This window comes from Grus americana, chromosome 1 (assembly GCF_028858705.1).
Source record: "Grus americana isolate bGruAme1 chromosome 1, bGruAme1.mat, whole genome shotgun sequence".
NCBI lineage: Eukaryota > Metazoa > Chordata > Aves > Gruiformes > Gruidae > Grus > Grus americana.
The window spans coordinates 139,065,644-139,137,732 of NC_072852.1; the positions used below are offsets into that span (position 1 = coordinate 139,065,644).

General features: G+C 39.9%; 2 long non-coding RNA genes across 2 annotated transcripts; both read left to right on the forward strand.

The window, feature by feature from the left end:
* Positions 1-19,929: 19,929 nt before the first annotated feature.
* LOC129212736 (uncharacterized) lies at positions 19,930-21,669 on the forward strand. The gene is made up of 3 exons (XR_008579275.1): positions 19,930-20,038; positions 20,791-20,862; positions 21,441-21,669. It is a non-coding gene; the product is annotated as an uncharacterized LOC129212736 (long non-coding RNA).
* Positions 21,670-31,026: 9,357 nt separating this feature from the next.
* On the forward strand, positions 31,027-34,343 carry LOC129212740 (uncharacterized). The gene is made up of 3 exons (XR_008579276.1): positions 31,027-31,115; positions 31,557-31,638; positions 32,968-34,343. It is a non-coding gene; the product is annotated as an uncharacterized LOC129212740 (long non-coding RNA).
* The last annotated feature ends 37,746 nt before the right edge of the window (positions 34,344-72,089 follow it).

Sequence of the window (72,089 nt, forward strand, 5' to 3'; positions counted from 1 at the left end):
CAGTGAATTGTGCGTTTTCTTTGCTGTTCACTTCCTTGGGATCAGAGAAGGACTATCAGTGAAAGTATGATTGGGGAGAACTATAGGACACTGTGGAAGGAATTGCCATTCATTATCCAAAGGCAACCTGGGCAGATGTGTTTGTGGAAGAGAATTACAAACAAGATGGATTTTCCTGGTTGGCTTTATGTAACTTATAAGCCACAGACAGTACCAAGCTATGGCTTAAGGCCTGGGAAAATCATCTAATGATTTTCTTTCTACAGTGGTCCGTTCCCAGTAAGCTGGGCAAATGCTATTAGATCTGTTCTAGATAGATCTTAGGCTGCAAATCCAACTGCGAAACTGGGTGAATAGTTGAGCAAATAAAAAGTCATCTCTGTCTTGCCTAAAAAACCTAAAAGACTTAATTTAAAATCAAGTTAGAGCATGCCTGCAAGAATTTCAGTGACAGCAGTTTGGACAGAGAAAATGCTAGGATGTGCTTGCAGGCTTATGGCCAAAATTTACACTGTTCTGGAATTCTCCGAAAGTATAAAGCAAATGTATGCACATACTTGGAAATATGCGTAACATAGATGACTGAACCCCTCTTGGCTTCCTTCTCCTAAATGAGACAATGTAGTCAGGGAAAAAAAAAAAAAGACCTAAGTTTTTCTTCTTGTATGGATATTATTTACAGAGTTGTTGGTCCCCAGTGGAGTCATAAACAAAATGAATAGAGGTAAAGGGTTCTTTTGTAATTTCTCGTAACTGCAGAAGCAGAAGATTTTCTGTATTTAGCAAGAGAGAGTTATCTTGACTGGAGTTCAGCTGTTACATTCACCCATCTAAACTTACAACTCCCTTTTTCGTTCACTCTGTACTTGGGGTTTTATGAGAGAGTATTCTCTCACATTTCTCCTAACACCCTCCTGCACACAGACTTTCACAGACTGTCTGACTTAGTGGAATAGCACTAGACAAGAATGGGGCTTAACATTAGCACTGACATTGTGTTATCTTCAAAATGTGGTCTTTCTATCTTCCACTTGAGATATTAATAAACTTCAAAACCTACTTTCAATCTGAAATAAAAAGCTCCAGGGATATCCTTAACTATGTCGACACTGCTGCTGCATCTTGATGATAATCTTATCATGCAAAGGTGGAAAAAAAAAAAAAAAAAAGCTGATCTATAAAACATGTGCGGCACAAGCCACTGCAATTTCAAATTACAGATGTCTGGGTATTGACCCGTAGATCATTTCAATTACTTGCTTCTGTAGATATGCATGATCCACCACCAGCCTACCACAATTTTGTTCAGATAGCAGATAGGCAAGTGGAGAGAAATGTTTCCTTTAAACTGTTGACATACTGTCTGATAAGTAAATGCTTAAATGATGTCATATTGACTTGCTGTGATGTGATGGAAAGTAACAGTATGAACCCCATATGCAATAGGAAAAAAGACAAGATCATTTTCTGTGATATCGTCATGCCCTCAGCAGGAAGTGTTGGTGCAGTCGAGTTGAGTTGTCAGTATTGGAGTTCATCCATCAACAGTCTGGAGGGAAAAAGGGGACAGGCATTGAAGGTGGCTGTGCTGGTTTTGGTTGGGGTAGAATTAATTTTCTTCATAGTAGCTGGTACGGGGCTGTGTGTTGGATTTGTGCTGGACACAGCGTTGCTAACAGAGGGATGTTTTCGTTACTGCTGAGCAGTGCTCACACAGAGCCAAGGCCTTTGCTGCTTCTCGCACCACCCCACCAGCGAGGGGGCTGGGGGTGCACAAGGAGTTGGGAGGGGACACAGCCAGGACAGCTGACCCCAACTGACCCAAGGGATGTCCCATGTCATATGATGTCATGCTCAGCTTGTAAGGGGCCAGGGGAAGAAGAAGGAAGAGGAGGACATTGGGAGTGATGGTGTTTGTCTTCCCAAGTCACCGTTAGGCGTGATGGAGCCCTGCTGTCCTGGGGATGGCTGAACACCTGCCTGCCCATGGGAAGTGGGGAATGAATTCCTTGTCTTGCTTTGCTTGCATGCATAGCTTTTGCTTTACCTATTAAACTGCCTTTATCTCAACCCACGAGTTTTCTCACTCTTACCCTTCTGACTCTCTTCAATCCTGCCATGGGGGGAGTGAGCAAGCAGCTGCGTGGGGCTCAGTTGCTGGCCAGGGTTAAACCATAACAGTGGCTAATTTGCAGAATTTATGCTCCTAAATTTCTGTGAGGCAGTGGAAGAATTCAATAGAAATAAGAACTACTGTGTGTTTAAATAATTAAACACACTTTGGGAAATAATTAGTCCTTTTCGGGAAATTGTAAGTGGCGGCTCTTGCCTTAATGCAAGGCTGTTTTTTAAGCCATGGCACAAATGTGATGTGATGGAAATGCATATGAAGACAAAATAAGCAATTCTCTTTAAAAATTTTGATTGAAGGTGTGTACCGATTTGAAGAGAAGTTCAAACACTTTTTTGTTTGTTTTCAAATGGCCTATGCACAGACATGATTTAGGGTTAAAAGTCCCATCGCTCCAGCCATCGTAGTTAAAGGTCCACGCTGGTGCTGACAATAGTTTATCTTTAAATGCTGATAAAAATTCCAGCGGCCATTCCTACCGCTGCTGATAGGAGTTAACCCCTGTTCCACATGACAGTTGCTCCTAATTAAGTAAATGTCTGACGAAGGTTCAGTCTACTTTATAATGACAGAAAAGACCTAGTCAGGGGCAATACAAAAGATAGTACAGGCTTGGCTTCAGAGATGGGGTAAAACCCCCCCCTTGCACAGTTTCAATGAAAAGTACAGAGCAAAGTGATATATATATAGAACAACACTTACATGTACCTATATAAATATACCCCCTCTGCTTGTATACATTAGGGTAATGAAACCCCTTATGTCTTCCTCCTTTCAGTTCAGCTAAGCCAGTTGCTGAAATGGGGCTGTTTCCAAGTGCAGACAGAGCTGAGGCATGCATTATTGACTAAAACACTCCATTCTGGTCTCCTGGGGCATATAAGCATTTCAAAACCATTCATAATAACAGAGCCCAATCCGATGCTGCAGGGCAAATGACTCTGCATCAAATGGCCAGCACAAAGCAGCCAGCCACCGCGCATCGTATTACCTCCAACTGCTCCTCCCCCATGCTGTTTGTGTAGGAAGTGTGGTCCAACATTTTTTACGCAGAATCTGACTGTGGAAAACTTGGCACATCTGTATCCCAAGCTAAGTTACGTGCTCCTGAGCCATAGTGAAAGATTTGGTGAAAAATATGTGGTTTCAGCTCAGAAAAGTGTCTAAAAGCAGCTCATGTACTCATTTAGATTTCCTATTGAGCTGCCCTCCCTCAAAACAGAGGTTTATAGGAAATCCTGGTAAAGCCATAATTGCGATCATAAACAAATGGCTCTCTACAATGCTGACCTCCTTCTCTAGAGCTCTCCTAAATGTAAATGGCAGGGCTAGAGATCTATATTAGGCACTGTGACAGCAGGAAGAAATCTGGCAGTCTTACAGTGTCATTTTGTGGAAAATACATTGGAGCTGCTTCTGGAATAAATTTACATGAGAGCAAAGAGGAATTAAATAGAGACGAAAGCACAGATTTGCTTGCGATGATGTGGATGAGGATGGCAATTGCACAGAATGTTTAGTTGCATGTCTTCCTTCTGTTATTGTGCTTCTGAGTGATCAGCAGATGTCACTGGTGATGGGTGACATGAAGCCTGTCTCCATTCTTCGGATCAAAAAAGAATCATCACAGCATTTCTATTCCTCAGTGGCTTGGGAGCAAGACAGCTAAATTCTGGAAGTTTCACTGCAAATGACCACGTCTTCAGTGCTTGTGTAGCTAACGCGCTGGAAGATTGATACCTCACGATTGGATCTTCCTGTTACTAAAATTGTCCCCAAAACATTTAAGAAGACTACATGCACATACATACATACATACATACACATATGTATGTAGATATATGTTTATATATAAATGCCCAGGTACTGAAGGGGGAAACAGAGACACTGTGTGCATCTCAGCGTGGCGTCTTCTGCTGTTTATAAGCTTCTCTTTCTCTTGTCTTAGGTCTCTGAAATGCTCCAGAGTGGCACAACCATGGATACCTCTACTTACACACTAGGAAAAAAGACAACTTTTTACTTCTAGGATCAAAAAGAAGATAAAATTGCCATCTGAAAAAAATATTCAGTGACACAGTTGATTGAAGCAAATCTGAAAAATCCGGGGGACACAAAAGCATGGTCATGTATTAGGAAATAAAAACTCCCACCAGCCTGCTTTGGAAGAAACTAAAAGCCAAGTAAACATAAAGACTATGTCAAATAAAGGGAAAAACATAACAGTGAATGTACTTTCCAGAAATTGCAGAAAGCCAAATAACCAGAGGCTTCATGTCAGAGGGATGTGAGTAAAAGAACCATCTTTGCAAACAAATGGAAGCTTTTCAAACCAACCCTCATCCAGATACATAACCACTCTGCTGCTTATATGAAATAGAAGGAAACACCTAAATTATGGCTGGCATTAAATTCCCATTTCTGAAAAATTTTGTAAATTGTAATGTGAAGGGACTCAAAGTATTACCATCTTGTATAACACTCTTTGCAAAGCGCTAAGCATTATCTCAGTTTTAAACATTTTGCACTACTTTAAAATCTACAGGCCAAAATGTTTTTCTTTGATCAGTCTGCAGTGATGTTTGTAAGATGATAGACTTCACAGAGACAGCTCTCAATGTACTGGTTCAGAAACACTTACAAAGATCTTGGCTTATTAATGTGTTTATTTATTGCTGGATTCACTAACAAGTCTGTAGCCGAGCTGAGATAGATAGACCAGCATAAAAATTCTGCAAAACAGGAGAGGTGCTGCTATATATACGGCTGATTTTTGGATCTGTGGCAAGTGCTGGTTACATATAAAAACCACAGATTTGGGGCTTCTTAGGGTTTGAGACAAAAAACGTAAACTGAAGATGACTAGTTTGTAATTCTGCAGTGAAGACGTGAAGACACACTGTTCCAGAGGCTTGGGTTATGGCGGATCAATAACCTCTGGGTCTGAAAAATAATTGCCATACGGAATTCGAGTTTACTCACATTAAGTCTTAGAAAGCATAGATAACTACTTTTTTTACTAATGCCTTTGAGACTGCAGCCTGCTTTGTTTGGAAACAATTTTGTTACTAGAGACAAGCAAGGAAGTGAAGGCGAAAATCTGAAATTAACTGTGCCTTAAATCAGTCCTCTAAATAGGGAAGAGTCTATTATTACTGATAATGCTTTTACAGAGATCCAGCCAGGGAAAATTTATGTGCATGTAACACAGCTGTGCTGAAGTCCTTTCAAGGAGAGGATAGATTGTTGTTTGGAGCAGAAAGCTTAGAAAATGCAATGATCTAAGTCATGGCAATTAAAAACCATTCCAGTCCCTTTGTCCAAATTTTAACGTTAAGGCTAGCAGGTCCAAAGACAAATATTTCTGAGCCCTTGGAGGCAAAGATGAAGAGAAAACTTATCTATTCACTAGAAACTGCCACTACTAGTTTGGATGTCAGATTTTTTTAAGCTACTGCAGCCATTTTTCACAGGACTTTAGCACCTTGCCTTGACATAGTAGCTTAGTGATAAAAAAAAGAAGTTCCATTATGGCAATGCAAAAAGCGACACTTTGCTAGCGCATTTTTACACTAGTATTGAGTGGGGAGGAAAAACACAATACCCTAAAATCAGCAGATGCTTCTAAAATTACACATAAGTGCTATCAAATCTACAACACATGATAGTGCAACAGGTCGGCTTAACAAAGCTTTTAACCAACAGGCGACCTGCTTTTCGGGATGCGTTGCTTTGGGTGGAGAGACTGTCTCGCTGCCTTTGGGTTCTGCAGCCCTGGAATGTGGGCTTTTTATCATGATGGAGAGCAAACAAAATCTTATGTTACATTGCGTTATGTTACGGTGTGTTTTGGGGGATTGCTTCAGTTCATTGTAAAAATACAGATATTCAAATATGCAGAACTCAAGGACAGTAGAACAGCTTAGACTGTCTTACTGTGAATACGCAGACACACGTGCACATTGTACAGAGGTGTGCAGTTCCCTGACAACTCAAATGTCTGGGCTATTCTAACTTTGGTGAAATGTAAGTTCTCATTCAAAAAAAAAAAAAAAAAAGTAGTGTGAGGAGTATCTGAAAACCAATCAGGCTCTGAATCAACAGAAATGAAGTTATAGGTTTATGTGTGGTTATCCAGAAGTCCCTTGTCACCAAGAACATAAGCTTCACTTTAGTTAGAACTCTCTTGTAGTTTTTCATGTCACGGAATCATTCAGGTTGGAAGCAATCTCTGGAGATTATCTCGGCCCACTCCCTCTTTGAAGCACTATCAATATTGTCTTCAGGACTTCCTTTCTTTCTTCTCAGCTGGAGAGTTCAGCATTACCTTTTTCAACTTAATTCCTAGCGGGGCCAAACCTTTATTTCCGTTAATTTTTTTCCCAGCATATAGTACTGATAATACGTCTGTAAATGACTTCATTTCTATGTGCTGTTCCTCAGCTTAGCCTTATATTAATTTGTGTCTGCTCTCTAAACCTGGACCGCTTCTCGTGGTGTGAGAGTGGAGGATATGAAAAACCTAGTAGTTATCTCATTGTGTATTCTCACCTGAAATTCATTCTTTTCTGGAGGGGAAGGGCATCTGGGGAGTAGGCGTGGATCTGCTGCTCCTTGCAACAAAACGAATAATTGATTTACCTTTGTGATTCATGTATCTTAAGAGAAAGCCTTAAGGGATGATGCAGGTCTTGGCCTTTCCTTAAGAACCTTACTCCTTCTACTTCACCTGTTGCTCCCTAAACACAATGATACTTTGAGAACCTTTCTTACTATTACTCCCCCATCATAAGACATGACAAGTAAGCAGCAGAAAGCTCTTTTCTGTGGAAAACGTACATTGAAATTGAGGTAGCTTTATTATTCTGAGTAAGACTCTTATACCATACTCATTACTATAGTATGTGAGTACTTCCCAGTAGCATTTTAAAGAACATGACTAACATCTGTCACACACTCATCTACTCCTTGGGTGGGGCAGAGAAGCACTTGTGGTAAAGTTTCTGGTGTTTTTTTAACACATATGCTATGCATTACGGTTAGTGAAGGCAAGGTCAAAAAAAAAGTGTCTTGTGTTCGGAAGGCATAGAGGGTTGTGAATGTTCTTAGTTTCTCAGGAATCCACTCCACAACTGTAGCTCAGCTCCTGAAATTATCTTTGCCCTCCTCGTAGAGCACAGCTACTACATTTATTTTTACAAATAATTGGTTACTTTCTGAGGTTCACTGGTTTTTATAGAGGTCTGCTTAGTAATTTTTACGAGAGTTACAGGGCAGGAACTAGTGGATTGCTTCCACCTTTATAGAGACAGCACTTTTCTCTGGAAACAGGGGAGTAGTTCTTGCCAGTGACCAGGGGAACGGTGAGCAATGCAGGCTCTGCCATGGGAACACGAAGCTATCAAATATGTAGATCATGGCAAGATCTGCTGAAAACTTAACCAGTGGCACAAATCTGGAGTTGTGTGCCTCTGCTACAGATAGTTTTATGGCAAAGAAGCAAATATTAAATCATTATCCTGAACCTTTTTTGTGATTTTTTTTCTGTTTGTCTGTAACCTGGAGAATCCTTACAAGGACAACCATAAACATAGCTGTGATTCCAAATATTCTGGGAAGCTAAGATAGACAGAGGAGAAAAAGTTTTATGTGTTTGTGGTGGCATAAGTGGTTGAAGACATCTTACAGCCCTTTGTTTTAGATGGATTTCCATAGGCACTGGTGTTTTATGCTGGGATACATTATGTATTGCTGTAATTGAGAAACACTGAGTTACTGTGATTGTCTCATCCACCAGAAAGAGCCAGAGGTTTTCTTGCCAACCTGATACAACAGGTTGTTGTATCTTATTTGACCATGGCATTAACACACTTCAGTATTAGTGAGAAGTCCCAAATTACTTAAATATAGATGTCTAAATGTTATAAGTCTTAGCCTGAGCTAATCATTTAGGTTCTCTTTATATAATCTATGAGGAGAGAGAGACACCTGCACACAGTGATTTATCTGACCTGTAGATGAAATGAATTGCTCTCAGGAGGTGAGCATCTCACTATTGATTATATAAAAGGAACCTAGGGTGACACTATCATTCTTAAACATCTGTCCCTCTTGTGCCTGTGTTAAGGCAGATGAATTCCATCTATATTTGTTCACTGACTGACTAATGAAGACCCCCAAAATCTTCAGAATATTCTTTTATTTTTTGTTTGCTAGCAATTTCTTCTGCGCTGAGGCTCATCTTCAGCTATGCTCTTCAGGCACAAAGCACTTCACCTTACCCTATACAAAAGGGTATGACTGTATGTGTGAAAGATAGCTCTCTCTGTAATTACAGATTATTGGCATTTACATTATTATCATCTAAATAATCCATATAATAGGTAGTAAAGAAGAACTCATCATATGGTACACCAAAATAATAGATGCCAGATGAAAGTGAGGTTTCCCCATCAGGTTTAGGTGGAATCACTCCAGAAAGACTCAAAACATTTTAGTAAATTACCTTTTGCTCCTGTCATCTCTTTTAGCGAATGTCTCATAATCTCCATAAGACCATGTAATTCACAGTCAAATGCTGCAGATATGCCCCAGATGAGAAACCATCTTCTGTGTTCCCTCTGCGGATAGAGGATCATCTGTGCTGCTAAAAAGGCTCCATTCTGTGTTCTGGCATGATTTCAGACTGTTCCAAGTTTAGATTATGAGCATCAATTAGATGAGGTTGTAGTTGGCCTTTGTTTAGTTATGCTACGAGCTTACTCACAAATGGTAGGGCAGGTTGGAGGGGAGAGAGCTGGTGTCTGGAAGTGGTTTCTCAAGGACTGAAATACATGGTTTGGATTTATTCCAAGCTGTTTTTCACAGGTTAGGAAGTGCATAGATTGAGTTAAACCTTAGAGCTAGACCTTCTTATGGTGAATTAATGCTGTGAAATTTGGTAATACCATAAATTTCAGTGGATGTGTATAGAATGGGTATTGTTTGCTAGCGAGCGTGAACTTTTCAGTGCAGCAAAGCTAACATGACTGTTCTCTTCGGGTATGAAACAAGCTTTTAAAAATCTGTTATGCTTCTTTTTGTCTGTGTCAGGTGTTTTAAGTACTGTCAGCATTTCAGTGGCCATCCTTCTTCCTGCATAGGGCTTTAGAGAACCAAAAAGTACATCATCAGTAACGAGGAACCATCTTTTTATTAGCCAAGCTGTGAGTGGTCAGTGGTCAGTGACAATGAATCACAATTTCCTTCACCCACATCCTGTAGATGGAGTAACATTGACTTTTACCATTCTTTGCATGGAATTTGTTGGAGGGCAAGAAGTTTGGTCAAGGGAAGACCTGATCCTCTTTGATGTCTGGGTTCTGGGAGAGGTGAACGCTGTAATGTAGATAATGAAGATTATGACATTTTGGTCTTTTAAACCCAGGTGATGTCTGGACTACAGATAACCTTTCAAAGTTTTATAGACAATGAGTTCTTTCCTTGAGTATTTCAATGAGTATTTCCTTGCAAAACATTTGTGACCTTCCTGATAAATTTATTGAAATCTTCAAAAGTGATACATCTCAGTTATTTCACAGTAGACTCTGATAATGTACTATGAAACTCTCGAGATGATATCACAATGATATCATCATAATATAAAATACCATAAAGTTTTTGAAAATTTATCTTGCTTTCATTATTGTGAAATTATTTGCACTGTTTAGAGCAGTGAAAAAAAAAAATGGCATTAAAACTCATATCGAAGCTGTTCTAGGCATGGGAGGGCCGTGACTATAAGGGGATTCAATTCCTGCCCTGTCGTCTTCTTAAACAGTCAGACTTTGTCATTGTGATAGCAGAAATTTGCAGAAATGGTGATCTCACTTAAGTCAAGGTGACTTTTGTAATTTATTTTTCTTTAGATGTTGACTTTAAGAGGTGAACTTCCCTGTTTTGTTGTTGTTTGTTCATGTCTGCCCCCAACCCCGGGAAATTTTTGTTTCGGACGCATCTATAAGACTGTGGAAATGTCCAGCAGTATCTGAAATTGTTATTACCCAGATCACACTTACAAACAGCATATCACTCAGGAAACCTCATTTCTGCTGGTGCTGTCACTTCAGAGTGGAAGTTTAAAAATAACTGTGAATTGATAACATGAATGTATACATTTTTTATTTCCCCCCCCGTGAGGTCTGTTTCCTTACATTTTGAACCAAATTAGTTTCTATTGATATTGTTGCCTTTATTTGTATGAGGCACTTTGCTGCACAAACCACTAGCAATTATTTCACGTTTGCTTTGATCATAAATCTTGTTAGGCAGTTTAACTGCTATGTGTATTCAAATGGGGTTTGCTTTAAAAGAGAACGAAAGATTTTCAGGTCCTTAACAAAATACTATGAAGCCAGTCATGCTTGAGACTTATCAGCTGATTTTGCTGTTCTAAATGTAAATGATCTTTTGTGTTCTTTGCTTTTTAGTATTTTCAGACAAAGGCAGTGATTTATTTGCTGATAAATTTAGGATAATCCCATGTCATAGGATGTTGGCTGGCTAGAGGGTTTGATAATGGGATATTGAGCTTTTCAGTTCTAGATTATTTAACTTTCATCCTTTACCAGAGTGATTGCAGAGAGTCTGGTGTCTAAGTGGCCTTACAGACCGTTTGACAACCTCAGTTTATGGTAAACCAGCGCCTGCCTTGCTCAAGAGAGGTGAGCTTTTCCCCCAAACTTTCTGACTGATATTTTACTATACCATGTCTTCTAACAATTTTCGGATGCAATGCATGTAATATTCTTTCTTCTGATGAGAAAAATGCTTGAATTAGCTGGGGTGAGTGGGAATGAGAAAGCATAAGGGGAAAGCAAGACTAATGAAATGAGTGATGTTAGGTTCAGAAATCTCTGATTCTTTTCCTCTGCAGTGACACGCTCCATTGCACAGCTTCTGTTTAAGTTTTGAGGCTTCCCTTGTTCGGTGACAATTTTGGTTCCATTTTTTCCATCGTTGTGTAACTGTTGTGGGACATACCCGTTGTTTCATGAGAAATGAGTTTGCAGAGTCCCGAGTCCTTTAGCTAATGACTTTGGAGCCAGTTTCAGTTGCGTGTAATGACTTAACACATTTCTGTTTTTCTGTTGCAGTTTCTTGGAAATGAATAAAGACCTCAGGAGATGCCCCTAAATGACCTAAAACAAATGAGTATGAAAAACAAATTACACTTTTGTTGTCAGAGATGAACATTTCAGACCATGTTCTGAGGCGGAGACCCTAGTGCTGTTTCTTTCTGTCTTCTCTTGTGACAGGTCAAGAAATCCATTTTCCACTGTTACCTCTTATCATATTTTTCATGAACTCTGCAACTGGACCATTACCTCAACTACTGACAAAACTTGTGGTGATCCTGAGTGGTCCTGCATGAAGTATATCAAATCCAGTGGCATAGTAATACATCCAAAATGCAGAAGCATGCCTGAAAAACATCTTAGAACCTTCTCTTAAAAAAGGGAATAGATATATACAATTTCTAGGCACACATTTAGTACTTCTTTATGTCTGTCCAGCCCAAGTCAAGAGCTGGATGTCTGAAGGTTGAGAGCTCAAAATATGTGCATTTGTCTGCTTAAGTAATATATTTCCCTTGCTTTGAATTTTACAATGTAGAAAAGAGAATGTAGCTGTTACAAAGAAAACAGGGAAGTGTGCATCTCACAGAGATTTAACAGTTGTTATAATGCTTCTAGCTTTTCAGATCAAACCAGAGTAAAATGTCTTCTAACCACAAACTTGAAAATATGTCTAAATTACTGAAAATTCAACAGTCAATATTTAGGCATCTGTGATATTTTAAATGATAATCAACAAGATATGCAGGTAGTAGTATTTGGGTCTGAGAACCATGTATTAGCCAACGTCATGCTGCAGGAAAGAGATCATCGGTTCAGTCAGCACCTCTTTGCAATTTGATTTTCAGCCCCAGGAGGAAACAGATCTGCAGCTGTGAGTGCAGTCAAAAAAGTCACAGGGCCAAATTTTCATCCACATTCTGTGGATGACTTGCAGGATTTGTACAGATATTTCTGTCTCTTTTCCTTACAGCTAACCTCTTTATTTGCACAATATGGATATGATTGCAAGGCTCCCCAGAAAAGCCCAGATGTCCAAATGTGAAACTACATGGAACACTGAACAAGGAGAGGAAAAGCAAAAGCAAGAAAACATAGATAAAAGGCCCAAGGCTACCTGTGGGATTCTGAAGGACATTTTTAAATGCTGTGTCTGGGAAGTTCAACAGCCAGATGGATAGCACATGATTCGATAAACTCTTTTGAAAATTCAATTCTTATGATGCCAGAAAGGAAAGAGAAATCATTGGAAAATTTGGCTCCATGTAGCCCAGCCCTGAAGGAAAAATAGCCTCGTGGTAGCCATCGTGATCTTTTCTGAAAGCTGCCTTGTAGATCGGTTTCTTGGCTGACCCCAAGATGGGAGGTATTTTCTACTATCTTCCTGAATATAACACTCCTTGGAATTTTTTTCACTGAAGTTATTTTGAGAAATAGCAATTCTGTGAGCTTAAAATGTGCCTCAGGTTTGCCTCCGGTTTATGGATGTCAGGACACATTCTTCATAAAGCCCTATCTGGATTCAGGGCAGATAGTGCCGGGGTCAGGGCCGGGAGGTTTCCTGGACCCAGTTGCTGGGCAGGCTGCTCCACCGCCACCGTCAGCTTGGGCCTGTCTTAAATCCAGATTTTCCCATCAAGCACTTGTGGTGTGTAAGATCCATCTTCCACAACCGCCAGGAGTAGGAAACTAGAGCCCTTGCTTAGCACAGACTTCTGCATTCGTCTCCCTACATACCACGAAGATGTGCTCACTTTTTGTTTTTCCTTAAAAAACAATAGCAACCTTTCAAAGAAGGCATTCCTACCCTTTTGTTGTCTTTTTCACGATCAAGAAATAGAGTGAAATATAAACATTGTAAAACATGCAGCACAAGTCTGAGTGGAAAAAGACTTCCAGAAAAGCTAAAAACAATGAAAGGAAGAGTGCGAATTTGCTCATCTATGAAATTTATTCTTCTCTGAACATACTTTTTAAAGCTCAGGATTCTGATTTCCTGTTTCCAGCACACACAAAAAAGCAACGGCTTTGTCTGACCTCATTGGCCTTGGTAAACCGGACAGCTTTCTGACCAAGCTGAAAAAATACATCGGCAGCAGATTAAGTTTATTTAGTCTGGGAGAAAGAAATCTGCTGCAACTTCTCCCCATATGCTGAAGGAGAGATAGGTTCTTCTGTGTGGAAACCCCTACCCCCTCCATCGATTTGAGTCTGCTCTCATTTGTGGATAAGGGGACTTGAACTGTTGAAATCAGTTAAATTACAGTGGTGTCAATCACTGGAGAATTGGGCCCTCTGGGTGAACAGATTTAGAGAAAAAAAAAAAAAAAGAAAAAAGCATTGGTTACTCACGATCAGCCAGTACAGCTGTGGCAGAAGTCTGTTGTTTATATTTACACCTTTCAAAAAGGAGACTGTGTTTAGTTGTGTGTTGCTACAGCAGCATTTGGCTGCTTATTGCAACATATAATTAGAGATTTTACAATTTGATGTGCCAAGCAGTGTATCCTCTCCACAAAATTTTTAAGATGGTAATCAATTTTATTGCTGGAATTTCATTCACGGAAATAGTGAAAAAGCCTAAATACCATTTAGAAAGAACCTTTCTAATCTCCCCTCAGGTTAATGTTCACAACCATAAATTAAATGAGAATAAAAGGTAGAACTTTAACTACACTCCAGGTCCCATCTTGGTCCCTAAATCTGTATGGGTAATGCCGTTTGTAAGTCATGTGCCTTTCTGCAGTTGAAGTCAGTGCTGAAAACAGTCATTGGTTGGAGCATAATTAAAACTGGACTCTCAGAGGATGATCTTTTTTCTTAGTAGGGTTCTGTAATTATGCATTAACTGGTTATCTGTTGTGCTTGGGGCACTAAAAGGACAACAGAATTTATTTCTCTTCCCTGTATTTTTGTGTGAAGGCCAAGGGAAATTTTTGAAGCAGACTTCCTATTCAAAAATCCATAAATCCACGCTATGTTTTCCTATATGATGTCTGTATGGCTCCATGTACGCTATGAAAATTATCCAAATAAGAGCAGTCAAGCCATTCCAGTAATCTGGAAATATCCCTCAAGAGAGGCGGGAAGGTATTTTTTCTCCTACTATATTTTACCATCGTAATGGACATCTAAAAGTATAATAAAATAAATGGCTGAGTTCTCTGTATTTTTTTAGCCTGACAGTCAATAAATTTACCAGTGGTTGGCAGCTCAAAATATTGTAACACAAATGGTATTTTGGATCGCGCTGAGACTCAGCAGTGTTCTAGATGGAGTGCGTAGCCCTGTTGGACCCGGTCCCACAAAGTCTACAGCATGTCATGCTTGTCCGTCCTCCCTGCCATACCCACAGGGCTCTGATGACGTTATTGCTGGGCTTCACACAAGCTAAAGCTCATAAAGCTGAAATTTTGCTTCATATGAAGGCAGTAGTCATAGTCAATGAGTTTAACAGATGCAGCGGGCCCTTTTGGTGCAGTCAGGGAGCTTAAGGAATCAGATTTTTTTCCAAGATAGAAAGCAACAAAGTGTTACATGAAACTTCTTTTCTTTTTCTTTTCTTTTCTTTTCTCTCTTTTTTTTTTTTTTTTTTGGCTGTTTTGTGAGGTGGAATTTTAGAGCATACCCAGAGGGCTGGAAGTTTCATTTGAGATGTTAATTTTAGGATGCTATCCCAAGCCCTGAGGACTGAAAGGAGCTGGGCAGAGATTGGAGGTGGGAAATGAGCTGCACTAATACAATGTGAAACAAAAAGACAAAGGCAAAAGGCTCATGGTTGCTTTTAAATAATCAACGCTGATGTTGTAACATTTTTATGAAAGTAATATTATATTTCATTACACTAATACAAATCAACAGGAAAGGAGAAAGAGAAATGACTGATTGATTCAAGGTAGCATGGTCACCTCAGCTCTTCCAAATCAGTAGCTCTGTAGAAGTTAGCGCAACTCCTTGTCACGTGAATGTGTATGTGGTGTCAGAATTATTTTAAAAGGGGCCCTTTGAAGCCCAAACGGAAGAACAAATTGTGGTGTAGTTTCTGCATTTGCCATTTTGCTTTGGGAGATGGAATTGTCAAAGTGGTACTGCAACAAGGCAGATAATGCTAAGCTGAAATTCTCCTCTTCCTAACTGGTGCATCGCTTTAATGCCTCTCATACGACATCTCATTCCTATGAGACTTTGAGTAGGAATGATGTAGGAGTACTGTTATGTATACCCTGTATGAAATAGCTCTGCAAATATGTATTTAGCAGAAGAAATATAACCACGTGCATAGATCACAGTGCAAGTGATCAGCTCAGCAATCAAAAGCATTCAATTGCAGGTGGTTAGCATTTGGGCAAAATATTTTATTAGGAAAAAACCCCTTCAGCTACTGAAAGTGAACTGTTAAATTGCCTAAAAATCTTTAGATGTCCCAGTAAATACTTTTGGCCTGAAAAAAACAAAAACAAAAGAAAGCAACTCAAAGCTTTGGTACTGAAAAAAGTCAATTTTAAACTAAGTTATATAGAAAATGAAAATAATAATTAGCAACATCGCTCTGTTTGTTGAGTTGATCTTAAAGAAAATATAATTTCTGGATCACCAAACTAATTCCATTTGAAGGAATAATAATATTTTACTGTTTCTGCCCAACGTCTACTTATTTTGTCTCTGCGCCATTCCGCACTAGAGGAAAAGAAAGAAACTGAGGGATACTGAAAGATCTTTATTCAGCTTTTCTGAAGCACATTCCCCTCACCCACAGAATAATCCGAATGTAGGTGAAACAAAAGCAGCAATCGCCCTTCCTTTTCCCAGAAGCAAAGCTACTGCAGTCCCTTGGTGAGTACAAGAAACAAATTTCTGCAGAAGTCTTGGTATAAAGCAGGTACTATGCTGTAAAGATAGAGTTACATATTTTGGTTTTCCCCTGCGTGGATAAACTTTTTCTCTCCTGGTGCGGGTACGGTTTTACTGTACAGCTGCATTTATTTACATGTGTTCCTGGAACTGCGAAAAATTCTTTGCCTAGATTTATAGGTTGGTATGTATACAGTGGTTTGGCTTCTCCTAACGTTTTCTTCCCAAAACAAACCCAGTTCCTCTTGGTACATGAGGTGTATGTGGCAGCAGCGCTGCCAGATGGGTTTTGTAGCCTAACCTGTACTTCAGCATTCCTTCCCTCTCTTCCTCTCCCCTCCTGCCTGCTGGAAGCCATGGACAGGGGCAGGATGTGCCCAGGAGCAGATAAATCACTGCATTGTTTTCTCAGGTCCAGATAATTAGCGGTGGTGGTTTTGGAGCAGGAGGACTACCAACCGTGTCTTCCAGATAGACTTTGTGTGTACAGAAGTGAGGCAAACCGTCAGCCGCACAAGATGTGGTGTTAAGAAGTGTACCTGTGGGGAGGGAGAGAGGAGGCAAAGCTGACAAGGAAAGGAGAAGATTGATCGGATTCTTGTTTTTAAAGAAATGTTTGCTATAACAGGCTGTGGAGCAGCTTTTAGCTATTCGGTTACGTGGTCAAAATTCACGTAGCTTTGTGGGGGTGGGTGCAGTTTCTTTAAAGCTATGATAAAAGGCAATTCTGGAAAGAAGCCGTACTTACCCATGAAATGGAGAAGGTTTGTGCATGTGTGAATGCAGTGCATTTTCTCTCTCCTGTCTGTTCCTTTTTCAATTTCAGAGAAAAGTTACTCCTCCTGTGGCTTTTGCTGTCAGCAATAGATGGGAAAACCCTCACCCAAACCTTTGGCTTTGCTTAGGTGAAAGTTCTTCCTGCTTCATCTCTTAGATGAAAGATACCTCTTACAGCTTTTTTTCTGAATCAAAGGGAACAGTCTCTCTCCCTCTCTCCCCCTCACACCCCTTTCTCTCCCTCTCTTTTCTCAGCTTAGAAGCTGCTGAGAGGTGGATAAGACAGTAAGTTATTTAAAATAATAATTGCCTTATTTTCAAGATACTGGTAATAAGGATAAAGCAGATACACACCACATGTTCTTAACTTTAAACACATTGTTAGTCTGAGCCATTTAATGGAGACTCATTTCTGGCTTCATCCTCATTTGAAAGAGTCCTAATTAGGTAGGCAGCAGCTATTGAGAAATAGTGGCCTGAATTTACTGAGGGTATAATTCTGAATTTGGCTCTGACTTCAGATCTGTCTGAATAAGATTAGTCTGAGAAATTCAGAGCTTTCTGTTCTTGAGGTTTTCCTTCAGCAGCTTACAAATGTCACTGTTTATGACACTGGCAACATTTGGAAGCTATAAAGCTATTGCTCCAGAAATTATTTTTATAATGTACAGCCATTCAGTTTCAGACAGCATAAATCAAAAAGAAAAACAGTTGAGTAAATTCTAACTCTACCTTGAATAAAAAAAATGTCCATATTTTTTTTGTTTTGCCAAGTTCTGGGAGCTAAATTTCGGTCCAAGCAATTTTATTTTCAGCTAACCCTTTCTGCCTGCACTTAGTCTGAACAGATTTCAAATGAGTTTTAAATTATCCCAGATCCATTTATTTTGATTTAAATTTAACCATTTGTCTAGTGGATTAAAGGGCTCAGTTTCCGATGGGCTGACCTCCATTTATCATGTGAATTTCTTGATCTTCTTGCAAATGTCAAACTGTATAAGAATGCTTTAAGAGAAACAAATGATCCAGCCAGTTAAACTATCCCGGGAAACTAAAATATTGGCCACAATTGTTTCTCCCAGAATATGGGAGTGGCTAGAATACTCAGGGGCAACACTGCAGAGGAGCATTTAAAGTGAGCAAGAATAAAATTTTAAAGTGAAAGGGGAACCCCGTGGTTTGATCAAGTCACCTAGCGAAAATAAAAACAAAATACTTAATCTGTCTTTAAAATATATGAAGTGAATCAGCCTCTGTAAGTAACCTTGCTGAGCAGAGCTGTTAAATTACTGAGTGCTCACTTAATGGTCCATCACATGTTTAATAGACTCACCCAAAGAACCCAAGCGGTGAGCAGGAGGGATGAGCTGTGTGCACGGGCCGTTCCTGTAGTTCTCCCGTGAGCCATATCAGAACCGAGGGTGCAAAATTTCATGTTTTGAGCTATCATTATTTAACCTTTACACGGCAGTAGGACCAAAAGTGAAAAACCTCATGCTAATTGCTCCCAGGTGCTAGATAACTCCACAAATAATTCATAAATCGCTGTCCCTGCTCCAAAGTAAGACTGTAAGACTGATGAACATTTTATAAGTAAGTAAAAGCTTTGACATCCTTGAAGTATTTAGTAAAATCAGCTAATCCAAATTCTGGATTGTCATTTTCGAGCTATCTGCTGGTACAATATTCCTACTTATTCGAGCAGATTGGTTTCTTTTCCATTCTTTCTTCTGTCATTACTGACTGTAGGGCCATCTCCTTACCCATTTTTCTGAGCATGAAGGTAGATTTTAGCTTCAATAAGTGAAGACAGGCATTGCAGACTGATTGTAAGAAGTAGTCTGTTTTGTAGGACAAAAGAAATCCAAAGAAGAGTATAATTTGTAATGGAACAGAATTGTGCTCTCTTTGAACTGTATGTTTTGCATTTCATGTTCTCTTTATGGCCTTTCTCAAAGCATTAATAGAAGTTTCTTTTGGACTGAAGGGGTGTTTAACCTTGGCATTAGGAGTAAATTGCTGAGCTCCTGTGTAATCTTTCCCATTCACTGTCCTGAATGGCCAAATGACTGTAATGCTGAACTAGGAATGCAATAGCGAGAGCGCATTTTAGATACTCCTCTTTGATGGAGCAGTGGTACCGTAGGAAAAAACCTAGAAGATAAAAAAAGCATTTGGCAGTGCAAGTTCGAAAATAAAAAAATAATATCCGTCTTGCAAACTTTAATCATCTATAATGTAGATGTCTGCATCTGAGCTAATTATCCAACTCTCTGTTAGTCAGGGGAAATCTGGTTAACATGGTCAACTGAGTGATTAATTTGACCAAATGTAGATGGCTACTACAGGAATGAGGTAAAAGCAATCTAATCTATGAAGATTGGTTATATTGGCAACATCTCTTAGCCTAGATCTAGGCATTATAAACACCCTTATTTAGTCATGCAAAATCACCTTTTTTGTGAGATCTCATTGAACAGATTCTGGAAAATTGGAAGTTAACACCATTTTAGCAAATGTTTCTGCTTATCTTCCTTTCTTGCAGTTTTATAAGCAGTAAATGTGCATATAAAAATCCAAATATCTACCCACACAAAACCCCTCCTCTCCAGGGAAGTGTTGTGTTGGCTTCTGATTATTGCAAACTGATTAAATGTCTGCCTGTGTGTTTCTCCCTGTTCAGGCAAAGCACTGAACAAAACTGATCAACAGCAAATAATCATCATCCATCCAAGACTATTCCTTTAGCTGCCTTGCTGGCAATTACTCCTCAAAACGCGAGATCTTCACTTGGTTTGGGTACCCTCTCAGACACAAAGGAGTGAGATGTAGCAAAGCTTTGGTCCTCTTTCAAGGGCAGTGGAAGTCCTACATGTGTTATTATTGACATACTGAAATTGAAATAGTGGAACAAATTTCTTTTGCTATTCTGGTGAATATTCCGATGTGCTGGTAATGTTGCAGAGTTCTCGGCCTGCTGGTGAAAAGCCACCAGGACACTTTTGGCTGATGGCTATAGGAGTCTGCTTTCCCTTGGTGGGAACGTGGCCTTCCTGTTAGGAGGTGCAGAGCCCACCAGAGCACTCAGCTGAAGGAGGAAGATGCCTGACCCCTCCCTCGTACTGCCCCGGGATGCTGCAGCTTCCCAGCCAGCTAGACACAGGTATGGAAAGAAAGCATATACATGCATCTAGTCTGCATCACTACCCCCGCCCCCTCCAATTACTTAAACATTAACAATTTAAAACAAATGTGTTTTACGTTTTAGTCTCTTTATTGCAATAGGTCCATGTAGTACATACAGAATTAATATAAAAAGACATCTGAAATGAAGACTTTCAAATGGAAAATCATTTAAGCAAAGATTATATTACAGTAACAGATATGGAGGTGAAGTCTTGAATATGATTCTGTCTAGGACAAAGGGCTGCCTGCAGTAGGTATATCTCCTTTTTTCTCCAAAATTCAACAGAAGATGTATGTTCCAACCACAGGTTAGAATAGCAGTGCTGTTCTTGCAATGTGGATTTTAATTTGGACAGCGTGGATTCAGCCCCAGGCTCCCTGTCAGCTGCTATTCCAACTTAACTCCCAAGTTACCTTGCTACTTTAGCCCGAATTAGTCAAATTGGTTGAGGCAGCCCAAAATGAGAACACACCTTTTTTGTGGAATAGATGTCCTCATTCCGAACCAACTAAAAGTCACTGAATACTGCCAAGATATTCTCAGGTTTATTTTAGTCTCTAAATCCAGCCTGGACAATTGTAGCCTTCGGAGGCTTTATCTCTTGCTTTTTAAAAAATCTTCTATAGGCAGTCGACAAAGGAAAACAGAAACTCCCACTAGCCACTTCAAAAGTGCACTAGTAAGAAAATCTATTAACTGCTCCTCTTATCTCACTCCTTCGGAATCAGATATGTTCCTGGGAATTACTGTTCTGTGTGTACAGCAGAAGTTCGATCATGGAAACTGGAAGATTGTAACAGGTAATGCTATACCAGAGTTAGAAAGGCAAAAATTGGGGTGAAGTTAGAATTCAGCATAATAATATCTATTGTTATGAATGTCACTTAGCTCTCATCTTAAGTCAGAAACCTCACAAATAAGAATTTTTATGTTGGTTCATATGATTACATTGTAGTGAGGAGTGATTACAGTGTGATTTCAGCCAGCCTACAGTGGCGTTGCTGAAGGGAGTACTTCCCCCACCCCTGCTTTCGTCTGCGTGTTCCCATGCCCTTCCTTGTTTGGACAAGAGCAATTACGTGAGTGCATGAAGATGCAGATCAGGGATCAGATCTGATCTGGCTGAGAAGTTTTTGGTGAGGGAATGGGTTAAGTCTTGATTCTCAGCTGGTTCTGAGTTGCTGCAGCTCACTGGATGGTGCCATCTATAGCTCAAGTTTAGGAGAAGAAAGAGAAACCCTTTTCTTTTGGTAGGTGGTTGATTTTGGATTGGCTTAAGCTAGCTACAAACCCATACTTGTAGAATACGACTTGAGGGTAGAAGAGGCAAAAATGTCCTTCATTTACGGTACGTGCTTTTAACACATACTTTTCCCAGGGCTGGTTGAGAAGACATGGAAAAGAAGTTACTGTTTCATCCTCTCTTAACTGGAGAACCCCCGTTGCTGGGTCTGAGGCCACTGCTGATCCAGAGATTATGGCTGCATAAGGTAGCAAAGAATGAAGCCTGACGTGAAAGGTGAAATCTGAAAAATTCAAAATCTAAAATCTATTAATTAACTAGATTTCTTCTCTACAGCAAATCACACTCAAAATATAGAGATATATAGAAACTTATTACTTTAGATATATGCTAGTGCCAGTGGGATAGGAAAGTGATTTACAGTATGGAAGCAAATGTGATGATAATTTCCACTTTACCCCCTTTATATCTACCATTTTTTTGGCGGGGGGGGGGGGTGTGGGCAAAGAAAGGAAACTCTGTAAACAGCTTCCTGTCCCTTCAAAACCCCCAACCCACTATCCCACCTGTCATTTACCTAAGAAAAACCACAATGAAATATCTGTGCTGTGTGCTGCTTGTAGCCTGGTTAAAACAATCATCTGTAGCTAGTTTGAGATGACTGTGCCTGTGGGTCCCATGTACTAAGAGCAGATGTAAGGCCGAAGAGCTTACAAATTATTGGAAGTTAGGTGGCTGGGTAGAGCAGAGAGCTCCTCTCATTCTGTTTGAGAGAAAAGCTGCAGCATGAGCTTTTATAAGGCATCAGAGAAGCTGGTGTCTGCGGGGAGGGTGCTTTCTGAATGCCACCACTTGAGGAGAAGCTGCAGTTGAGGCTTGTCCTCAGCTACCTGACACAAATCCGTGGGAAGGCAGCTTTCATTGGTTTCTCATAACTGCTTCTCAATGCAATATCTTTTCTAGTTCTTAAGTGGCTTCTTTTGATGGGTGAAATAAATGTTACCACAACTTTTACCCAAGCTTACTGTGAAAATCTATACAGATCGTGAATTTTGGTTTGACATAAGTTCCTCAAGTGACCCTGGTTTCTGTAATGGCCTTAAATAATATTTAGATGCAGGGTTAGGCTTACGTTTGAACAACTTCATCCTTTTTTTTTTCTTTTTTCTGGGTGACTTTTGACATGTTTGTCTACAGGATCCGTCCTTTAACTAAATATGATATAAATAATGATATTTCCTTTTGCTCTCTGTCCCTTATCTTTCAATATAAATACATTGCCTACAAGAAAGTTACTCCCCAATTGCAGCAGGGCAATGAGCTCCAGTGGGCTGGGTCTTTGTCTCAAGTAGGGTTTTTTTTTTTATATTACTGGCAAATCTGGTGGACTTTGCTAATTTTACCATGATGTGAATCTGAGACATAAATTGAACTTGCAAATCCCCGTGTAAGATTTAAGCACATGCTGCGGCACACCTGGAGAAGTCAGGCATACAACTCATGCTACCGATACCTGTTCGCAGACACAGGCTAAGTGCTTTACTTAAAAAAGATGGTACAAAATTGTGTCTCCTTTCTTCTCCCTGTCTGTGTGTATGCACGTATTTGTGCTAATTTATAGGCACACGTTTGATAATATTTTCTTTCATCCCACTGGTGATTGCATATATATTTTCTCTGTTTTCCCCTCTGTTCCCCCCCGCCCCCGGCAATTCTGGCTCTCAGTGGGGTTTAAAGCACCTGCCTGGGAGCAGGACCTGGCCATCAGGGCGGGCGGCGCAGGATGCTCCACTGTCCGGGCGCTGCCTGTGGGAGACTGGCTTCAGAGAAGAAGAGCACCTATGACACTTTCAACTTGTCAGGTTTTAGATTTTCATTTACTGGCTCTCAATTTTCCATCTAATTTTCTGATGATACTGAACAAACACATTTTGGTAGAAATACCTGTTGGAAAGGTGGAGCAATTTGGTGTCCAGGACAAAATTTGTTTCCACAAGCATCTACCTTCCTCAGAAAGTCTCAGCTCACTTTACAAACAGGAATTAATAATACTTAGAAACATCTCTGTTAGTAGATCTGAAAAATGTTGCAAACTCCTAACAACAGCACTTATTGACCAATATTGCCATTTGATCCCCACCAGAACTGATCCTTTGAAGTTCAGTGAGATATTATTTCTGTCATAAATATCTGCACATACAGAGACGAGGAATTTTTCCCTGAAGGAGGTAGGAGACATTCCTGCTGATGCAAAAGTGTCAAAAAATATAGAAACCCCTGTCTTTTTTGGGAATGATTCTGTGCCTTGCAGCTCAGTGAGTCCGTGTACTGGAGAAGTGGTTGTTTTTCCTTGCTATTTTCAACTCTCCTCTCTTGTGGCTGGAATTGCAGCCTGAAGGAAGTTCCTCAGCTCAGTACTGCTAATCTCTTACCAACAATTCCAAACAAATAAGAAATGCCCTAATTTACAGAGGGGAAAGACCTGTTGCCATGAGAAAATTAATTGCTGCTGTGAAAAAATATATTTATTAATAAGGCTACCTTCACATATTAATTACCTGATTTTAGTCTATTTGTCTTTTCTGGGATATGAATGTTTATAAATGTAATTGAAACACATAGCACACAGAGTATCAGAAGTCATTGGTATGCTGGTTAGAAGCCAGAGTACAGCATGGAAAAAGTAGTTTTCGTACATGAGCAAACATATCTCTCAATTTGTTTTTCCTCTTCGTTATGAAACGTTCGTCACTGGATGCAGAATTTTCTTAGGAGTGTATTGTGCAAAATTGTTGGTGATTCTTCAACTCAATTTGTAGTCTGCAGGGTCTGGAAAAGATTTCTAATGAGGGAGAAATATAGTTCCATTCAAAGAGAAACATTGAAAAGGGCTGTTCAAAGTTTTGGTAGCTGGAGTGTTATTCCTTTAGGCATTTCTGTTAATAAAACATACTCGTGTTGTATTCCTTTCATTTCCAGGGTAGCCTGGAACTCTCCTCTCAGAAACGCTGCTCTGCCAAATGCCTCTCTAGTCCTTACCACAAATCTGACTCTTCCTGTTGATTATCCTGCTCAGAGCTTTAATACCAAGGCATATAGGCCAGCTGTGATCATCTAGAAGCTGTGCCGTTTCTTTTGACTTGGAAACCATCAGTGTCACTTGAAATATTTCAACTGAATTCAGTGGATATTGAACCAGATTCTAAATATCCAGCAAAGCATCTACCCCAAAGTCGTCTTCCCTGAGATATGTTGATATGGGCTGAATGCTTACTAAAGCATTAGGCAACAACACAAATAATCAGCAGGGAATAAGGGCAGATGCACAGGCAATTAGGATCAGTCTTATAAATTTATTAATGTAATTTGCAGATTATACCAATTTGTGAGAAATAGAAACACTAGTGAGAAAAAAAAGAAAAGAAAGTTCAAATACAACTGGTTCCCAGAGAAAATGACTAATAATAAAGGCCTTGGTGGAAAATATACAGACAGAAAATAGATCAAGGATTTAATTTAAAAAATAAGTACGTAGACAAAGAGGCAAACAGTTGAGGTAGTAAAAGCTCAGATGAAGGGAAAGCCCGAGATGCTGCCTTGAAAAGAACTGGAGGTAACAGAGAGATCTAGAGGTGACACTGAAGAGCAAACGAGACATGACTTTGCCTCTCATTTATATATTATGTGGTATAGCAATAAAAGAGATGAGAACTACCTTTAGGCTATCTGAAGATAGGAGGGAGAAGTGAGAGTCCCTTTCCCTGTGTGACAAGGCAGAAACTATTTCATTAAGCTCTGAGCATCTTGTTACCAAAAATAGATTATCAGAATGTGATCGGAAGAGAGAGAAAAACCAGCAAAAATAGTGAACAAAGAGAACTGAGCATACCAAGCTTGACTGAATCATAATTAAATGAGTTTCATAATAATCGGTATTGGAAAGGGTTAAGTGCTGAGAAGGAATGTGATGAGAAGTAATGACATGAAATTAAAGAAAGAAAAATTAGATGTAGTATTATGAATAATTTGAACTGAACAGACTGAGCAATTGTGGGTAAAAGAGAGATTTTGGCCAAAGACACCAGGGAAAACCCTCATTTTTACACATTTTTAATGTCCACAGAACAGACGGAGTCAGGCTTTTAATGTCTCACTTAAAAGATGCATGCAGATGGTGTTTTTTCATGCATTTGAAAAATGAATTTCTACATTTTGATTATGTTGTCATTAGCAGTAGCCTTACTCGGTAATTAGGAAGCTGGTTCCTAGCATGTGTGAGAGAGAGATATATTGAGAAAGGAGGATGTTATCTCTTTGTTTCCACAGGGATATAATTAAATGCAACCAACAACATCATCAAAACAGTAGAAGAAATTCAAACAATAACTACACTAACTGGAAATGGCTTATTGTTCAGTGAAAAACAGCTGATCTTCATCAGAAAAGGCCACACGATTTGCCAGTACTCGCTCTGGCCAAGAAAGAAAAGGAAATTCCATGAGAAAAGGGTTTTCCCTGCAGTAAATGCAGAATCTTTCCTAGGTAAGTAACTTTGAATTAATATCGATTAAGAAATAAAGCTGAGAGTTTTTCTGTCATTCCTAGGTAACTTTTTAAAACAAGGCGGAAAAAGCCAAATATCATGAAACCTGCTGTGTGGTGTCAGAGGAGAAAGCAAGAGCGAGAGCACTCTGAAAGTATTTCCTTGCTGGAAAGCAGCTGCTGCTTCAGGAACGGCGTGTTCAAGCGCCAGTGAGGAACGAGGCCTGCCTGCTGCCTACTCTTTCCACCGAGCAACCTTTTCGTTCTCAGAAAAGAAAAAAACAAAGAAAAGCCAACCCTGAACTCCTATGCACTCTTGGAAAGTGAAACAATGAGTTTCTCTCCATGACACATTTGTTCCAAGCCACAGACTGCATGCGTGATTTTTGTTATTGTCATTCTCAGCTTTAGAACTACACGTGTTTTACGGTAGGTGAGTGTCTGTATCTCTTACAGCATGTATTAAATATGCAGTTATACTGCTAAATATTTCAAACGTACCAAAACATGTCCAGGGCTTTACCCACCAAGCTTCACTGGTGCAGAGGAGCTCCCAGTTTGGGAGGCTGGAGCGCCACGCTCCTGCTCGTACCTCTCTGGAGCTATTTTTCTCAGTGCCTGGAGGTTGAGTCTCCAGGCAAGATACCAAGCATGCCTGCAGAGACTGCTGCTATAAACAAGAAATCATCGAAGCATGCAAGTCTCTGTCTTCGCTACCTCTTCCTGAATTATTGTGGTCCTTTCCGTACATCCTCATTGCTTTCTAGTTATCTTCTCTTCAATATATGAAAGAGCTGCTGACAAGGATCGCTGTACTTCCTGCCCTAACCTTTTTACCTCTCAATTCACCAAATCCCTTTAGTAGTTTTTCAATCTTTTTCATCAAATTCAAAAACCTGTCTTCATATTGTCTAGGCTACCTGTAATATGATCCGTACATCTCTCTTTTAATTTGTTTGAAAATTCTATTTCTTTCTGACTTTCCATTTTCATCCTTGTCCTTTCACCCTGCTCCTCCCTGCATCTGCTTTTTCCACTTTTAGTTTCAGACTTTCTTTCTCATCAAACCCCATTTTTTTTTTACTGATCTGTGGGACATCATCTCTTCCCCTTAAAGTCTTCCCTTTAATTGATCCCTTGTGTAGTTAACTGAGAGTTTTCTATGCTTCTCCAGTTACAGCTATTTGTATTGTGGGCTCCTTACAAGCCCCATTCTCTGGGGAAAGGACTGGCTTTTCCTCTATTTCTGGGTTTAATACTGATTTGGCTGCAACTTACTTATGGGAAGAGGTCTTTGGCAGGCTGAAGTTCGGCCATAGGGAGAAAAAAGGATCGGACTGTGCCTAAGTATAAACACAATGGTGGAATTTCCTAGAATTTTTCATGGGCTACTGGTTGGACCAAGAGCTAAATGTTTGAAGTAAATCTAATAATCCTGTCTACTCACCAAGACCGTGTGCATCAGCCAGCTGCACATTGGTTCCTCTTTTGAAAAGCCTCAAGTAATTGTGCTGGAGAAAAGCTTTGTTTTAGTTTGAACTTTTAACACTGTGGGGTTGGGAAGCAGAAGTCATCTTCTATAAAATTGGCTGATTGCTTTCCTTCGCTGAGGAAATCAATGGTATTTTAAAAGTAAACTGCGCTGAACATAGGTGTTGCAGCATGAATCTCTTTTTTTCGCTCGAGTTGCCACAGCAACATAAAATTTCCTTTCCCCCACGTTAGCTTCCCTAAAATATACTTCACAAATTGTCTTTGAAAAAAAAGGCCTTATATCATGCTGACAAATTGTGCTGTTTGCTCTCTTAGTATTTGGTCTTCTGTGGAGTTAGGATTATTAGAGCAAAGCTACCTGATGCGCAGAGAACGCAGCTTTTACAAATTCAACCTTAAGTAAAAGGATGGAAATGAAAAGCTGAAGCTGAATCAGTTACTGTCTCTGGGCAGGCTGGAGGCCCAGCAAAACCTCCGAGCAGTCTGGCGGTACTCCTCAGGGTCCGGTGTGACTGTGGGTTAGACAGCCCCTGCCTATTCCCAGCATTCAGAAGACAAGCAATGACCTGTTGGATATATTATTAGGGGATATGCAATGGCTTTAAGAAGGGCTTCTTTCATGCTTTTCTCTCACACCTTTGCAAGAGCGGTAGCAGTTCCAGCAGGCTTTGAATTAAGTATCAAGTATGTATATACATTAACCTAAGAGAGAAAAAATATTTTAAAATATCTGGGTGAAAATGAATTTGTCTTAGTCACCCTTTGTTGAAGGGGTTATTAGGCTTAGAATAATTGTTAAATTAATTTTTATTTGTGAGGTTTCAGAATAGATTTATAAGATAGATAGTCCCATTTGTTGAAAAAAAAAATAAAATCCATGTCTGTCAATAGTGTCACCGCTCTTTCCAGTGCCCCTCGTCATGGGGGGCATCTCGAGAGGTGAGAATAATTCTGCACTTTGCCAGCTGATGTTGCAGATTTAGCAGCGATGGCTGTGCTCCATGGCACTACGGTTTCACTGCAATCACATATGTTTGTGTACCTCAAAAGGCCAATGAATTTTCAGTATTTACACGGACTGTGCTGACTGTTGGGCCTCACTGAACTTTTCCGCACATTCCTTTTTTGAGCAAGTGTTTTCATGAGGTTAGGAGGGAACGCCAGTCTGAATATATGGAAAGGCGGGTGACCAAGGGAAGTACCCGTCTTCATCTGTGAGAGGCTTGTAACAGCTTGTGGTCATGTCTATTTTTGAACCACAGAAGTTGTAAATAAAACCTAGCTTAGCCTTGAAGAAGGTAGATCTGCTGACATGGAACAATAACAAAAAAACACAAAACAAACCTAATCACCTATACAGAAAACTTGGTAAATAAAATTGACTTTCCCCACTACCGCTGTCATTTCTGCTTACCTTCTTACCATGCTGTACATGAGCATCTCTAGCGGTAGTAAGGACAGAGGAGGAAAGGTTGATTTTATTCTCTCTGATGATAAATAGAGCACTTAATAGATGACAAATTGGGGAATATTGAATCTCTAGAGACCTAATCAAATGTGAATCAAGTCAGCCCCCAGTGAGCATGGGATAAAATGCCAGCTGGTGCGTGGCCTTTCTGTTCCAGCTGGTATTTTATCCTTTGCAATGGATTGTGATCAGTTTTAATGCAGCTAATACTTGCATTTAAATAAATAAATAAACCCCCCAACAATGCCAAGCCATGAGGTTTAGTGCAATAAATGCTGTTGCTTGTGGAAAAGTACTATAATATTGAATAAAAGTGGAATTCTTAAGCATTTAGCTATCCTAAAGAACTGAAGAGAGAATTACAGTGCCAGTCTTGCATCTGAATTTCTGTGGGAAGTTTTTGCCTGTACCATAATGAGTTAATTTTGACGGAATCCAGCATGGAAGCAGGATTCTATAGTTGGTATAGAAAAATTCTATTAAGCAACTATTTTCTCTCCTTTTTCTCAAGGGAAATAAATTTCAAGAGACTTATGATTTTCATATAGTCTTACTATATCATTTTGGCTTAGATAAGTTATAGAGAAATTGATATAATGTTGGATAATGTGTCTTGTGCGGTAAAAACCCCTAAGTGCATGCATGCACACTTGCGTGTATGCATACCCAATCTTTCAGTATAACACTTGCCTAACAATGCTTTTCTCTCGGGATTTTATTGTGATTTATGAAAATGAATGTGTTACATGTGTAACATCTGTAAAGGAATAAAAACTATCATTTATTGTGAACGCAGATAAACAGTCCTATGGAAATAAACCCTGATGTTGTGCCAGTTTCAAGCACAATAGAAAGGAAGAAAGCTTTTCTTTAAAATCTGTTGGAAAAAGACAGTGTCAGCCCTTAGCAAGACTTTTTCCTAGTTCCTTTCATCACTGACTGACTTATAGTCAGCTTCTCTAAGAAGCATTAGATTTTGACAAAATCTTTCCAGCTTCTATTTTTTAAACCATGGTAAATTATTTCAGAACAGCTCCTTACATGTAACTGTACAGTTATCGGCTCTGTTCTAAAAATATTGTAAATCTGAAGTACTGATTTTGCATTCCCTGAAACCATCTCTAAGCCACACAGAACCTCACAGAAGTTAATAGGTTTGACCTAGAATTTCAGGAGCCAAGAGTGGAAAATGAATATCATTAGAAAGTCTTGAAAAACACATATCTCATTTCAGAACAATGAAAACATTTTTGTTGTTTTGGAGCTGGCTAGAAAAGGAAAGAATTATGAATATATTCTAGTGATTTTGGGGACCTTTTGCATTTTCCAACATTTAAAACTGTTTTATTCTTTTAATAGGAAATAAATTCCCAAATGCACTTACAAAAAAGGCTTTACATGTGACTATTCATTCAGATGGATCCCTTACTGACAACCCTCCCTTTTCCTTCTGAAGGTGGGCTCTCTTATTGCTTCTTTCTTAAATGCTGGTAATGTGATTTGTGATGCTCACCACAAACAGGATGCAAGGTGAAATCCTGGTCCCTTTCAAGTCAATATCAGAAGATCCCACTGACGCATCTAGGTGGTATAAACAGAAAAACTAACATAAATGGCAAAGCTAGTTCTTACAGAAGATCAAATCAAAAGAAGTGTTTTTACATCTAGTGAAAGTACACAATGAGAATCACCTGGTGCTTTGACAAACGTTAATTTGTTATTTTTCACAAGCTGCATTTGGGGTCACTGGATCCAATTCTTCTGGACAACACCACAAAAGACACACTTGCCCTCCTCAAAGAGGGGAAATTAAATACATTGAACTCAAAGAGAGACAGATAGATAAAACACTAATGCTGCTACTAAATCATGGTCTCAAAATAGCATTTTTTTTTTTAATATTCTAGGAAAATCATTTCTGACTTTCCTTCACGTGTGCTGTCCATAGGGCAAATACATTAACTTCTGATAGGGCAGCATGTGGAACTTCGCTGGCATTTCAAGTGTAGAGCTTGACATGCTAAAGTGACTCTTGGCAGCCTCTTGGAGGGGAAGCTAAAAAAAGAAATGCAGTAGGTTGTGTAAGTAGTCCCTGGCTTACTACAATATTCTTTAAAACCATATTAAAGTGATGCAATAATATGCTATTGGACATAGTTTCTTGTTGTCTGATGTCATCTTAAAATTTCTCAGGGGAAAAAAAGAGGTTGAGTGAGATGGTGAGACAGAGACGGAGCACCATGTGTTTTTACAACGCAGCATCCATTATACATGAGTAAAATAGCAGCCGCTCAGCTGCAATCATGGTAGGCATGACTGCTCCTCTTATAAACTCATATTTCATTTATTCATTTCATCTTTCATTCCAAGACCCTGAGCCTCCACACATTTCTCTGCAAGTATAACTATGCACCTGAATAGTTACGGTGACTTCAGTAGGGATTACTGACATGAAGAAATTTAAGCATGAGAATGGAGTGTTTACAGGACCGAGGCCAAAATCTGTAGATAGCTGAGCTGGGAAAATTGGCAATAGTATAGTAATGTAAACATTCAAATGTAGAAACAGAAATGCAGACTACAGCATTCCTTTCTATATCCCTTTGGCAATTCCTGACTTCCTTTGCCTTTTCCATGCTGCAAACTGAATGCAGGATGAAAGCTTTGGTCCTGATTCACGGGTAGGGGAAAAAATACTCCCATTGCTTGCAATGACACTTCAATGAGTTCTGGTCTTTTTTCTCTAGGTAAATTGTGTATCAACTGTTGAAAAAATATACTTTTTCTATGGAAGCAAGTATGGCTAGTACATTTATTGAAAGACTGAAGGTTAGTCTGTTTTTCTGTGTTCCTTTTTTCTCTCACCACCAGGCAAAAAGTACATTAAAAACCATACAAGAAGCCCAGAATATCACACTGTACCACTCACCTGATCATTGACTGGATGCTGTGTGCCACTGTGTTCACTTTCCCTTCACCATGTTCATTAACATTAACAAATAATAATAATGTTAGCAAGATTGTCCTTACGCTAAGTTGTGGGATAACTGTTCATTAAAAGAGAAGTGCAATATTTCTTCATGTTTTTATGAAATCATGAAGGCTCCAACACTGTTAAGCAAACTGCAGATGCTCAGTGAGCAGCATTAATCTGAAGGAGGGTAGATTAGGATTAGATGTTAGAAAGAAATTCTTTACTGTGAGGGTGGTGAGGCACTGGCACAGGTTGCCCAGAGAGGTTGTGGAGGCCCCATCCCTGGAAGTGTTCAAGGCCAGGTTGGATGGGGCTTTGGGCAACCTGGTCTAGTGGAGGGTGTCCCTGCCCATGGCAGGGGGGTTGGAACTGGATGAGATTTGAGATCCCTTCCAACCCAAACTATTCTATGATTTGGAAAGCTGGAATTTGCTCCATTGCACTATAGTTCTGTTTTGAGTGGGTTTGTTTTTTTTTTTTCTCCCGTATTGGAAGAGTAGGAACCTCTGAAAGCACTGGAGTTTTACATTGCTTCAGTCAGCTTAATTACTGGAACATGCATTTGGTTTCAAATCAATTGCTATAAGGAGTAAATGTCACAAGAAAATTGATACACATGACAATTTATTTCCTTAGACATCTGTAAAATGCTACACGCTTTGCAGATTGAGATGCAACATTTGGCTCACATTAGGACTGGAAAGCCAAGGTGTAACAAGCATTGGTTCAGTTGTTCAATAATAATTTTTTCCATGCAATGAATCCTCCTTATCTTTCATTAACTGCCAATCAGGCTCTCCAGCTGTCGTGTGCCAAAATATATTCTTGGTTATTAGCATTAAAGCTACTGTTAAAACTCAGACTGAGACATGCAGGAAAATGCCTTTTCCCAGAAAAAGACATTTTTACTTCTTCCTACTGGAAAAACTATTTGAGAAAGTGTACTCACATTTCAAAGATATGTGAAGTGCTGTGAGACTGATCAGACTAAAGCTCAATAACCACAAGGCTGCTATGCACAGAATAGAGCAATATGAGGTGCTTATGCTTATTCTATAGAAATAACTGTTTGGCACATTATGTATATCTATGAATCTGTTCAATACTCCAGCAGAGGTGCTTATTTGACATAATTTGATAGGATTTAGTGCTAAAGAAATGTTTTCTGTCTAATTGTTTTCTAGTAAGGTTCAAGTGGTTCTAACTTTCGCAAACTGTTTCCTTTATTGGTGAAGGAAGAGGATTCTGGAATCAAAGAACAAGCAGCAGATCTCGTGAGAAGACATGTCTGTCTCCACTGCCTCCTGTTTGCTGTAGGCATTTCTCTCTCCTCTGTATCAGCATCAGCGTGTAGGAAGCTAGACACGTAGCAGTCAGTGGTCTGTCTGGAGCTCCTGAGATGTTTGACCTGCAGCATCCCTTGGAGGGGGGGATGCCAGAAGCATGAAGCGGTGGGACCGTAGGAGACGTGGGGATGCTTCCTGGTATCTGCGCCCTGCTGAAGTGCCTACATTTCCCACTCTTTGACCTGCCCTGAAAATAAGCTGTGCAAGGCTGCTAAGCTAGGACAGACTGCAAAGACAGTCTGAAAGGCAGGAAGGGTTAAGACTAAACCCTACGGAAGAGTCCAGGTTCACAGTGCAGCAAAGGAAACTTCACTATAAGTAAAGCCTGGGGCAACCATGCAAGATGAGAGTAAGGCTGAGCTAACCTTTTCTTCTGGTCCATTCTGTTTCTCCAAAACATAAAGTATAATAATTAAAATTGGCATACACGTGACTCTGTGCGAGGAAACACTGATAAATTTCTTGGAACGCAAAGTTCTGTTTTATCGTTGTATTGCATTAACCAACTCCATTTTTTGAAACACAGAAAGAGGGATGCAATTACTTTGGGTGTCAAAAAGAAGTTAGTGGTGATACTCCTAGATGTTTTTGTTAAGAATTTCTCTGACAGTTCTGTTATCTGTTGCGAATACTGAGTTTCAAAGAGGAGGGGCAGAGCGGGAGAAATTTGCATTTGGGTGCCCCTTATAAATCTTAAATACAATCCTCTTGATGCTGATTTTCCTGTTTAACAAACTGTCTCATTCATCAGAGCTCTGTGGTGAAAGTAAGAAGGGAAAATCGTTAACAAACACAAGAGAGGATCAGAATCAATGACAGCACACAAGAAGAAAATGATTGCTGCCTGCTTTTATGCCTGAAGTTTCTAGCTTCCTTTGACTTAGGCAAATTTGGACCACAAATCCCATTGTTTGAATGTTGCATGCTATTTCATGGAGGCTCTGCCCCCCTCTGCTTCTTTTATGTTAGGCCTTTGAAAATGGAAGGATGGGGAGATGCAACAGTTCAGAAAGGCTTGGAAAGTTTTTAATTCTGCCTTTATAAGCTTCTTCTGAATGAGTTATTTCCACAACGTGGCTCTTTGAGGAGTGCAGAGCATTAAGTAGCACTGTCGTGTGCATCAGCAGTCATTTTAAATGCCAAGACCAAAGTTCAGCTTCTCAAGGCTTTTACTGGGCAGCTGATTACATCATTAAAATGTTCGGTGCAAAGCATGGACTTCTATCTCCCTCTACACTATAGATGTAACTGATTGAGAACATTGTTATGCCAAGATTACCAAAATGCTTTTAGTTTGGAATATGAGTTTTAGTAGGTAAATAAGGAGGAAATTATTCAAAATTACTTGTTTCTGAAATGCGAAGCTTCGGTAGAGCTAAGGGATGGGATTCATGCTGCTAGACATTAAATATCTACAATATAGATGCCATCATCTGAGCTAATCTCCCTTATATCTCTTTCACATCAGCTGGGAGAAAGAGGCTTTCTTTGGGCTCGGCATCTATGTTAGTATGAGGTAAGTCAAACTGTCAAAGTATCTGCTTCTCTCCATCGATTATTGAAAGAGCTGAGATTAACTAGTTCAGTCAGTGCTATGGACAGCTGCTTTGGCCAAATGTATACCACTCAAGGTATCAATAATAAAAAAGTACCTTTACATTTCAAAAGGAAAAAGCAATAAATTCATGACAAAGGAGTGACTAATAAAACAAGACTCAATCCGGACTATACTTTTAAGTAAAAGCAAATCTTACAAGCAAGGATAAATTAAGCAGCTTTAAAAATTTTAAATGGATTCACTAAAAAAGAAAGGTATAGCTGGTTCTGAATGAAATAGTTAAGGATTTCTAAAAATGGAAAGTAAATCTTCCAAAGAGATTCCAAATGATGTGTGTATTTTTGCCAGGATTCAGGAAAAAAAGGTTCGTGTTATATGACAATGTTAGTAAAGTTTAAAGAACTTTCTAGATGAACTCACAAGGGTGAAACAGTAAATCCACATTCAAGCTGTGTTAAAAAGCAAAGCCATTTCCCAAGAGTGGAAAAAACTCATATATCTTTTAGCTACAAGTAGAAAACTTGGATATTTTAAAACAAAAAGCAGTAAGAAAAAATCCAATAAATCTTCACAGACCCTAGTTTAACTTCACTGAATGAGTCAAAGCAGAAGAGGTGACTCACTTGCTCATTTTCCCTTTACATCTGATTTTTTCTGAGACTCTTGCCATGTCTGCAGAGATTACTGCACTGTGAACACGCTGGGGATGTTCACGAGGCTGGCGGCTGTACAGAGCAGCTCAGTGACTGCAGGGCGTCAAACAGACCTTGGAGTTGGGAGGCTGCTGGGACCATGGGTGCTCAGAGACATCCATCCTAGTGAATCACCACTGCGTATAGTACGGCACCAGATATATCTTGTCTTGTTTTGACAAAGGAGAATACTTAGGTGTTCCTAAATCACCCCTGCTGGCGTTCAACAGACGATGGAGTGGGAAGCAGCCATTGCCTTTATATACAGGATTGCTCCCATACATTAGGGCATGCTTTTTGGAACTATTTGTGTCAGGGACTCACTTGTTATGCTTCTGTCTTAAGAATTTATAGAGAACTGCAATTATAAGATTATTGAGCACTTCACAGCCTTTGGTTGTCATAAAACCTGTCTAGCAGATGACAAATGGAGGAATGGTGGGATAAATGTCTTGCCCACGACCAGGTGGTGGTGAGCAAAGCAATTGAGCCTGCCTGTCCTGAACACCAGGCACCGTTTTAGACTTGTCCCTGGAACCAGCCTCTCATCCTTTAAGAGCTTCCATAGTACCACATAGAATAATACGGACAATAATAAATCTTTGGAGTTGTACTATTATTAAAAAAATAATTAATATAAATGCTGCCAGGTGAAAAGTGAAGACCGTCACTTCTCTCTCAGCAAGGAAAGGGACTGTTTTAAAATGCGGCATTCTTGCACATAGCCTCACGTACGTAGAGTTCCTGTGCAAAAGGGGACAAGATTTTCTCAGTCAATCCTCCTTGCCATTCTGCTCCGTGGGAAATACAAAGGTTCACTCAGGCTCTGTCTTTGGGGAAAGGGTACGGTCTTCAGTACAGACGCCCCAAAAGGTGTCCCGGGGGAATCTTATAAAGAATAATAGTAACAAATTAATACCAGTAAATTGATGGCAATGCAGGCAGATAAACACAATATAATTCACAGCGTAGCATCTGAAATGGATATCACATGGATTATTCAGTGATGAGTTGTGAAAAACATAGATTTTTGAAGTGTCGCTTGTTTTGGGGACTAGTTGTGAACAGGAAAAAATGGTTAGATTTGTCAGGTATCCTCAACAGGACTCCTGCATTCAGTCACCTCCAGATGTAAGGTGTCCTAGGAAATGTAATGGAAATCAAAAGCTTCAGCTTAATTTAAGGAGTCACAAACTGGAGTGTTTGGGAAAGCAACAGTAAATTTGCAAATGGACAGACGGTGTCATTTTATAGATTCATTATCTAGGCTGAATATGCACAGTAATATATGCAGTACTTCTATTTGTCTCATGAAGAAGTTTGGTCAAAAGCGAATCCACACCGTAAAGGCTGAACTTCATTCAGATTAACACCTGTTTCAAACAATATTGAACATATTTTCCCCAACATATAGTAGGGCAAAAGGGTAAGAGAAAACTTCATTTTATGTAATGGGTATATGCAGCTCTATTTAGCAGACTTCACTTATTATGTATGTTGACAATCTTGGTGAAAGTGAGGAATCTTAATAAATGGGGTTTGCGTGGCCCTTACGGGCCAAATTCTGCAGCTATTTAGACTGTTTCATATTCATAGAATTCAACAGGGTTGTGTCAGTGTAATTGAAAGAAGACTTGGCCTTAGGTATTTAAACTGTGATGCAAAGTATATTCAGGGAGAACGAAGCATAATTTTTCCTCCTTAATTCCCAAAGCAATAAAGTTCTCTATTATAGAAGCCAGCCTCAGTTCTTAGGACGTGCTGCTGAACTTTAACATATCGGATAGTATTTGTTAAATGTTTTGAGTACTTAAAAATCTATGTATTTAAACTTATGATTTTTCATAATGACCATTTGGCATGGCATCATCATTAGAAATTCATGTTTATGGCTGAGATAGCAGATGACTTAGAAGGTGTATAATTAGCATAGGTTGCCAGCTAACGTGGAAAGTACAAAGCATGCAAGGAATTCCACACAAGAGGTTAGCAATGATCACCAGAAAGAAAAAAAAAAGTACTAAAACACAGAGTAGGTTCATCCTTGAAGTGTAAGAAAGATCCTGCAATGCACCCTTGAGAAATGCAGCCCAGACATTTCTGGTCCTCTCACTTCACTGTCCCTGAGCATGAGATTGAAACTGTATGTATATACACATACACACGTACCAATATATACACATATGAACACACACACAAACATACGTGCACACAGAATTTTTAACATTGCTTAAATGTTGCACTTAATTTTACTGCGAATAAGTAAAGGCAGTGGATGGGATGCTTTCTGGTGTAACAGCTACAATCCAGTGGAAGGAAAGCCATGGTGTCTATAAGGTACCGTTTGCCTTTTCCGTCCCAGGCTGCATTAGGTCTGGAGAAATGCCTGGCGTGACGTCCCAGCTAAGACACAGCAGCGGCTGCAGCTGCCACGTGGACAACAGCCGCGACTGGAGCATCATGGTACCACCTCCTGCCCTGAAGTCATTACGTTCTTTTTTCTGAGTCTACACACTAAGTATTTACTCTGGGGTGTTTTCTGAACAGCCTGACAACTCCCTCGATGCTGCCTGTGATAGAGAACTAAGGGAACTCCCATAGGGTATTAAGTTCCTTGGCACTTCTGCTGCACCTTTGCCCATTTATGTGGCATAAAGAAAAAAACTGCTGCTGCATGACAACCCTATAAGCTTAAGAAGACTACCCTGCAGCCATTCAGGTTAGAAGTCAGTCCTCAGCTTTCACAGAAATTGGCTGTTTGCGAAATTACTATTACATCTGGTCACCTCAAAGCTACAAGCTGGTTGTGCAACACTCCAGGAGAAGGAATTCCACGTTTTTATGTTCTCACATCCCTAAATCCCATGTCTAGCACAGACAAAGTCCCTAAAATGTTTGTCCTGGTCTTGGCTGGGACAGAGTTGATTTCTTCCTAGCGGGTGGTGTAGTGCTGTGTTTTGGATTTAGGATGAGAACAATGCTGATAACACACTGATGTTTCAGTTGTTGCCAAGCTGTCAAGGACTTTTCAGCTTCTCATACTGCCCTGCCAATAAGAAGGTGGGGGTGCCCAAGAAGCTGGGAGGGGACACAGCCAGGGCAGCTGACCCCAACTGGCCAACGGGATATTCCATACCATATGACGTCATGCTCCGTATATAACTGGGAGGTGGCCAGGAGGCAGCATGGCTCAGTAACTAGCTGAGCATTGGCTCCAGGCGGTGAGCGATTGTGCTGTGCATCACTTGTTTTGTATATTCTTTTATCATGATGATGATGATTGTCTTCCTTTTTTGTCCTATTAAACTGTCTTTATCTCAACCCGCAAGTTTTACCTTTTTTGCGTGGTTGTTTTAGCTGCCTGCCGGGTTAAACCACAACATGTTTCTTAAAAAAATAAAATAAAGGAAAGATGATCTGTAGTAAAATGCAGTAAAACACTGTGTGTTTCTGTATTGGCAGTGGTGGGTACTTCTCTTTGGCCATTGTCTTCTGTTAGGGTTTTATTCCATGTGTATGTGCTTCATAGCAGGTTATAACTACAGTAAGACTATAACAGATTATTATCACATGAATTGTCTTCCATTTTTGTCTGGCTAGAAACTCCACCAAAATATTATATGGCTAAGAACTGGCTGAACTAGAAACGACAATCCCATCTAACCCAACTTCCAGAAGAAAATCGGTAGTAGTGTTAAGCTTCTGAAGAATGCTTCTGAGATTTCATCAGCAAATCCTGACATCTTGCATGAGGAGAAGGTAGTGAGCGTAGCAGGTAAATTAACAAAATGATATCACTTCTCTATACAATGACACCTATTCAGGCTGCGAGATTAGTGTGACGCAGTTTCTAATCTTGTCTACCAAAATACAGAACAGACTTAAATATGAAACTTTTCTCCATATGGTCCCGAAATAAGGGAATAAATTTTTGTACAAGGGTAGGCTGGAATTGGTCTGTTTGACTAGTGACTTTTCTTTTATTCTTTTAATTTGAACTTAAACGGAGAAAAGTAGACAATAATAAAAAAGAGGGTTTCAGAGAAGTGGTGTCCTTTCCTTTGGGAACCATACCTTAGATTAATACCAAGATCAGATCATATTTGATTAATCATCTGAAAAATGTTTTTTGTAGTTACAGGAGGAAGGATAAATAGTGACATAAACTTAAGAACAGCAAGTTTTAAAAAGTGGAACAGCTGGAAATATTAATGGGCCTTGTGTGATCACTTTTTATAGCTCATTTGAGCAGTGTGTCTGCTGAAGTGCATACCAGCAACTAAGTCTTCAATACTACTTCAACATCCTGCCATCTGACACAAAATCATTACAAATTAATGGAGGAGCTTGACAAAAACTCTGAAGAGAATACTATCGGCTATATTATTTTGTAATTATACAAATGTATGGAAGGAACTCCAAGGACTTGCCAACAATAACTAACTCTCCTTCTAGTACTGCAGCATTAGTACACCCATTAGCCCTATTTGTCCGTGTAAAAACAGACAGAGGGAATAAATAACCTTGTCTGTCACTTTCATAGGCTGGGAAGAAAGCAAAGAAAGTGTTTTGTTTTGTTTTGTTTTGTTTTTTCTCCAAGACTCATTGGTTTGATTTCCTTTGGGCCAAAGTATTTTAACAAGGATGAACCAGCCCCACTAATGGTAGCACCATCCCGCTCTGCAGCTGAAGACAGCATGGACATTCTGACAACAGGCAGTTGTGCTACACTTTGCAATTTCAGTCCTCCTCTGAATGGCACGATTCCCTCTAACGTTACGATTCCCTAATATAGCTTATACTCACAGGGCACTTAATGATTTGCCCAAGGTCAGTCAACAAGTCAACTGAAGAGGTGGAAAAATCAGTGCTTTTGATTTCTTCTCCCCTTCTTCCACCGACTATTGGACTATCATAAAACACAGACCATTTCAAGCTTTTTGCGGGGGAAGGGGAGCATGACAGCTTCCTTTTCAGACATCAGAAAATACTTTAAAGAAATGGTTTCTCTAGCAACAGGAACAGGAGAAAAAAGAAGCTATCATAAGTTTTTTCCCACCTACTCATTTTTTTAATGTGGTAAAGCAGATGGCTTGGATAATGCAGGTACTACAGATTCTGATTTATTGACTGTAGACAGAAATATAAATACAGAAGCGTATGCACTCTGCTGTACTCAGTAACGTGGTAAGACTTAATCACTTCAGAGTTCATACTTTTAAGTTCTATGCATCTGTATCGACAAATGCCATTATTTATTGCTAGGGCAGCACTGATGGCAGAACTCGCTGTGCGCGGAAACCAAACGCTGACCAGCCAAATACTTCCCGTATCCTCTACCTGCCCTGACAGCAGTGCTGACTCCGTGAAGTCCCAATTTACATCTTTGACAGTCATACAGTTTATTGAACTGGCCAAATACTTTCTGTTAAGGTGTTGTAAATCGGTCAGTACCGCAGATATATAATGTCAGAGGACTCAACCTTTCGCCTTTGCCAAGAAAATTAAAAATGGCTTAGTGATCTTTGCTTAGTGATGATAGGAAGGAGATTATTCTTTTTATGACTGTACTTGGCCCATGGCTAAAACAGGAACGTACGCCCTGTATTTCTTCTGCTGTCACATCTTTGAGTGTTACGTGGACAGAAAACAAAAAAGTTCTCTTCAGTAAAATGCTCAGGACCACATGCCCCTTTTCTGCTGAAGTCGCTGATACTGATAGAGTATAGACAATAGTCTCGTCTGCTCTACAGTAACTCAGTGCTTCCAAACTGCAGGAATTACCTCAGCGTTATGTGCTTGGTTCTGACTCAATGGCTCGATGCACTGGAGAGCACGTGCGGAAGTCAAATTGAAGCAGTGACAGTATTAGGATCTGGGCTCTTCTCAGGATTCTGTTTCCATCATTTATGGTTCCTGTATTTGCAAGCAAATTATGCCAACTCCATTATCAGGCAATTTTTGGTAGCAACAGAGCCGCCAGTCTCTCTGGAGCAGACCTACTGGGAGAACAGTAAAGGAGAAGAAGAGAACATGAAGGCTTATAAAGCCATATTTTCTGGCTTAGTTTCAATCAGAGCAGTACCGTTTCCAGGCTTTCCAGACTTGAGCTTGGATGTTATAGGAAGACTGTGCTGCAGAGGCTGGGTGGCCGGTCAGGGCTGGTGACAACGGGCACTTTCTTAGGAAGATGTGTGAAGTTTCCACAGACCTGCTGAGTCAGCAGTTCAGCATGCTGGGCAGAAGTGTGCGGACACTGTTGCCTGCAAGTCTTCAGTCAGCAGCTATTTTAGTATGAAAAGATGGGTTATTTGGGCCATTGAGGTAGATGTGTATTTTCAACCTTTTGCTGTCCTCAGAAGGCAGTGGAAGACTCTGCGTGCGTGGAGCTTTCCCCCTTGCCCTTCGCCAGGCAGTGCAGTCCATCCCATGCTCGTTGGCCCTTCTCAGAAAAAGCTACTCAATTTATGAACAGAAAGCGATACTTTGCTGTTTTGTTCCTATGTCCAGTTCACCACCCCGGTAAATTTGGCAACTTTTATGATGGTCAATACTATAGGAACTTGCAACTTTTTCCTGTCTAATGTAAAATATTGATTTTGTTCCAGAGTGACTGTAATGAACATCAAGGGAGCTAAAAAATCACAGGATTTCAGAAAAAAAAAAAAAAAAGATATATTCTCTTGACTAATGAAGACTTTCACTGAACAATTGGATAGAAAAATGAACTCTTTACCTAATGTCAGAGCAGCTGCAGAACAACGGCAGTGTGTGCTTTGGGGAGATTGAAGGGCAGATGGTGAAGTTCTGTGATAAGAGTAGAGGTTGCTGAGCAGAGCCTGGCTCAGATCATAAGGGTACAGTGTGCACAGCACACCATCTGCCAAAGAAATGGAGAGGGCCTCCCAGTGGACTGGAAAACGGTTCTTTTAGGGTCCTAAGAACAGCCAGTAATGAGTAAGGTATTTGTTAAATGTGTGCCAATGAGACTCCATGGAGGCTTCTGGGCTGTAGACCCTCAAAAGCCAGGCTAGAGAGTGTGAGGAAGGTGGAGGTGAACTTAGGAGAGGACTGGAGAAGGTTCATTTTCACTTCTGGAAGCACATTTGCTCCAGAATGGCTGCTAGATAAGACATATCTTCTAATGGGATGACAGAAGATAATTTTTAAATTTGACGTTATGTTCATTGTTCATTTTATGTTTATGTAGCTTTTAATGCAATTTTTTTACAGAAAATATAAAAAATAATATAATGAAATATTTCATGCAATCATTTAAACATATGATGTATGTCCTCATGGAGTATATTTTACTTTTTAGTCTTAATATAACTTTTTCTGTTGAATTTTAAGGACAGAGGCAATGTTTTAACTGGTATTGTTTCTTACTAAAAATATTGAAGCTTAAAAATTGTTGAAGTCTTTTTCTGAAGTCCTGAAGTCTTTCACTATATCAAGTTTGTCTAGGGAAACTTTTAGAAAATACATTTCCACTGGGTAAAGCCTTTTTTTTTTTTTTTTTTTTAGGAAAAGTTCAAGGTCAGTGGTGCCATGAACTGTGCATAAGAAAATGTTAGAAGCATAATTAAAGCTAAAGGAAAACTGAGACAACAGTGAAATAATTTCAAATGATAATGTCAAACTCCTGTGCTATTATTGTTGCACTTTAGAGTGTTTTATTAAAAATACTTGTAATTTTCTGCCTTAAAGCTTGCAACTATATAATTTTAAAAATTTTATGTCAAATTATCCTTTAGAAAACTTGAGCGGTATAATATCAGGACAGCAACCCAGCTGGAGCAAGACTGCTTGAAGAAGGGCTCTCAGAAACCATTTTTGATTTCTGATGGAAGGAGCTGTGCCTGCGACGCTGGAGACACAGCAGTACAAATAAAGTTGTTTTTTTTGCAGTCCTCCACCTCTCTTCTCTGTGCCCTGCTCTCCCCATCATAAGTTCAGGCTGCCATTCTTAAATGTACTGAGAAGCCGTAAAGATGATAAATGTTCTTTTATGTTGCCTCATGTGCTTCTTGACACCATGATGCACTGTCCCTCGATGCACTGCAGCAGTGTCTTGCTGAGGGTTATTGGTTTGAATGGTGTGACAATATTCTCTGAGCCCCAGAATACGCGCTGGGTTAGCGCTCCCCACTCCCCTCGCTTCTCATTGCTGGGTGGATATGGAACGTGGGTGGCATGGTAGCTCTGTGCTGAATTGCTGGCACCCCCATGGGGCACTTTTCCCTCAAATCCTATTTTCTTTTATCCCTTCAGACAAAGTTCACAACTTTAAAGGCTGACGATATCTTATATTTCTGACTTACTGATCTGATGTAACCTATTTATTTCCTAATGACATTCAGCCAGCTTTGGTGTCCATAAAAATGAATTAAAATAGCATGGCATGGCTGAAATCCTGTGCTCAATAGTTGAAAAGATAGCTGCATGATATGCCATGTATGTTGAGGTGGAATGCTTTGAAAGGCAGTTAATAAAATGACATGAAAGCTGTAGTGTCTAAAAAAGATAAAACCAAGAGATAGATAGTAGCCATTCAAGCTGTATCTGGCATTCGTCATATTTAATATTGTCCCCCCGTGGCCCGACACAGACACGTTTCCATGACAAGGTTTTCCAGCACAAATGTGTGTGCAAAGGCAGGGGGAGGCACGGGACTGAGTTCAAAGGGAAGGTTTGCAAGGTGGGCTGGGGGGCTGCGGCAGCCTCTGGTGGGGGCTGAGGGTGTTCAAGCACACACATGAAAACTGGTTTGGGACAGAGTCACTCACTGCAGTCGATATTTTTGCTATGATGTGGGAGCAGGCATGAAACTCAGAAATGGCAGCTCCTCAGATGTAATTATATCTAGTGCGCGCTAAAAACATAAATAAAGCTGAATGATTGCTACAACACACAGTACCATTTTTTTCTAAAAATAAACACTGAAACTCCAGTGGACAGAGTTCAGATGAACAGTTCACCATTTCATATGCTCCTCTGCAAACTGCTGCTGCTGGGATCGAGAGAGCTGGATGCCCATGCTGCGAGAGGCCGGATATCCAACGCCGTGTCTGGTCTTCCCATCTGTCCCGGGTCTGCCTCGGTTCTTGCCCTGCTTTCAGGTTTTATGTCTTCATCTCTGTTGGTAGAGGTCCTGATTTCCCAAACTCCCACCACCTTTACGGGCTGAAGCTATTTCTGCTTCTCCTTACTGCTGTGGGACTAAATTCTAGTCAATGCCTTGTAATATTAACATATGATATAATAATTTCTTGTGATCCTGGAGTTCCCCAGAGAGGAGATCTGAAACTTTTTTTCTGCGTCGGCATTGTAACCTGGATTTATGGTTTCGATGTCAAGCAGCTATTCCACTAGCGATGGCCTTCAAAAACATGTTTGCGACAACAGTATATCCTCAGGAACCCCCAAACCTTCATTTCTTCTCCTTGAGCAAAGAGATCTTTACCCTGCAGAAGCCACCAGTGACGCTGGCTGCAGTTTGCAGATGCTGAGGGCTGGAGCAGGCGACTACGTAGGGAGCGACAGCGGCTCTTTGCCAGCACTCGGACTGGGAAGAGCCATTGGGAGGGCACAGCAGTAGTGAAGCACCACGTACGACCAGCCGGGCAGGGGGGGGGTCTTCCCTCGTGTGTGAGGCAAACAGGACACAACTATGACAATACGTCACGTGTATAATGGAGAAATGATATCTTCCCACCATCCATGGGGAATTTTATAAAACCACACTAGAAAAGGTGTAAACATGACATCCTGAGACTCAGGAAAACTTGTGCACACAACTTATTACAGGAGAAGAAATAGTCTGGGCCTGATTTTTAATTTGTAAAAAAAGAGAGTCGTAAAGTGTGCATATATGTATAAAATTATTACGATACACACTAAATGCAGCAATAATTTATTTTCTGTTGAGGAAATCCAAATTAACTTAATCTTTCAAACACAAAGCCAAAAATAAAAGTATATGCTAAATGATTAAGAAAAGGACAAAAACCATCTCATGCGCGATGGGAGGAGAATTCTACAGCATAATATTTTCCTTCTATTCACTTCTGCAAAGGAATCTGTTGAAATGTATGTGAAAATGTTATGTCAGACACTCTAAGAAAACAAACATAAAACTCCTTGTATATTAATCATTTCCCAAGAGAGAGAAATCAACTTATCTTGCAAGTAACACATATTAATCCAATACACCTGTATGAATCAAAGAGGTTTATTAAGATGTTGGTAGTTTACAGTTACAAGAATAATGCTGGCTAATTGTGTTTTGAAGAGCTTTTTAAGAATCAGAAAAAGGAGGAAACCGCTTTAAGATATCTTCCATTTGAAAACTAATTGTTTTTATAAAATGCAACTTACATTAGCTGCAACTACATCTGTCACTGGCTTTTTTTTTTTTTTTTTAAGTATATATTGAATCTTTTCTCTTCCCTACTGTAGCATGAAATACCCACAAACACAGCCTAGGGAATTGTCTGACTAATTATTTAGTGAAAGCAGTAAAGTAGAATATTATCAAATGAACAGGGTGGGCAGCTTTAAAGATTGGACTATTTTTATTTAAGTTATATTACATTTGGTTTTCTTTATGAACTGCACAAAGTACAATATGTTCAGACAGAATGTCACTCTAAAGCAGACAAAAGCCTTTTAATAATTCAGTCTCTATCAGAAGAATTCAAGATCAAACCTGACCCTGTTTCTCAGATTAGAGATGTATTTCATGGACTCTCTACATGCTTGTTAGCCAATCGCCCCTTTCTGCTTTCTGAAAAGAGGGCATTATAGGAAAAGGATGGGAGGATAGTGCATAACAGGCAATGTTAGAAATATATTGCTTATTACGCTTGAGAGACATTTTTTTAGCTTGACTTCTCAATGAAGTAAGTCTTATGCAATTGTGTCTGTAACTTTGAAACCCATTAGGTAACTGCAGTTGCATCTGAAATAGGAACAAGAAGCTCCTGCTAATTTTATATATATTAAAAAACATGCAGTGGAGTAGAGAAAAAGGAACAAATTTCAATGAGGAAAGACATCAGTTTGGGTTCAAGAATAGTGCTTTCTGTCCAGTGTGCCGGTTGCCTAACGACATGCTCATACGGGCTGCCCAGTTGTGACGTATGGATCATGGTACGAGATGTGGTGTGGGCTGCCTTTCATTCCGGTAGGGACACAGAGACAGAGAGGGGTGGGGTGAAGCAGTGAAGAGGGCACTGGAGGAAGACATGTGGGGACGTAGAGCAGCACACACCTGTATCAGAGCTGCTGTTCATAACACAATTCGCTTTTACTGCAAATTGTGCTTTACGATGATGCTGTTATATCTCCAGCGGTATTTCTTCCACCGTAAGCATATATGGTGAGGTTCACTGCACTACCCGTCTAAAGTTTAGTGTTCTAATCAAGTCACCTGGATGCTTTTATTTCAGTGCAGATGGATAGGACTGTACTTCCATGGGTCATTCATGATGTCTTATCCAAGGGTGAAAAGAATTGCCTTCTGAAGAAGCCGTTCTCCATCATGATGATAGAGGGCATCTAACTGACCGGTTTAGACTTGACACTTTTGGACAGCTGACTTTGGCTGACATAATTGTGATATGAAATGTTCTAGCTACCAATGAGCATCTTCTGTTCTCACTCAATACGTCTGGAAACAGAAGCTCCCTGCACTTGCAAGAAGGCAACCAAAGGACCTTGACCTTCTGTAAACTTTCCTTAGAGAAGCAAAAAGCCTCCTACATGTCTAGTGAATAGTTACAAAGAAATACAATGATGACAGATCATCACGTTTGATTTCTATGCTGGTTATACTGCCAGAAATTGCAGTGTGGGAGAGCAGTTAAATTAGGAGATTATATGATTGGCTGGAAATTAAACAGTCTTGTAAATTGGAAGGACAATTTTCTCCGCATATTTTCCTCTTTTCTGTAAGAGAGGCTGAACGGTGAGATGATAAAGTGTGCTGTTAATACAAAAGTATCAGCACAGTTACAAAATACTAGGCCAGTCGAATGTAAAGGTGATTCAGAGAGTAACGGAAGAGTAATAGCATGCAATGAAGTGCATGCATACTCTATTGATGAGTGAAATGACAGATAAAATTCAGTGTCTGGAAGTGCAGATGATCGTTGAACAAACTCAGTAATAAGCCCTGTCCATACCTGTCTAGTGGGAGTCCTAGAAGAAGGACTTCTGGGCTTCGGAAAGGGCAACTGCAAAGGGAATATGACAGGGCAGGAAGAGGATTAGTAAGCAACAATTCACTTTTTCTCATAATAGAAGAATCATGATGTCTCTGGAGACAGAATTGAAGAAAACACCTTTTTTGCTGAGCAAGTCTAATGAAGCCATGCAACTATTCCATGGGATCTGTGGAGGGCAAAAGGATAAATATGTTACAGCAGTTATTAAATATGACATGCTCAACCCAGTCCCTTAAACACTGACTGGTGCAAGCTGAGGGGCTACATCCTGACCGTCCTAGCCTCTCTTGTGTGATGCAGACTTTTCCTAATTACTCACCGCTGCTACTGCCAGAGACAGGCCACCAGAGCAGGTAATGCTGCGGGCTGATCTGCTACAGCCGTTCTTACGCTCTGTACATTAATACAGCCGGAGGTATGATACAGCGAAGACATCAGCTGCCCAGAACCATTCCAAGCAATCCTGCTGCAACTCACCAGGCGCGTGTCATCGCTCTTCAACACTTATTTTTATTACCTGTGTCAGATTTTTCAATCTGGGTACCCAAGATACTGAAGGTGAATGCAGTATAGCCTGAGGAAGCAACCCCCCCCTCCCCGAACATCTGAAAATCCACAGGATAAATAGATTCAGGAATGCTTTAGCTCTCACCTCTGCAAGCCAAGAAACTGATTTTTATGGATAATAAACTTAGTAGCAGAGTGGGTGTTTATATAAGCTCCAGGAATCTCTGTGAATGGGAACGTAGCCATGCAAATGTTAGAAGTGACAAATAATGCAAAAATCTATTTTGTCTTTTAAATTTTTAGCTATTTAATCAATAGCTATTTTCCTCTTTTTGAATTTGGCACTGAATTGTTAGATTCACTTTCCAGTACAAAATTATAATAGCAAGCCTTATGGTCGATACGGCATGGTCTAAATTGTGAGATTGTTTTGTTACACCTAGCGATCACATCATGCTCCTATGTCCCTATTATTAGACATCATATTGCTATTGTTGCGTCTTAAAATGTCTAAGCATGGTACAGTTTCTAATTTCTTTCTGATTTTATATATTGTAGGCAGAATGAAAAAAACATGAAAGGGATGAAAGGATTGATCGAGCACATAAACGAGATTGGCTGTGTGCTGTGCAGTCTTTTGCCTTCATGGCTTTTTCAAAAAAGAACCTGGTTCCCCCGGTCAAAGACTATATAAATGAACTACATGCTGCTTTTAATAGCTCTGGGGTAGATAAGACTATTGAGGCAATCGTAGACCTGAGGATGCCTAGATGGCATGCTGGAGATTCCCAATTAAGAGATAGGGGTGAATGTTCCTTCTCTTGAGAATAAGAATACATTGCAGCAGATCATGTTGTTTCTTCTCCCATGTGCAGCATGTCTCACGGGGCCCTTAACGCAGCCACGGGACTGCTCTGGTTCATGTCCTTTCATAACTTCTTCACATCCTCGGCAGTAGGGTGGTTCTGTAGGTATATTAAATTGCAGGAAGAAGGATATAAATACAACTCGCTACATTTCATACGTATTCAAAACGACAAGATGATGTGCATTTACAGAGAGGCTGCGAAAATGCAAGTTTGGTTCCAATAATTATACCTGCACCTATGAAGAAGTTCTAATAATAGGGTAGAGTTTTCCATCCTGTTTTCAAAGAAAAATAGACAGCAGGATGACATAAGTTTGTAAATTCTTGGGAAATATTTTTTGCATGTATTGTCCAAGCAACAGTGACGGCGTAGTGGTAAACATACTCCTGCTGTGTAATGTGACTTTCTGCCTGGGATCACTGCAGATTTTCACAAATGACACGTAGGAACTTGTTTTTCTTGGTATTGCTGAAATATGCAAGTTGCTTTACTGAAGTGAGTATTACTTTACTCATCTATACTAGTGAGGATTAGAGTAGTTGCTGCATAATTTATTTCTTAGCAGCTGCATGAGTAGCAGTTGTGTGAAGCTGCAACAGCCTTTCAGCTCTGTGGTTTGCATTGGTATAGCTTTTCCTTACTGACATGGTCAAAATTCAATAACCTGGCCCTTGAATTGAAGCATCTCCGCCTTTTGTTATGAAATTTTAAAATGTGCTGAGTAATGTAGCTTTAACTGGGACCATGAATACATAATATAACTGAAACTCTTTAGGCTCTCAAAAGAAGAGAACACATTCAGATTCCAGCCTCTAAGGCTCCCTCGAAGTCTAAGACCTTCAGGAGAACTATTTCCTTGTAGGCATTTGTGCTGTGCCTGAGATGCTGAGGCTGTACTCTGAGATGGGATCTCTTAGCACAGTGGTAATGTAGGTATTGACAAATAAATATTTGCAAAGGATACTGCAGCCCAGCTGGATTCTGTTCCCAGCCTTTTACATTTTCTCCTGTCACTTAGCAGCAAGAGTATGGCATGAGGGTCAGTGCTTTTTAAATTAGACTGCTAAAGCCATATTTCAGCTTGGAAGTCTACATTGTGTTTCTGAGATACTTGGATGTTTTTGAAAATTTTCAGTGCCTATTCTGTGATGAGCTGTAAGCTGACCAAGGTATCTCATGAAACTGTAATATTATTCTTTAATGATACTCGAAAACTTCAATGCCTCTCTTCCTTGCACTTTAAATTCCTACCATTTTTATTTGATTTCAAAGTTTCTAATAAAAAAGCCCATTAGTAATGATGGTCCCTTGAAGCATTCAGCTTCAGCTTTCACCCAGCTACAGTCTGATATTGTTAAGGGTTTTGAGTGCTGCTGAGTAACAGTGCAAAGTGCATTTCTCAGCATCAAATGTCTGAGAGCATATGATAGGGCTCACAAAAGAGGGAATAGGGATGAATGAAATTGTTTCGATTCAATTAGTCTTAGGGGCAGAATCAATACAAATATCCTTTTTGCTAAGACAACGAGGTAGAGAGAGTGACCCTTCCCCTCCCAAATTTTTGCTGCAATTTTGACTCATTTTTATTCTTTCATTTCAACTCTTTCATTTTTAGCATCTTTGTCGGTGACATGGACAGCGGGATCGAGTGCACCCTCAGCAAGTTTGCCGACGACACCAAGCTGTGTGGTGTGGTCGACACGCTGGAGGGAAGGGATGCCATCCAGAGGGACCTTGACAGGCTGGAGAGGTGGGCCCGTGCAAACCGCATGAAGTTCAACAAGGCCAAGTGCAAGGTCCTGCACATGGGTCAGGGCAATCCCAAGCACAACTACAGGCTGGGTGGTGAATGGATTGAGAGCAGCCCTGAGGAGAAGGACTTGGGTGCGTTGGTGGGTGAGAAGCTCCACATGACCCAGCAGTGTGTGCTTGCAGCCAGGAAAGCCAACTGTATCCTGGGCTGCATCAAAAGAAGCATGGCCAGCAGGTCGAGGGAGGTGATCCTGCCCCTCTACTCTGCTCTTGTGAGACCCCACCTGGAGTACTGCATCCAGCTCTGGGGGCCCCAGTACAGGAGAGACATGGAGCTGTTGGAGAGAGTCCAGAGGAGGGCCACGAAGCTGATCAGAGGGCTGGAGCACCTCTCCTGTGAGGACAGGCTGAGAGAGCTGGGGTTGTTCAGCCTGGAGAAAAGAAGGCTCCGGGGAGATCTAATTGCGACTTACCGGTACCTGAAGGGGCCTACAGGAAAGCTGGTGAGGGACTGTTTATCAGGGAGTGTAGTGACAGGACAAGGGGTAATGGGTTCAAGCTGAAGGAGGGTCGATTTAGATGAGATGTTAGAAAGAAATTCTTTACTGTGAGGGTGGTGAGGCACTGGCACAGGTTGCCCAGAGAGGTTGTGGATGCCCCATCCCTGGAAGTGTTCAAGGCCAGGTTGGATGGGGCTTTGGGCAACGTGGTTTAGTGGAGGGTGTCCCTGCCCATGGCAGGGGGGTTGGAACTACATGATCTTGAAGGTCCCCTCCAACCCAAACCATTCTATCATTCTATGACTCTATGATCTGTTTGTGCAACTGTAAGAGTGAGATGTGTCACTTTTGACTGGGAGCATTAAGCCATGAAAGTATCTGACTTGGGAAAAAAAGGCATTTATGCTTCTGGAGACTTAAAATAGGAATCTGGTTAGGCTGATTTTAAAGTTTGCAGCCTAGCCTAAAATACCTGTAGGGACTTGGAAAGTTTGGAAATCTACTACCAGCAAGAAAGAGAAAAGGGATTAAAAAACCCCAGGTAACTGATTGCAGAGATTAGGGAGGAAATCTTAGCCCTAATAAAGCCAGTGACTTCTGTGGGGTCAGACCTTCAGCCCTTTGCACTCCTCATGGGAAAAGTGCTCAGGGTCACTTCTCCAGGGCTTTTCTCAGGCACTTGCCTTTGGGCAGCTCGAGCAGTCTGAGCTCATGCTCTGGGCTGGTTTCAGGCAAGTTCACTGATCTCACAAGGGAACAAAAAACCCCCATGAATCCTCTGTTGAAGGAAACCACTTCATATTTTTATATAGAAGTAGAGAATGCTGTGTACATTTTTAATTTTTTTTTTCATTTTTATAGATGAAAGGAAAATGCTCTCAGACTCCCCTCTCAAAGGATGTAAATCCACAGCTCTTCAGATCAACTGTCACCTCTCAGCTGTATATACCATGTCATATTTCTGACAACAGTCATATCAACATTGCAAGATATTGGTGTGACACATGGTAGAGCAATGTGTCAACAGGGGAGTCTGAGCAAATATCTGTAGAAATATTTCATACTTCACAGAGGTAAAAAAAAAGGAGGTAGAATAAACTAATTTACATCCAGATAGCTTGGTGTTTAAATAAAGAGCTTCATCTGGGTAGATGAATTCGGCTCGGGTGAGTATTTATGTCTGTGATGTAAGAAGTAAGTGGCACCATTAGGATAAAAGCCATTTGGATGGGTTCTTGAAGGATGAGGCAGGCTGGGGCAGGCAGCGTGAGCCACTCATGGAAGCACTGACTCCTCCTACCCCATCACTGACATTCAATTAAAACCCTAATGGCAGGGCTGCAATTAGCACTGGACTGGAGGAATGGGGCAGCCCAAGCCCTCGTGGCTGATCTAACCTTGTCCATTTGAAAATCAATCGTGTGAACCCACAGCATTTTTCAGTTCTACAGATCAGCTCCAAATTTGAGCTCTCATATTGATTATGATTTACTTATTCAAATATCATTGCTAACAATATATCTAACTTTGTTAGGGTTGATGTGGCTAGCAGGAGACAAACTATTTAGATTAACGAGACAATTGAAATGGGTGGATGCTCATTTAGGTACACATTGTCTGATGTTAGTCTCTGCTGCTCCTTGGTTTTCCAACTTTTCACTCCAATTGTGATGATGCTAATGATACTAATTTTATAATTTTAGTGAGTTTGCTCTAGCATCCTTTGTATATGTGGCACATTATCTATAGTGGAAAATAGTGTTTTCTTCTGCTTTTTTTGGTAAGGTTTTGGTGTTAATTCTGTTTTAATGTCATCACAGTTCCAATGTACTTTTCATATGTTTGTAGTAATTGTCTTTTTAGCTCTGTACTCAGATAGCTTCCCATGCATCAGTGTCAGACTTGCTCAAAGAGCAGTGCATGTGGCATGACAACAGATTACTGATTGCAGTGTCCTTTGTGAAAGGAGCAAATCTTTGTGACCCCTCTGACCTCCCTCTGCAACCCCGTGATTTAGTCTTTGACCTTTCTGTATTTCCCTTCCTCCCCCCAAAAATCAAAGCTACCACTGACACTGCTGATGGTGTATGATATAGTTCTCTAAACTTTGTATTTCTCACAGGGTTAACCTACAATTGCTTGGTATTTTAAACTATTCCTTATTTATATTTATAAAATCAGTGAGTAGGCTTATAAATTGGATAATACTGAAATGATTCCTATAGCACTATTGACCATAGAACATGTACCTGAAAAAGCTCTTCGTATATTTGTCTATATAGAGGTGGAAAAAGGATTGGTCCCTTTGAAAATTAAAGATCATGCACTGATGCTGCCAGTTCTGTCAATATTCTCATTTCTGTAGGGAAAAGCATGAAAGAGGCAGGTCCAGTGCAAATGGACAACTCCTGAGTCTAAGGGAGAGGCACAGATCTACAGGCAGGGCTGTATCATGCTCAAAGATTTCATAATTGGCCTGATGCATACATTTGGAAGATTTTTTTGGAAGGATTACCCAGAATCTTAAGGAATGGTGTAAAATTACCCCCTTTGATAACTACATTACTAAAAAATAAAAAAGAGAGACTGATTTTCTTAGATTGCTCCTGATACATGGTGATAGCAGCATCACAGCTGTACAAGAGACATTTTCCATAGAACGAAAAACTAATTTAGTCTTCAAAACTAGTATTTGATGAAATATTAAGGACTGAAGCCCAAAATTCCAGAATTCTTTATCAAAGACCAAAAAAAAAAGTGTTACAAACTGATTCAAAATTGAAAAGATAGTAAGTTTACTAAGGGGTTATGTATCACCATATTGGCAAAACCAGAACCACAGCACTAAATTGTTTAAAGACCATAATAAGAAAATATGTATTGACTTCCTGCTAATATCCATTCCAAAAACAATGAAGGATAAATTAAGTTAAACGAACTCATGTTGATGTGTCAGGTTATGTGACAATGCGAGACAAAATAAAATCTAATTCTGTGATGCACATTGTGGCCTGCTGTCACAGCTGAATATAATGATCATCTAAAAGTATCTGACAGGTCTATGCCTGAATGGAGAGAATTGCTTGAGACATTAAAATTGAGCACAAAAAGGTCTGGCAGTATTGTGGAGGGAGACCTCACGACAGCTTACAAGCTGAAAAACTGTTTATTCTCTAAATGTACACTATGTTGGTGGGAATTTGAAGAGGTCTTCATAAGGCATATTCTGCGTTGGCAGACACTTTGGTTTTGAAATGTCATCTTTCTCATGATTATCTGTCAAGGACATATGAGCTTACAATAAAACACCATATCCACTGATCTGGATTCCCAGTGGAGCCGATTTGTTTGTTGAAAAGGGTAGAAAAACCTCCAATCCAGATGTAGGAAAAGCTTTCCTTTATTGCCTCTGGGACACAGACTGAAGTGCATTCACATTTCTTCTAAATGGGTAAATATACATGTTTTTGACCTGAATAATTAGATGAATAAATTCTTGCAAACACAAATGTTATTTTATTCTCAAATTAATTTCTTAAAGTTATGCTGGGATTTTTTTTAGTTCGTAAATTGGCATGAAATGCTTTTGAAACAGAACACAGGGAACTCACAGTCATATTAGTATGAACCTGGCTCTGCTCCTAAACTATTAAAGTATGCTTGGATTTTGCCCTTTGGGTGTTGGAAACCTCTTTATTTATTTCTTTTTAAAAGATGAAACCTGCACATGGTTTTGTTTTATCTGTGTTAGCCAACGTCAGGAGGTAAATATTCAGAATGGCACAGATGGATTTAGATTATTGATTCCTTCCAGTTGAATTGTAAAGGTTAAATTCCCTAGACAGCGAACTGAAAAGGTCCTCCTGGGGTTTTTCTTTCTATTGCGTCACGAGCATTTTTTGGAAGTGGAAATTTTCTGAGTTGGCGATATGCAGGTAACTAATATGCTGAATGATTTCCAGCTTTGATGCCCTCTTTCTCTTCTTTCATTCATACTGAGACCAGTCACAGAATAAGAAAAAAGATTGCACCAGAGATTTAATGTGAAACATGTAATACTTCAAACAATCCATACACGTGGCCAAACCTAGTTACTAGGTACTGCCTTGGTTTCTATTGCTATTTTAGCAGTCCTTGCTCAAAACCAGAACTGTTGCTGATCTATTATATTTAGCCAAATTTTTGTGGTTCAGACTGTAGTATTTTAAAACAATGTTTGGGTAGACCTTATTTACTGTCTCTGACAGAGAGGAAAAGAAAAACCCTAGAGAGACAGGTGATATTTCAAGTTTTTGTAATTTGACATAGGGAAACTTCCAAGGTAAAATTTATGCTGAAATATGTAAGATAAAACTTAATCATAGTAGATGGCAGTACAGTTCGCATACCCAATATCTCCAATACCCCCCTGTGGCCATCCGTCATTCTTCCTGACTGACAAACTAGACAGTTGATATCAGCTAATATTAGAAACTCATTCATCTATTAATAATTTTTCTTCAATTGTATTTAATAGCAGAACAGATTACACTGAATGACAGTGTACAAACTCACAGGGCTTATCTTAAAACAAACAGCATTAAAATGCAGCAATTAATGTAGAAAGTTGTTTTCAACCACATGCCTTTCTGAATTTCTTTAAAGGGTTTTAAAAAAATTACTGAGTTCAGTGTTAGTAGTTAAAAATAATCTATTTATGCCACATTTAATGCTAAGCAGAAATTTCAGCTAAACTACAGACGGCATCCAGGAATCCTGCAAACCCCAAGGTAAAGGCAGCCCCTCTGGTGTGGGCTAGATCTGTGTTTTTCAAGCTACCTGTAACACAACTTCTCTCCCAAACCTGTAGGCATCTGCAGCTCTTCTCTGTGCGCTTGTCCTCCAGGCAAGGGAAATTTGGGGATGGGGTGTGGAGCAGGTGGAGAAGGCATGTGAAGGCAGTGAGGGTGGAAGCAGTCAGATTGGGATGGGGATGGGGGCAACAGACAGAACCAGCACAGAAGGGATCTGCTGGGTCCTGGGAACCTTTGAGAAGTCATAGACTCATAGAATCACAGAATGGTTTGGGTTGGAAGGCACCTTTAAAGATCATCTAGTCCACCCCCCCCCCCAGCTATGGGCAGAGCCAACTTTCAGTAGATCAGGTTGCCCAAAGCCCCATCCAACCTGGCCTTGAACGCTTCCAGTGATGGGGCATCCACAGCTTCTCCGGGCAACCTGTTCCAGTGCCTCACCACCCTCATAAGTCTCTGGGGCCCCTGTGACCCGGGTGGGCACCTGTCCTGGGGAACCTGCTAGGGCATAGCTGTAGGACCAGTGGAAACCCAGACTATCCCAGTAAAGCCTTCTCATAGCTGTTCCTTCCTCCATCTCACCCCTGCCCCAGATGTATCACCTTGGGGATGCTTTCCCTCTCTCCACTTCAAGGGAACCTCATCACTCTACTTCTCCCAGACCTGGTCATGAACAAGAAAGGCTGGGTAGAAAGTACGTCCTTAGAGAATCACCGGGACAAAGTAATATATTTTCTCATGGCAAATTTACACAGGAATTGGCTTTCTACCAACCCTCGTGGCAGTCTGATCATCCCCTTGACAATAAAAGAGATCAAAATCCTGGCCTCACAGAAGAGAGTGGCAGCTTTACCATCGATCTCAGTGGAGACAGGATTATACTTGTAGTTTTGTTAAGAATCTATCATTAATGTTATTGTTTTAAAATTGTCATTGGGTATTTAATTACAACAAGTGTGAGAGCTTCTATCCTATAATTAAAAAAGAAGAAAAAATGTCATTAGGCTGAGAGTTCTGTTAAGGCCAAATAGTTATATTCTGCATGTGCCCAAGAGGTAAATCCTCCAGGACAGTGATATTTAATAATGTTTAGAAGGTATTATCTTTTGGAAAATCTAGCTGCTACAGAATCATCCAGCAAATCCTTTCAACACTGTATCCAGAATATTCTTGGTTTTACTGAGCATGAAAGTCTTAGATGTAAAGAGCCAAGTCAAATAAGAGTATCTTAAAATTATTGGCATAAGCTCATATTTAAAGCCCGATCTCACAAACCACTTAAGTGCATTCTCAACCTCAGGAATGTTAATTGTCTTAGCAACTTCATTCTTGGCTGAAAGGAAGATTTAGGCAGTTTAGAAGACATCCTGATTTGCAAAAATAATGGCCTCTTAGCATGCCATGTTTCATTAGAATGAAAGATACAAAGAAATGAAATGGAAGTTGGAAAAGAAAATTGGAGGAATTCAGCTCATAAAGTGGAAATATAATAAAAAATGGTTTTGAACCGGACTATTCAAAGGATAAAACACAATTAAAAAGTGACATTTAAACAAAGAGCATTTTTGTCCACTGTAAATATTTGTACTTATTTGATACCTAAAGCCACAAGAGGAAATATAATTAGCGAGGACCATCTGGATGTTATGTCAGGAAGACCAAAGAATTGTTATTTTCACTCTTTCCATCTCCTCCCAGATTAAATTCCAGTCACCTTCTTCTGAACACTCGACCCAGCTCATTTCACTTGATCCTTCAGGGCTTTGGTCCCGTTCCTCCAGTAAAGAAACAGAAAAGGTTTGCTCCAGAGCCTGACTGCACCATTCTTTATGTGGCCTTAACACTTGGTATTCAATCATGCACAAAATCTCCCTCCTGACACAGGACTTTGAGGCTTTGCCAGCTTTGAGGGGAAGCCACAAGGATTAGGCATCAGACCCAGATCTCAAAATTTGACATTGTATCCTTCCTTCTTTTATAGGAAAGTGTGCATTTTATACAAGTTATTGTCCATCATAATACAGCTAGATACAGAAAAGAATTGCCTTCGGTGGAGGTATTCAGGAGCAGCCTTTTGGAAATTCTGCACAAAGATGCTGGGTTTCTCTGCAGTGAGGGACGGGGATGATAAGGCACAATATACATTTTTTTCTGTAAGAATCTTTAAATGTCATTATTACCTATCACCTTTTTGAACTCCTCTTATTCCTACACATCAAGGTATTCTTTGTGACAGCATGTTTAACTCTAAGAAGCTGTGCATGCAATCTCTTTATGTTGCATTGAAAGTAATTACTGGGCATATAATGAATTCTCCTTTATGTCTCTAAGCAGATGGGTTCCTATTATCAGGGTTTCAGAACAAACTGATTGTGTTAAGGTGTTGTGTCACATCTAATTCCAAGAGTCAAGAAGGAAAATAACCTCATTTATTAATGATCAGGCAAAATAAGAGAAATTCATTATCTCACACTTATTTTCTGTGCCTGATTTTTACCCCACTAGAATGAAGGTGAGATTACATTGCTCTGAAAGCTGGTAGGGAAAGGACATGCAATTTAAAATTAGTTTACGCTTGGATGTCAGTCTTCTTTGGAGCTCATAGGGGCAGCAGTTCAAGAACAGAAAGAATTTCAAACATTCAAAAATCATCACTGATTTATTTAGCTAAATTCTGACTATGAAACGTATGTTGACAACATTTTATGTCTGCTATGGTCCAAATTTATTCCCGGTAAAATTGAACTAATCTCGGTAGATTGGAATAGTACTGTGTATAACTCAACGACTTTTCTCCTGGGAATATTCAGGAAATTCTAGCACGGTTTTATGAGCATCAGTTGATAAGTGGCTATACTGATACTTATATATTTATTGACTGATTGGGATAGTACTCTGAAGATCTGACAGGTAGGAGAAAGGTAAGTAGCTTTGGCAGCCCTCTCTTCCAAGCACAGTCCTCAGCTCCCTAGAAATGGCACAACTTTAGACAAAGCAATTTAAAGATCAATCTGGTTGAACTGATGCAATCTGCTAATGCATGTACATTTAAATTAGCTAAATTGACACAGGCAACATTACAATCGATTTGAGTGTGTCTACATTAGGCTTAGCCTTAGTTCAAGATAGATCTAAGTTAAAATAAGATCAATTGTAGTTAAAATGCTGCAGTTTTCCAGTGTGGACAAAGCCTGCCCCCACCTTGAAGTTGGCAGCACTCTAACAAACTTGAGGAAGATTGCTTTAGCTTATTTGTAATTTTTCCCCTCGCTAAGTTTATTTGGTCTGTTAAAGCACAACGCTGTGGTCATTTGTGTGATCCAAGAGATCCTCTAAAAACAGAAGCCTAAAGACAGGGTTCAAAAAATCTGCTTTCAGACCTTTAAATTAATGATCTGATTTTCAAATGCAATGATCACTCTCCCGGTGACCTCAACAGGACTGTGGATGCTCAGCACTCATGGAAGACCCAAATAACTCTCAAACCAGATCACTTATTTAGGGGTTTATCTTTGTATTTAAGAGGCTATTCTTTGTTCTTTTTTTAGAAGTTTTGGATGCAAGATTTGTTCCATTTTCTGTTTTCTGCATTGTAACTCCTTTACATATGACCACCCTTCCATTTTAAAACAATAATTTTAACAACTCTTAAAAAAGAGTTCTAAATATATTCTCCAAATTTTATTTCTTTTGACATTTGATGCACATGGAATCTAAACAATACACAGTTTAGCAAGCTGTATATTTTTGTACACCCATTCTCAGCTGCAGTCATCACTTTGCTGACAACCATCTGTGTCAACCTGCTTTTTCCTTCCCATTTTACTCAGCTGAAATGAAAATAAATTGACAGAAACAACTTCTGCAGGGAAAGTGCAAAAAAGTTAATAGAGTGGTAGGGCATGTCTCGGCATCTGTAAGCCCATTTTTTTCTATGTTAAGTTTTATTTGTATTCAAAATTAAAATGCTATTTATTTCAAATCAAAGAAGGAAAAGCAAGCACGACTTGTTTGCTTACAAAGCAAAAACCTATTGCCAGCTGAAGCGGTCCAGCAGAACACAGTGTCTTGACTGTTGCGCAGCACAAGGTGAGGACTGTTGAGAGGAGTGGAGGATGCCACGGCCCGACTCTCAGGGCTGGCGCTAGGAAAGGGCTTGGAGAACCAGACCAGCTTAAGAAATGTCTTATTTCCTTTCTGCACAGTCCTCCCTCTCAGACCATGCTCTTATCTGTGCTCCCCAGGCTTCTCTTAGCCTACCCCCACCTTCTGTTTAGGGTTCCCTGGTAAGGTTATTTGTCTGTGAAGTCAGGGGTTGGGGAAAAGGGACACAAGAGAGGGGCTAGAAACGTTGCCTTGAGGTTTGAAATCAAGCCAGACTTCTTGGAATGTGGGTTTGGTTTCAGAGGTGTTTTCTGAAGACAACTGAAAAATGTTTTCATGACTTGGAGAGTCATATATTATCCAGCAATCCTTATAATTAGGTTCTAAGCTGACTAACAGTTCCTGTTACAAATATTTTTGAAACCTTGTTATTATTATGATAGTCAGTACCTGTGAATCTCTTCAGTTTGAATCAGCTCAATGATAGAGATACCATGGAAATAATCTTGTGCAGCAGTGTTAATGGAGACTACATCAGAAGGTGTTTGCATAAAAGAACAGAACTAAGGATGCATAGGAGTCTCACTTTTGTTTTGCCCAAATTCCGTAAGCTAGAATTGTAAATTTAATACTTTTTTTTTCCAATAAGCATACACATTAATATGTAGGATGAAGTTCTGATCCTATTTAATTCAGTGGGAATTTTGCCAGTGACTTCAGAGAATCAGAATTTGACATATTCCCATGCTTCTCTTCATTTTACACCCATACTGCAAGACTACACCCCTGCATCGTCTATCTGAAATATTCTTGCCAGTCTATCAGAGCCTTGTCAAACCTCTGTCAAACCTCTCAGCAGTGTTTAGTCACTGTTTCACAGTCCACAGCACTGATTTTTCTCTTTCTGTCATAAGCAAACATTACCCACAGAAATTACATTAGTCCAAATCAGACATGTTCAGTATCAGTTCAGAAATATGTTTAGGATCTTTTATAGTCATATAACGAGAACTAAGTTTAGAAGTCTATACATTACAGATCCATACAGTTATGACAGATTTTAAAAATATGCTAAAGTTGTTCTTTCTGCCTTAGAAAATTACTGAGGATACAAAAACCATGGTCTGAGGACACTACTACAGTCCTACTCGTCCATCTCAGGGTGTCTTAGCCAGTTGTGTTTAAACTTTAGACTTGGTGCTAAGAGCAAATCTGAGAAGTTTCAACAGAATTTGAGTCATGAACAACCAAAGAAATCTGTCCATTAGAGTGCAGATTTCTCTAACTCAGCTACCATTAAGCTAATAAGACATGGCATACCTTAATCCAGCTATAATTCACATAGGTCAAATGGCAGATGTGTGTGAGCTCACAGCCAACTCCAACATTTTGTCAAAAGATAGAATAACCATCCAAGTCTGTGGCAAGCTTTATGGGGCAAGGCTTAGGCCCAGTATAAACATAATTAAAAAGTGAAAGGAAAAATAAGTAAAATGAAACCATTAAGCAGAAGCTCTCCATGTCTGTGCAAAAAGCTATAAAATATCGCTTTAACTTTATACTTTGAGGAGTCTAATGCATTGAGTCAAACTAGGACTTTTGCTGCTAACCCTCTACAATTTTTTACACCTTTTTGTCCTCTTTGTATTCATAGTATTCATGCAATTTCTAAAAAAAACCCCAAAGTCTGTGGGGCAAAAATGAGAAAGACCTCTTTACAAACGATGAGTGACTGAGAAGACCTACATGGAAGCATGGATGCCACCAGCACTGCCTTGCCTTGTAATACACTGGATCAAATTGTAGCAGATATTCGACCTAATGCAGCTTTAGTAGAAACTGTAGTCACTCTATAGGTGTCATTGATATTATCACTGGTTTTATGGCTAGACATGGATTTAACGCAGAAGAAGAAATAGGGCAGTTCACTCGCCATTAGCATTGGTGGGTAAAAGACTGGGTTACATGGCAAAGAACTGTCTGCAGAGCCCTGCTTCATCCCCTCCACGAACCCGAGGATTGGTTAAAGGCCTCAGTTCCTGCCTGCCTCCTACGGCACTGGGTACTACACAAGCAAGTAAAATAATAAAAGTCACTCTTTGCTGCAGAGTGACAGAAAGAAGACACTGCTATTCTCTTTTGACTATGGAACGGGATTGTGAAGAGATACTATTTAGGAATGGGTCCAACGCACATAAACAAATTGTCACAAGCAACAGACACTTTGACTGAAAGGCTTGGTTGTGCTTTCACCCAAGAGGTCTAAAACAAAGGTCGTCAGCTATCAAATACAGAACCAGTGTTTAGTCAGCTGGCACAATTGCAAGAGTCAACTGACTAATGCATGTCAATATGGAATTATATGGGATGCCAACAGTCTACAGCTCAACTTTTGTCATTCACCTTTTTACCACACTCATAAATGAATGCAGAAAATGAGCTACCCATAAATATCAAAGAAACCCATAGTACTAGTGGCAAATTTCAAAATACCAGGGGAATGTTGGGTTGGATTTTCTTTCATCATTGAAGTATTTGCTTGCAGCCCAGTATTATTCAGCACTAAATACGGATGTGTATATACTTAACATACTCAACATCAAACTCTATTACCTGTGTTATATTCTTGCTGCTAAAAATAGCCCTATTACTTCATGGCGAGCCTCTAAGAACTTCCATATCATGATTGCTGTGAGGGAAATCCCTGCTGTAGTATTTTGTGCTTAGCACATCTGGTTCACGTTTTTCTGGCATTCTGAAAAGACAACATCATAAGGGGGCTGAAAATGCACGTGGCAGTGAAAATGCATTAAGATGACATTTACATAATTATTTCAAGAGCATTCTCGGAAGCAAAACTGCAGGAAGGAAAGCAGGTCAAACGTTTAAAATATTGAAAGGGTAAAAAGGTCAGAACAGTTGTGTGCAGGTGGACTGTAATCCAGCAAAACATTTAAAACACATGCTGGGGAGGAAGCCACTTGCTGCTGAAAGCTTCAAAGAGCGGTTCCAAAGCACATCACTTCACCACACTCCCATACAGCTTCTTGCCATAAAATAATTATGGAAAAATCTCAGAGGAAAATCTTTCATGTATTTATTCCACTTTTCCTTTCTTCTGGATTTCCTCATAAAATTCTGTTATGATCTATCAACATAAATGATTTTGGAGGAAGCAGGAGTTTTTTTGCTGAAAAAATGTGTTTGAAAAAACCCCCATGTTTATCCCTCAAAAACTGCTTATTGTCTTTCTTAACCACTGAAACTTGGTTTCATAAATGTTTATTGCTCGCTAATTCTTTAATTAGGTAGCTAGGCTTTCTGCTTAAAATGAAAATATTGGAAGAACTGTATAGAGGACCTTCTCAGTCATTAATGTTAATTTTAAAATACCTTAGGAAAAAATCCCGTTAATGTTGTGCCAGAATTTCAGAGAATAAATATGATGCCAAGGCAGTTGTAAATCTTTCAGCTATCTCGGACAAAATAGTGGTGTGGCCAGTATAAATGTCTCTTAATAAACAATAAAAGATGGCAATTTATAATGGCAATCAAATCAGCATTAACTAATTTGGTATACTCTTGAGCATATTGTTTGTAGCGTTCACATTGATGTAATATACTGACTTGCAAAAAACCATTTCACATGACATCAAACAACATTTAAACAAAGAAATTAGAATGGAGCAGAATCAGTAGTCACAATAGCTGCTTTAAAAATGTCCAGTTGTTGAGCTTCAAAACGTGACTGTAAATGGGCACTGCTTGAACAGGCAGCTCTTGCAGACTGGAGGGAATGGACTCTTGACTTGTGCTGCTTAACCATTTTTCTGAAATTTGGTGTCATGGATTCAAACAAAATCTTGGGTAAAAGATTGCTGTTCCCTTGCTGCTCATGGGCAACGAGCAGTTAAGCTGACCTGTGGTTGTATGGGGAATGACGTTTTGACAACAGGACCCTCAATAATTTGTAATTAGATAGATACGGGTGCTGAAAAAGAAAAGTGGACAAATTCAGAGTGAAAATAAGGCGCGCAAGACCCCCTTAGGCAGCTGGGCGTTGGCCATGCAGCACTGCTGCAGACACGGGCGGGAGCTGGTGCCTCTCATCCCAGCCCACGCAAGTCAGGCTGGCGTTTTCCCAGGCATAACCAAAGGGTTGCCCCAGAGCTGGCCCAAAGGCTCTCGGGCAGACAAATGGTAAGGACGGCTAGTGAAACTGGCTTTCATTTCAAGAGTGTCGTTGCAGATGCTCTTATGAAGAAGGTAGGTTCATTTGGTGATTCTTTCTTGCCTTATAGGCGGTTTGTCCACATTGCAAATGTGCTTTTATAAAGATGAAAGCTGTGGATACAGATCGTCAAAATTTGGAATATTACAACACACACAATAAGGTTTGGGTTTTTTTTTTTCCTTTTCATGGAAATGGTGGTTCCAAATCTATAACTGAAACTTCAGTTAGGTTGTGTTAAGTTAACAAAAACTGATATGGTTTAAAAATGCACTGTTGCAAGACAGTTGGAAGAATTTTTACAATCTCAATTTTTTTTTTTTTTAAAGTCAGGAAAAATAGCAAGAGCCAATAGTAATGCAAACATTTTTTTCTCTCTACATACCGGCTGCTGCAGTTGTTACCTGGCTGTTCAAATCATTTCAGGGACTTCTGTAATACAATCTTTCACTAATGCATTTAGTTTCCTTTTTTTTTTTAAAACGGAAACAAAAGTACATGATCCTGTGATAGTTATATAACAACATTACTTTTTATTTGATTATATGGTGCTCTCTAGTAACAGCCATTTTTTCAGTATGCTGGGTGGTGCATGCTGATTTCCCTGGATTTCCGCTTTGAGGCTGTTCCTGCTTGCAGTGGTGAATCAGCAAAAGGACACAGTGGAGTTATTTGCTGGTACAGGAATCCAGGGCATTTCTCTAGCTTTTATAGAATTATACTTTAGTTAAATCTTATTAATGGCTTTTAAATTGCGCTATAGATACCACATAATTCCAAACACATCTCCTGCATGCCGTTCCTCCCAGACATTATTTAATATAAACAGTTTTGCTTTGGAATACTAAGTTTGCAATTGGTTTTTTTCTTTTTTCCCCCCAAAAGGTTAACATACATTAAAATTTTCATTTTAATTAATCTAAGAAGCTAATCAGGAACATTGTCTGCCATATTTCTTGTTCTTTCTTATTTGCACCAAAAGCTGCTTGCAAAATTTTTGTGCCACTATCATGTATTCTGCACCTGATTCAGCCCTCCCTTTTCAACCGACATTTCTCCAGAAATGTGCACAAATGCAACAACAAACACTGTCTGGGTCACTTGGAGGTTGTTATCTGCTGCTGCCTGACTGATAGATTTTTGAGATACTTTAACCAGATGATAAAAGGGGAATAGTGAAGGATCTCTGTCAATGGCTCGCAGAAATGCAGGGAACATTATGCAAGTCGACTCCGCGCAGATGTGAGATATAAGGTAATGTCTGAAAGGCAGAGTAAGGGGTTAAGGAAGAGGTGATGTAGTGCACGCAAACCTCATGAAGAGAGATTGAGGATGATGAGTTAAACAACACGCGGGCAGCTGGAGGGTGGCTGAGGACACGATGGGTCTGGTGGGAGCTTCTGGCAGGCGTTTGGCTGCCACGCTGACCCCATGCCTGGCTGGCTCTCACCTTGCAGCCAGCTCTCTAACCAGCTCTTCCTGAAAATGGAGAGAAAAAAGTCTGAGCGCTTCCTAGGACAACGTTATAAGGCCTTACACAATAAGAAGAGTTCTGAACTATGTTAAAGTATAATTCTAAATCTGTGGTAATGAGACTGGTCCCTTGACTCCCATCCCCAGGAACTTCCACACAATTATTTTTGATAGGTGCATTTCTTTATTGTTCATGGTACATTGCCCAACTCAGAGGTGCAGCAAAAACAAAGCATCTGATTCAGCATAAATGCTTAATATTGAATGGCATCCAGTATACTTCAAAGGTCTAGGCTGAACATCGAGTCAATACCATTTAGTTTAATGTACCATGCAAATCCACTTAAGGGAAAAATATTAGAGAAAGGTTGAAGCAGTTCCATCTCCTCATCTCCTTCTCTCCTCAAGAAAAACTATGTGCTCTTTAAGGGACCTTTGCTCTTTAAGGACCTTCTGAATCTTGGGTTTTTGCAAACAAGAAAATTATCACAGAAATGTTCCTAAGAGAGTCCACAGGATTATCAGTAAACTCTTTTCAGGAAATTTTAAGCACAAGACTATAGCCTCAGTAATTAAGACCTGCCGGATTTACAAGTGACTGAAAAATTATAACAAGAAGCATTACACAAATAAATATAGGAGTTGTTACCAGTGACATAGATCATAATTATTAGCTTCCAGTATAGGATCTGAGCGGTTCCTAAACATGTTTGATTTGTATTTTATTGTGCAATCGCAGCTCCCTGAAGTCACTGGGGCCTTTAGTAGCCTCAGGTGACTCTGAAAGAGTGGGAGTATTTGGTCCAGGAACATCTTCAGCTGTGGTGCGTGGAGCACAGCTCTGGTCACACCCATGGCCGTGACTTCTTCAGGAGTTGCTGTGAAGGACCCTTCAGCTGGAGGAGTCAGCCACATGGCAGGTGGAATGTTTTGCTTGGGATAAAGAAGGGATGAGATACTGACAACATCAACAATATGTAGTATGAAAAAACTACTTACAGTATTTCTTGTTTACTCACCCTTTGTTTATTTTCTATATCGCCTCCCAAAATTGTACCTCTGGAAGTATTAAAAAATCCAGGCTTATGGTGGCGGGTTGCTAAGGGAACAGTTTGCTATTTCATCGAAGAGCTGTCTCCCCAATCTTATCTCAGTATTTATATCATATCTGTATGTACATTACGAAAGCTTTCTGCAGATTTGCTCTGGAAAAGAGAATGGACTTAGTAAATTTGAAAAGACATAAAGAAAAGAAGTATTGTTTTGCTATACACATTTAGAGCAAGTATGGACATTTGCCAGTTAAAAAAATTTGGGGGAACAAAAAAAGGGACCATTTAAAATAATACTGTCTCTATACTTTACTTTATCAGGATGATACACTATTTCAAAGAAGTCAACTGAAAAAGTTATGCATACCTCCTTCCTCCATGATGAAGTTAAAACAATGTTCATAGCAATTCATCTATAATCAGCTATTGTGTTTTTTCTGACACGAATGGAAGCATATTGTCCCGGATGTTTTATGCTTTTTTGTTTACTGCAATTTATTTCAGATCCCAGCAAAGTCATGAAATATTGCCTTCTTCAACCTCTAATCAGCTTTCAGAATAATTCATACTAGCGAATTCTGGTGGTGGACCTTCTTGCTTATTTCAAAGATCTGAAATATATACTTGAAAGAAAAATAACCGCATGATTCAATCATTGTTCTTCAATGCCTTCAGCATAATCCTTGCCCCACACTGTAAGCATCCTTGTATTTCCAGCACTCTTGGAAAGGATTGCTCTTTGAAGTATATATGCACTGAGTTGTTTCAAGGATCTGTAGGAAATGTGAAGTGGAGGTTCAGAAGTCAAAGAGATCTGATTACAGTCAATCCCCAAGAAAGAGGGCTTGAGAGAAAGCCCGTGTTCCTCTTAAAACCATCAAAATTGTAATTACTTTCATTTCCCCAGCTCAGCAGTGAGCATTTGATCTCTGATAAAACCTGTAGTTATTATTTACCATGCTGGGTAAAAGAAAATTGCTTGGATTTAATTCTATATATATTTGGTGTCTTCATATAATTGAGTGAAAAGTCTATAAGGGAATATTTATAATCTGTAAGCAGTACCTAATAAACAACTAAAGTTCTTGTCAGGATAATCACCAGGGGGTTATCAAACTGTTATGATACTCCTTAGACATATAAATAAATCAGAAAAAATGGCAACAAACAATGTTGTGCTTTGTCAATATTATTTAGGCTCCAAACATAATCATGTTTACTTTTAAGACAAAGACTGGGGAGAAAACCAAAACCAAACAGAAGCACAATAAAAGGCACACCGAGTATGTTACACCACGTCATTGCTCTGTTTAGTCTAACATCTTGACCCCGACAGAAGAAGAGGTAGTGGAAATGCCTATATGAATAATTTAAGGAATCTATTATTCATGAGAAAGATTTTCTGGAACTACTTCTGTATGAAACGTTGCCCAACAGAAGATAGGATCGGTGAATTTAGAGGTACAGCTAGGGAAGTTCAGACAAAAATTTAAAGATGCAGTGGGAGAGAGCGAGTTGCATACAGGAAACTCCAGATTTTCCGGCCTCCTTGCCTAACTCAGGGCTCCCTGATGTGGGATACAGTGCCTTGATGGGTGTGACTGGACGAAACAGAGGGAGAGGTGGGCTGCAGGAGAAAAAGTGAAGCTGAGGAACGGTGTGCTCTACAAGGAAGCAAGAAGGAAGAAGAGGGTGACAAGGGAAAAGCAAAGGAAGGCTCTTCCCGTCCATTGCAAGCGCTGGTAGAAGGAGCCAGGAGGGAGAGTCCCAAGGGGTGGTGAGGCAGAGCAGGAGACAGATGTCTGTACGCGGCTCTGCAGATTGCAGCAGACGAAATGGGAGATTTGTATCATTCCTGGTTATTTGACTAAGAACATCTTAAAAACGATGTCTGGTAGACTAGAGTTATGAAACAGAAAGGCGAATCATTTCCTGGCCACAAGGACAGAAAAAACGAGTACGGCACTTTTCACAACCACAGCTGACGGCAGCCACAGTGCCCACTCATAGAAATGCCTCATTTTCCCAGCCCGGACAGCATTCGGTCCGAAATACACACACGCAGTGCCGCAGAGGCCAGGGTCGCTGCTCCCCCCTCAGATGAACGGTGCTCATTGGTGGCAAAAGGAGGAGTTATCTTTCCCGTAGGGCAGAATACCAGGACTCCCATGGACAAAAGAAGTATCTGGACTCTTCCTTGCCCTTGAGGATATTTGCTCTCCTCCCTATTTCAGCTTTCTCAGGGAATTACCTCAACATCTTGGGAGCTGGGGTGGCTCATGCACTTTGGGAAGGGATGGCAGCAGAGGATGGTGTTGACGCAGACCTCAAAAGAAATGGTGCAATCTGGGAAAAAGCTGGGGGTGTGTGTGTGGGGGAATAAAAGCAGTTCAGTTTGACTTTGAAGGTTGGTATGATTAATGGCATTATTTGGCTGGCTGAGTGGCAGGATGTTTCCTTCTCATTACCCTTGTTGCATGGAGAGCAAGCACAGGAGGGATAGAAAAGTTGGAAGAGGGATATTTTGCAAAGTGAAAACAATTTCCCAAATGTGATTCAAGCCTCTACTTACCAGATACAGCGAGAAATCCCCCATTACTACATCTTCCCTCCAGCCCTGATAACATGGCAAAACCCCCCAAACAAATGCTGCATTATTTGCTCTCAACAGAGTAGTAACTGGGCTGTCAAACATCACTATGATATATTCCATACCAGAAGCACTGTGAAGTACACACACCATTATTTTTAACCAGGTAAACAGTAAAGGGGATATATAAAGGCAGAATTGCAGTTAATACGTTCTTTACATTTGTTGCAATGCATTCTGCTTCAGGGCACGGAGAAGGCAGCTGCAGTATAACCACAGCATTTCCTAGGTATCGTCATGTGAAGTCTTAATTGCCTGCATCACTTGAAAGGCTTTTTTGAGGCTTCATTTAAAACTGTCTCTCTCCTGTTCTCCTCTTGTCTCCTCTGAGCAGTGGAAGCTGTTTTCCTATCAGTATTGGTTTCATCAAAACTGAACCGCTACTCTTGCTTTTGTGCAGATGAGTGTACATGGCTGGTAGCTGTAAACACTCTTCTGACATCCTTAATATCTCTCTTTGTACTTTATTGCCTCTCCATCCTGACAGGTGGCATCTCTACCAACATGATCGGCAGTGTGAGTGCAAGATTTGCGTGAGCTAATCAAAAAAGGTTTTTTTCCCCCTTCACTTATGCTGTTAACTGTTCTGTTCTTTCTGTAAACAAATTTGTGCTGGTCTTTTTTTTTTTTTTTTTTATTCCTTAGCTTATAGAAATAGCCTTATTATTTAGGAGAAAGTGACATCCATTAGATCCATGCTTCCTTTTTAATTATATCTTTAGGAAAGAAAACAAAATTATGGTGGCCGATCTATGTGGACACAAAACATCATGAAGGTCATTGCACCGAAGGGCTTGTAATCTAAATCTAAGCTGCCAGACAATGACAACAGCAGTCTTTCTGTCTATAGGAATCAGCTTGCAATCCAGCCCCAAGTGCCTTATGTCACTGTAAAAATGCTAAGGGGCATTTCAGAACCATCTTAAGGATACCTAAAAGATAATCCTCCTTCAAAAGAGGTTAATGTATAACAGCATTCTATTTATGTTTTTTCTTCTTTATTTATTGATATACAACAACAACAATGACCTCAGTAGTGGCATAGCTATTTTTTCCCTCATAATATTGGTTTTTTTGGTTTGGGTTTGGGTTTTTTTTTTAATATATATTCTGTAGCTAGCTGGGTATGCTGCAGCAATGGGAAATGCTTCACAGGTATCCTGACTGGTTATTCCTACCAGCTCATGTCTCTTTCTATGAGACTCTCATGTCCTAATGAGGCAAGAAGCATCTTTTGCAGTGATTCAGCCTCTTCCTCTCGTGTAATAGGAGGATGTGGGATGCCTTTGGTACAGTTCCTGGCATTTGCTAGAGGACTAGTGAGAATACTAAACCAATCAAAACCCCCAATAATATTAGGATTAAAAAAGTAATAATCTTGCCCATCAACAAGAACTGAACACTACTTTTTTTTTCCTCCTTTGCATTATAGCTTACATTGGAGAATTTTTTGGAGCTGTTTTTTTTCTCTTAAATCCGCATTGCCATCCTTCTCCTTTTCTTCCTTTTATACTCTAAAATACAGTTTTTTACATAGAAAAGGATGAAGAAATTCTTTTTCTGGTTTAAGCCACCAGGCATATCAGAAATAAAGTGGTAACAGAGAGGATGCTCATTAGCATATACACTGTCTCTGTAAATTCCTAATTGCAATGGGACATCCCTGGGTTAGATTATCTCCCCCTGGCTTCCCTCGGGCCCTTTCTGCACCTAATTATTTCTCATAAAGAATCTATATTGTAACAGAAAGCTATCTTCATATATACCCGCGGGAAAAACAAAGCAAAACACTTTGCAGCGCTCTGGCAATGTGATTGTGCGTAATGCAGCACATACATCTTTTCACCCTGAACACAAACTTTCCCCTGGTTGCACTGCTCTGCCTTGGGACCCCACCTGGCACCCAGCCCTGTTTTTTGGAGTCGGCTGGCGAGTTGTCGGCACTGCTTGCACAGCCAGGTAGGCCTCTGAGGAGAGCAGAAAGGGACCGCAGTAAGCAATGGTGGTTGGGCAGGTGGTTTGTCTTCCCCAGAAGAACCTATGAGAGACTTCTTTAGGGAGATTAAAACAAAACCTCTTTGTCAGGGAAGCCTTATGTTTTGAGACAGAGCGTCAGAAAGAATCAACATCATCTTGTTCTTTCTTCTTTGATTGCAAAGTCCAACCAAATTATGCATATGACAAAGCAAGCAATTTTCACTGTGTTCCTGGATGTGCTCTGGATGCTCTTCAGTCTCCCAGAGACTGAGTACTCCCAGCCACCTTTTGAGAAGTTTCTGTATTAATAACACAGCATAGCTGCCTCTTTTACAGGCAATCGAGTTCATGTAATCCTTCTCAATTTGCCAGACTTACACAAAATCAGAAACAAAAATAAAAAAATCAGAACAAAGCAAAGCCAGAAAAAGCCTTCTTTTCTAGGTCATAGCTTGCTGGAGATATTTTCTCTCACCTTCTAGGATATAATTTTTTCATCTTTAATACTTTTTTTGACACTGTTTCCAGTTGTTAGACCTGTCCCACTGCTAGTGACTCCTACTTCTCTGTCA